The sequence below is a fragment of the Mytilus californianus genome, unplaced genomic scaffold, assembly GCF_021869535.1.
Source record: "Mytilus californianus isolate M0D057914Y unplaced genomic scaffold, xbMytCali1.0.p SCAF_45, whole genome shotgun sequence".
NCBI classification, from domain to species: domain Eukaryota; kingdom Metazoa; phylum Mollusca; class Bivalvia; order Mytilida; family Mytilidae; genus Mytilus; species Mytilus californianus.
This window is the reverse complement of record NW_026262696.1, coordinates 6,104-78,192: the sequence shown is the minus strand read 5'-3', so window position 1 is coordinate 78,192 and position 72,089 is coordinate 6,104.

Below are 72,089 nucleotides of genomic sequence, written 5' to 3'. Positions count from 1 at the left end.
AATTGTACCGGTAGTACTGAATGGCAATGGAACGTGATTTGGAATTTAAAAATGTGTCGGTGTCAGAACTGTGTGCCCTTTTGAAGGGATTTATTGTATATAAACTTGTGTCGCCATAACCGTAGCAGTCTTTTAGTGGTTTGTCAGAGCTTGAATAGGCTTCTCGTGAATCCGCCAGTTAGTGAAACGTTTAATGTCATCGCAGATTCTACGTTCAAAAATGCCAACGCAGCGTTCAAAGCCATGTGTAAAAAATTGAGACAGGAAGGAAAAAGGAAAATTCAACACAAGTCAAGTATGCAGAAAGGTGGTATAGTCTAACTTCACAATCATCCTCATGTATTTAATCCAAACCTACCTACTGGACTTCTTCACAAGGTGTATATTGAACTCATTTTGTATGTTTGTCGCAGGAGACAGGAAAACTTAAGAAACCTGAAAATGTCATTCAAACCGATAATCCGGGTAAATAAAGGCGACAGTAGTATTCCGCTGTTCAAAAGTCATAAATCGGTTGAGAGAAAATAAATCCAGGTTACAAACTAAAACCGAGGGAAACACGTCAACTATAAGAGGAAAACAACGAAACAACAGAAACACTGAAGTGCAACAAAAAACAAACGACAATGCAACATACATTAGCGCTACAGAGTAAAGGTACATCAGAGTATTTGACACAACTTTTTGAAATTGTTGGGTCTGCAATGCTCTCCAACTTTATATTTGTTTGGCTAACTATTTTGGTTTGAACATCACTGATGAGTCATATGTAGACGAAACGCGCGTCTGGCGTATCAAATTATAAGCCTTGTACCTTTGATAACTAATTATTCTAAAATCATCGGGGTGGCCAAACTGAGGACTTCGACCTGGAAGGTGGTAGCATGTATGAAACAACAACTGCAATGTGTGCAATAGCATCCTTTGTTAAATATATAGAGACAATATTCCCAAATTGTTCAACGCTGTGGAAGACACATAAGAAGAAATTGACGAGGATAACAATAGTTGGTTTGAAAACAAACCATTAGGTAAGAACACACTTTGGGACATGATGATTTCTGTATTTGGATTATTCTTTTGAATGAGGTAGTTTTTTTAAGGACGTCGTATAATCACCATATATGGCCACCAAGGGAAGAAAGCATCAAATCGTACAGTCTTCACACAACAAACCCGCAAAAGCGAGAATATCTAAACTCACAGTGAAAATCTAGCTGTTCAATTCGACAACAGTGAAACGGATAATGAATTGTTTTTTTTCGCTTCACAAACTGATCAAATAATTGATGAAACTTTGCAGGGTGAAGTGGAGCTGAATTGGTTATCCGATATCACGAAAATTCCAAACACAAATCAACAGCCGAAAATTTAGTCATAAGTTTCATCTAATTAAAGGAAGTACACCACTAATTCATGGCCCCATTGCTTTCTATGTTAAATTCCTCAATTTCAAGCAGACACAGCTCTTTTGTTTCAAGTTCAAATAAAGTGACAATCATTGCATGTCAAAGCAACACTTTATGGTGTCTTGTACTGGAAAAATCAACATACCTTTAATGGCATATACAAAAGAACTGGTTCCCGGAAATTCGGATGTACCAAAATAGATACTTCAGATCTGACATACAGGCAAAATGTACCCTCTTTATAAAATTTGGTGCAGTTTTTTTTAATATTCAAAATTACAAGTCAAAAAGTGTTCTACAATGATCACCAGTCATTCAGCTTTCATTTGATACCAACAATACCTAAATGTTCTACATATTATGAAAGTTTCACTCATGCGTAGGAAGTATTTTGTGTTAAATATGTACTACTTTCTAGTATGTGCTTTCTGGCCGGGCCGAATTAGTGGTGTTACACCTAAACGGGTCTAGTTTAACGTTTCACTATTGCAATGTTACAATTAAAATGGTTCATCCATCAAAATTTAGACTTTTATTAACTATTGACCAAAAATGCTAATAATTGGAAAATGTATTGTTGGAACATTTACAAGTTACTGACTCGTTTTTTTTTTTGTTGTTTTTTGTTTTGTTGATGGTTTTTGGAATATTCAATATCAATTTTCAAACAAACATTAAGATTTGTTTTATAGCGCTTAAGCGTCAAGATATCAATTCAACATTAGAAAATTTTAATTTTCATGTCCAATTATTTTCTTTTTTCATCATGAATTTACTAAAAAAAAAATGTAAAGAAAACCATTATCGACTCATACATGTATGAAAACTCACAATGTTATGGAGAAGAGAAAATGTAAAAGAGACAATGATATGCTATAATCTACTGATATAAAGGGTATTGAGTAACACATAAAAAAACAATACTTTTAGGTCTGAGCAGTTTTATCCAAAAGCAATTTAAAGAGGAACCCAAAGCAAAAAGAAACTAATGGTGTGGTTAATTGTTTATTTTAATACTATTCTTCATCATGAAATCCCATTTTGTGCTAGGATTTTGTGTCATTTGAGTTTGTCACATAGTAAGTTGTTTGACTTAATGAAGTCACAGTTGTGGTCCGACTTTGTCATTAAATGGTTGCTTGTGTCATTTGATGTGTCACACAAAAAAAATCATTATGTCATAAAATACGAATTTGCTACTAGGCTATCTACAGTTTAGTTTAGAAACATGATAATTAGACAGTGCGGAAAAGCTAAATACCATTTCACATACAAAAAAATATATAGTCAAGCAGAAACGCAATAGTATACCTGGTTACAATAACAATTCTGAGGTCAAGACGGATACAAAGAGCATTCGGTGGAATTTAACAATTATATCATGCTTTTAAGGGGTATTTGGCAAAAATATCGGTCAAGAGGTAAATAAATTTCATAGCCGATATGAGTGCTACTAATAACTGAAAGCGAAGGATATATATTAGCTCTATGTCACTGTAAAACATTTGGGTTTAAAATATTCGGCTCTGATTGTTCCTGAGGAATAAACATGCTGAACAGCTCTTCTAACACATACAATTTATAAATGAGAGAAACACCCAGAGAGCTAATTGACAAAAAAGGATGTGACAAAAAAATTTAATTCATCTTAGGTCAACATTTCTTGAAGATGTTTAAATCTCACTTCTTAATAATACTTGTACTACTTATAAGCAAATTTTTTTTAAGTTGTGTTATCTGACATGCCAGTACCGAATCATGATCTTTCATTCTTGATAGGATCATAAAAATATCATGTCAGTTCATGTTTGTTTTAATTTTGTACTATTTTGGAATGTCAGAATTTCTCATTGCATTTTATGTTTCATTTTCATTTTTTTAATGTTGGTTGTTTTGAGGGTATTGATATATTCTTAATAAAAATTATGAGCATCAACTTATTAATTAATTAACTTTGGTGAAAACATTTCCTTTATTGGTTTGACTCGGTTTTTAAATCAGTATTAACATAAAGAGATATGTTCTGGTTGTCAACTATCCATAAAAGTTTTAATGAAGTGGATGTTAACAATTATAGGCAATCACACGGCCTTCAAGAATGCGAAAAACCTATATCGCATAGTCGGCTATAAAAGACCCCGAATATGAAACATTTCAATTTAGGAAACTCTAGGCCAAATTGCTAACAAAACAATTTTCGAAAAACAAATATGACAGACATGAACCAACGACAACCACTTAAATACAGGCTCTTTTCATGCACATAAAGGTTAAACATGTTTGAAGGCGTCAACCCTCCATAACACGGGACAGTGGTGTAAGAAGTAAGAAGTCAAATAACACAAATACCAAACTCGAAAGAAAATTCGAAACGGAAAGTCCTTTATCAAACATGTCAAAAAGTAAAATCAAAAAGATTCAACAGAACAGCAGTAATAAACCATAAAAATCAGGTAAACTCTTCAGATCGATACAAAGCAGAAACAAATCTAACAAAACCAAAGAGCGGATGTTGTTGGTAGTAATTTCCAATACGTTTGGGTAAGATTGGCCAGAAATGATATTGAAAACCTTTACGGCTGTTGATATATTGTTACAGATGAGTTCTCCTTTGCGTCTATAATATTGTGGATAATACCAAACCGAATGAGTCATACGATGAACCGTAAAAATCAATAGAGAAACACAAATCAAATACACAATACACAATAATACAGCCCTTCAATTGTTAAACCTCCCCATAAAACAGTGAACGGTGTTTGATGTATGTTGAATTGTACATAGTGCATGGAGAATGCAGTATGCTGTAATTGGTAATGATGTGAATGAATAATGTAAAGCTTGATGAAATAGTTACAGTTCAATTTTAATAATCGTAGATTAAAGACGATGGCGATACGGAAAAAACGAAATTTTCTCGATTCCAAAGAAAAATGTCGTTTAACATTTTGATTTCTATGTCATAGTTTTCAATAAAAATCAAAACCATTTTGTAAATAAAAAAACAAGTTTCATAGGTAATAATGATTTTGTTCTCAAATAATCAACTCACATATGTAACAGTTATATAGGGTATATCATTAAGTAGACTGATGATCGTAGATTACTATTTTACTAAAGCAGTCCATTTTTTTTAGGACAAAACAGTAAAATTGTAGTTTTCATTCTGAGTATTTGACATAACGATCTAGTTATCGCTGAGACCTGTAGTAGTATCAACATAACTGATAATAAAATATTATGACAATGAGACACCTTTCCAACAGAGAAAAACTGACGTTGATGTTTGCAATTATTAGTCGCCAAGCCTTCAATAAAATGCAAAACTAATATAATATAGTAATCTATAAATATTACAGACAGAAACCAACAGCAACCCCTGAATTACAGGCTAACGGCAAGGCACAGGCATATAAAGAATGCTATACTGCGAAGGTGAACATATTTGTGAGGGCTCAACCTTCCACTAACCCGAGACAGTAACTGTTGGACATAGCAGAACATAAATAAACAAAAACCTTTCATAATCAGTTGGAAAGGGTTTGAATCATCAGACCGACAAAAATCACATAAAGTCACAAGACCCTTTAACTACAAATCGTATTTACAAATAGTTGGTTCAAGGCCAAAAAAAATAAATTAAAAAATACCAACCTCCGAGGAAAATTCTAAACGGAAAGTTCCTAAGCAAATGACAAAATCAAAAGCTCAAACACATCAAACGAATGGATAACAACTGTCATATTCATGACATGGTACACACATTTTCTTACGTAGAAAATGGTGGATTAAATTTGGTTTTATAGTTAGCTAAACCTCTCAACGATGTGTGATCAAAACAAACAGAAATAAAAGGTAAAAATGTCAAAAATATTAGTACAGCAGTCAATATTGTATTATAATCTCAATCACTATAAAAACAAAACATATGTCAACAAAAAGGCATATAGACAAAGCACATTAGCAAAAACGAATGACAAGAATACAAAAATTTGCCATAGCACAATAACACAATGACGGGATGTATATAAGTACAATTTTGAATAGAAGATAGATGAAGTTCTCCTAGACTAAAATATCAAATAGTACACGTCTATCAGATTAAGTCATAAGCATTCTGCAAAAAGCTTGAACTAGTGCAATGCATAACATAAATATATGCACATGGTATCAAAAGGATGTATGACAATACGTGCTCTTTTCCGAATAGAAAACAATGAAATTTTGGTGCTCAATGCTCTTCAACTTCGTATTTTATTTGGGCTTTTTAACTTTTTTTTATGCGAGCGTCACTAATGAGTCTTTTGTAGACGAAACGCGCGTGAGGGGCAAATATAAATTTCAATCCTGGAATCTATGATCTAATTTATAAAAGCTTAAAACAATGAATTGTTTTACCTTTGTCATTTCGGGGCCTTTTGTAGCTGACTATTCGGTATGGGTTTTACTCATTGTTGAAGGCCATACGATGACCTATAGTTGTTAATTTCTGTGTCATTTGGTCTCTTTTGGAGAATTGTCTCATTGGCAATCATACCACATCTTTAAGTACCGATAAAGACAAATTTTAAAATGATACAACGGTGTTAAATTAATACCTTTTCATTATAATATTAGAATAACGAGATGTGGTTTAATTGGCTTTAAGAAAACTATCCACAAGTTACTAGAAAGCATTATTCATGCAAAATATATTTGAGTTTACATTGATTGATTGATTAGTATTTGCTTTATGCTGCATTATCACAAAAAGGCTATATCGCGGCGATTTGAGTTTACAAGGATTGTATTTAAATTAAAGGCTCTAAAATAACATCATCATTACAAGTAGGATGTGATTAGACAACAGTCTAAATTACAAACCACATCTTTGTATCTATGAAATAAATTGGTAAACGATCGATGTAGAATATTGTAAAACAAAGTTATACACAGATAACGATCATTGCAAACATTAATACTAACATAACAAGATTGTTGGAAAGGAATATAGCCTTCTAGACATCGTCTCTTTTGCCATAAATGATGAGATATGAAACGTGCGATATTTGAGTTACCCTGTTAAATTGAAAAAAAAAGTAAACGTATTCAATCCATTTGAAATTATGCTATTTGCCTTAATGAATAAACAGATTGACATTAAAGGGGAAAGGGTCACTTGTGATGCCATTATGAAGCCATAAACATGTCGAAATCCATGTACCTTAAATTGGCATTTCACGCATTGGAGCAAAAATTATGTTCGGTGTAGGTGTTTCCCATATCTAAATGTAAATGAGGAGACCTCAAAAAAAAAGTTATATTGGCAATATTTTGCTGTTTTGTACTTATTGTCAGACGTTAAAAGTGCTAATACCATTATGTTAGAAAAAAACAAAAATATAGATATTGATGTTCAACAAACAAATGTCTTATGAACATCAAAAGGATGTTACTCATTAGAAGTATAATGGAGTTTTTCGGAATCGAGTATTAAAACAATTGACCTTTAGAGTTTCCAGCGTAAAATTGAAATATCAAAATCTAGCAGTGATCCCTGTTCATGAATATGATTGCCGGTCATTAAGATATATTTCCGCACAACAAAGTATTTACAAATGATGAAGACAATAACAGATCCATTTCATGTTTTAAAAATGTCATTTGTGGCGTAGATAATTTTTCTTTTTTATATTCTAGGATTGGTAATTTTGTTTTTATAAAAACATACTTTAAAATAATGACGTCGGACATTTATTATGTTGTCATTGTTTTCCAATGAAAAATAAGCATGAAAAAGATCGGAAAATAGGGTTACAAAACAATTTTCACGGTATTATAGTTATTGAAACTATTAACTGGTTCTTATAGTCTTTGAAACTATTGACTGGTGGTTAATAGTGATTGAAACTATTAAATGACAAATAATCTGTAGCAGGATGATGCAATGAAATAGAATAAATATTTCATTCTTTTTCTTTTAGAACAATATTTGAAGCATGGCATAAATATAAAAATAGTGTAAGTAAAAAATAACCAATGCTATGGCAGTAAAAACAAACAATTTTTCAGGCCGCTTAAATTTTCTTATAAACATAGAGAAATGTCGGTCGTGCTAATTGGTTGCAACACTATTTCAGCAATTAATATCTTTTTCTAAAAAAATTCACTTTCAGACCTTTATAGAGTATCAAAAATTTTTACTTGCTATCCGTATCGTCATTAAAGAGTCAAATTTAAGCCCTTTCGATATGTCTAATAGGCTTTGATACTAACTATTTTTAGCTTGCTCAGTTTTATGTATTCTATGGGATATTTTGAAGACTGTTATTCGTCTTTTGGTCATTTTCGTTTTTAGTTTGCCTTCGACTTAATAGTTTGACTATTCGTTGATATCTGCCTCTTATCTTTAACATGTAATACATATTTCAAATAGACACCATCTTAAGGTACATACACTTTTCATTTGCTCAACGAATTCAATATTTATAAGATCATATTATTAAAATTCACTGTTCTTAATTATATCTGTAAAAATTCACTTTACCATCATCGTTTTCATATTAAAAAAAATCATACCGTGAAATTTAGTTCCTCCTTGAACTGCGCATTGTCGGTTGTATACTACGGCCTTTTTGTTATTTTTAATAAGCTATGTTTAATTGTGGTTAATTTTATTTTCATATACCGTGTATTACTAAAATGGATATTATGTAACGGGATTGGTCTAAATATTATGATGTGATAATGACAATTAAAGGTGTATATGGGAAACTTATGCTATTCAAGGACTGTAATTTTACATTTTAACCATAGTGCACATGACGTGCTTCCTTATATGGATATTTTTAGTAGGAGAGAATACGTGTATAGTAGAACTTATTTCTGTTTAGTTGTAGTTACTGTGTATGTGTTAATCAAATACTTACTTCACTCTGAAAATGGTAAGATATCATTATACGTTAATCTTAAATGATGACATACAAACGAGTGGGGAAAAATATGTATTCCTTGATTCAATGTCTTTGTGTTGCGCAAAGGCCGAGAGGTATTTCATTTTACTTGAGGTTTGATATCATATTAACTGAATATCGTTACATCACCATTATGTTAATTATTGTTATCATTATCAATCTAGCTGAAGGAATTGTGTACACTGTAATGGCGTTCTTTTTTTACATATACACAACAGCATTTATTATCATGTATTTTCATTTAATTGATTCTGCATTTGAAAAAAATAAATCAATAAAAATATTATTCTCAAAAGATAACGTGCAGGCAATAAGGACTGTATGATTTAAACAAGGACCCTTGTCATCAGAAGATTTTAGAGCCTTTTAGTCACTATAAGTTATGATGTTAGCTTTTTTTAATTGATAACAAAAAGAGCGGGATTGTTATGAAACTCACACCCGAGGAGTAATTTGAAATAATGTTTATCCTGGTTAAAGGCGTCACAAAAATATGGGTAACCAAGAGCCTCAAAACCATGAATATGTTTATCGGTTTGGACATTTAGATTGTTTGAACAGAATCATGTCTCGTTGCAATTTATAAAAGGTACGCGGTATTTGTGAGAAAAAAAATATTTAGATACTGCACAAAAGTGCAACTCCCGGTTTACTCAAGGTCACTTCTGATATCAGCTGGTCGGTTTCTTTACATTGATTCTTAATGCATATGCTTTCTATATACTTTTATCTGTATAAAGGAAGATAATTTGCTCCTCTAGAATGTAAAATACCACTGCTGGTTTCAGTTGATGACTTAAAATATGGTTTCTTTAAAGATTTCTTTCAAATGTGGAATTATCTTCAGGTTTACAAAAGGCCACTTCCAGTATCATTGAATAGGCTAATGATATATGGTATCTATGCACTTTCCCTTGAATTAATTAAAAAACAAGACGGGTTCCAGTTTGCCTATGGACACATCCGGTTGAAATATGCAAGGCCATATGTTATTTAAATATATGCAAAAACCATTTACCAGTATCTATTCATATTTCAGTTACTTAAAATCTACATTTGAAGGGAGATTAACTCCTATAAGATGTCACTGGATTGTTTCATATATTCATCTTTACAACCTAAACCTCAAGGCCTAATACACCAGTTCTTTTGTATCCATGTTTCATAGTTTAACAAGCAAAGGTCAAAATTTATACATGACCCTACCGTTTGACCTTGACCTCTGTCTTAAATTGTCCAAGAATTTTAAATCTGAAGACCTTACATGTAGGTTTTTTTTGCTTACAGTTCATGAGTAACACCAACATCCTGCTTAGTAAAATAGTGTAGGGCAGATAACTCCCTTAAGATGTCATTAGGTTGCGTCGTTCAAAATGCCCAAAACTATCTGAGGATGTACAAAAAAATTGAATAAAATATCTGTTATACGTGGAAGATGCACTCTTAAGTAAGGCATTATTGAGAGATAAATTTACAAAGAAAGGTGTTTGTTTAAACACAATTGTTTGATATCCTTTTTCAACTATGTTAACAACATCTTGCAAATCAAAACTAGTATACAAGAAAAACAGTTTTTATTGAATTTGCATTTCGACCGATTGTGCAGCATTTATATTTTTCCAAATAGAGAAGTTTTAAGTATGAGTAAAGTTTTATACTGTCCAGTAGTACAGTGAAAATTGACATATCATTTCATTGCATACAATATTACAACCATTACCGGAAGTAAACAAATCAAATGTTCAACACTCGTTTTCCTGTTTACAAGCTTTAGTAATCTTGTCACCTCAAGTTTCCAAAATGTTTTATAGAAACACCAAATAAAAAAAAAATAAAAGAATGGTGCTTTGAAACATCCAAGATGTATGTTTATAACTCAGAATTTTGTTTCTGCAATGAAATGTATGTTTAAATTCCTTCAACTGTCAATTTCAAGTGAATATTTTCTGCAACCATTTTTCGTATGAAACCATATGTGACGTACTATGATTTGGTGGTAATATACCTTTTAAAATAATGTAACAGTACTAATACATATATCCATTCCAAAACATACTCAAATAGTGAAAGAAAATTATGGAAAATCAAGATATAGAAAATATGAATACTTGTTTATATATCTATTTATATACAAAATGTATATATACATTGCGTTACTGTTGGTTGTCATGAATATAAGTCAAATGTAAAAAAAAAAGCATAGGAATACAGTGTACATTACTTGTAGAAGCACAAATTCAAGACCATTTATGGAAACTTACAAAACTGCACTAAATGTTCGATCACATTTCTGTGATAACGTCAGGGTTTGCGCTGCCTCTCGCCATTTCCGTTTTTTTTTTTTTTTTTTTTTGGGAAAAATAAAAATTGTGGCGATTAAATTCATACTTGGCGAAAGAATTTGAGGAAAAGAATTTAACAGTTCAACTTCGACCTTCTTGTTTACTTTTTTTCTGGTTTCTCGGACTTTTCCCCTGATCAGAAAATATTGGGAACTCACCTTGAACTCGCAACGATTTTGATAGAAAATCAATATTCAGCTGATCGCCTTTTATAGCTATCGGCATACATTGACTGTTTTTTTTTGAAAAGGTGTTGATTGCATTTTTAATAAAATGGTGTGCTTAAAGGTGCACTAGCTACGAGATATATGAAAAATCAAAAATAAGATTGTTTTGGTTCAATCATTAATAAAAGTGAAATAGTGAAATAATAATTCGCTTTTAGCAGTCAGTATGGTTCAATTTTGTCAACAAAAGGTAAGAAACATTGATGATGAATTATTCTCTTGCAAGTGAATACTTTGACGTCATTGAATCCGGATTCATGTGAACTTCAATTTAACCCCTTAGCTAGAGATGGATAACGCATGAATTGTGCGTGTTCCGTTATTTAAAGGACAAGAATGTCAACATTGAAAGTGAAACAAAGGTAAATCATTTGATTGACTGATTCGATCCATAAAAAATCATTCTTTTACAGTGAAAAACGATGATTAACATATATTCTTAATCTATAATATGAAATTAAACAGACCTAGAAAAATCCAATTGCACGAGCTCGAAATCTGTTTATATCTATATTTATGTTTTTATCGCTTATATAACCATCGGAGGTCTTCGGAGGTCAACTCGACAGTTAATTAGATGGCATCTCGATTACAATACGCACGAAACGGAGCTATATATTATCGAGCCCATACCCTGTAAATTGTTTATTTTAGACTTTTTATAATTCTGATGTAAAAAGTGTTTTACATTGTTATAAATCAAATATGAGAATTTGAGTCAAATCGGTGAACATGAATTTGACAGCTAGTGCCCCTTTAAATGGCGTCACATGTCACCTAAAGGATTACCTTGGATATAAGTAATTGTTTGAAGTGGGTACTTTACAATCGTTTTAGCGTCGCTTATGTTCGAGCATATTTTTTCGTCTCGACTTTTTCTCCAAAAGATGGTCCGGAAAAGAAAACTGTTGTTATGAAGAAATATATTCAAAAGAAAGGCACATCTCTGCCTTATACTTTATCTTTTAACATTGATAGATATAGTTGTTTTGAAGTGAGTTTTTTTTTACAATCGTTTCAACGACACACGTGTTTGAAGCATAGTGTTACGTCTTGTCTTTTTCTTTTAACGATGGGCCAGAAATGAAAACTGTTATGACGAAACTTATACAAAAGAAAGAAAATTCCCTGACTTTAGTATTTATAATTAAATAGACAGGAAGTATCTGATAAACGTATTGAAATAAAACCCTTGTTCCCAAAAGTCCAAACTGATGATTTCATGATCTATATTGCAATTTACAATATCTTTTAGATTGAAAATAGATTTAAAAAAAAAAAAAATAAAACACATTTATGATAGTTAGCGAAAACAAAATTGAAAGTAGCGAAAATATATTGTTGTGTCGAAAGAGGTGGCGAAAAAGAAAATTGATCCGGAGGAAACACTGGATAACGTATTGTCATTACTTTCTTAAATTGTTCCAAAAAATGAGAACAAACAACACGTGGATATTTTCTCATACAATATCTTACATTATATGATTTTTTTTTGGCAGGAACCTGATCATTCAGAAGAACAGCATGTATTCCAGCAATCAACATTAGACAATAATCAAGCACAATATAACCGTAATCATGTCACAAATTCATCATGGTCAGAAACCAATACAACAATCACATCAATGCTGACAGAAAGAGCTACCACGCCACATGTAACACCATTAGATAGAAATAATGCAACACAAATAAACAATATTTGTATTGGAAACACAGAACCCGACTTTGAAATTAGAAATAGTTTTAATTTACACTTGACTGATTTAAATATGCGTTTCGGCAAAACTGAAGGCATTTGATCATAGCGCTAATACGTACATGTAATCGGAGCTAAACTGTTTCTACATTGTATGTATACATGTCTATTTGAATTCTAAACACTTATTGAGAAAACAATTGTGTTTTAGTAACGAAATTATGAAACAGTACCATATCTTTTTCCATTGATTTTGTACAATGATCATGTTGATTTAGCGATATATTAATGTCATATGAAACTTCAAATCTAATAAATATTTGAATATGTAGTACATTCTTGAATAGCTAAGTTTTACTATAAAACAGGTTTCCGTAAACTTTCTATGAAAAGAAAATTCTTTCTAACAACAACATCTTCTTAAATGTACTGCTGTTGAATTATTGTCATCTCGTACACTTATTAGCCGATATTTTCCCATACGAATGATTTTCACTACGAGACCTCTCGTTAGAAATTCGGCCACCGCACAGCGCAAGTGCTAGGAAAAACCGTGATGAAAAAAAGTAAACAAACATCCACTGGAAGGTTAATAGTAGTAACTGATTCTTTAAGAACGAATTTAATACAATAAATCAACTGTTAAGCAAAAGTTTAATTAACAAATGGTAACGCATTGAAAATATAAAAAAAGAATATGATGGCTGTATCATTCACTTATTTGCCACATCCATTTGCTCTTGGTTGATTGTTTATCAATATTACGATCTGGTAAACAGCGGCAACAAACTCCAAAGTAAATAAGCTTGCAATCAACTTTCACTGAATGAAATATTATTTGTTGATAATACGTTTTAGATTTGTTAAGAATATAAAGAGAAAAACGTGCATTAAGGACTTAGTTTAGTACACATAGTATATATGCCTGCGTTGGTTCAATAATTTCAATAAAATAAAAATAACAAAAAACTTTTTTCAGATGAATTTAATGGAAATTAGATTTTAGAAAAAAAAATTGCCTTTTAGATATCATATGCTGAGCATTTGCTTTTTTTATTATTCAAACAACGATAATGATGCAAGTGAATGTGTTAATGAATGATTCTTACTATTAATGGCGAAATTTTGGAAAAAAATAAAAGTAGGTTTGAGGGTCATGTCTGTGGAATATCAATACAGTGACTGAGCATTGTGTATTTTTATATTTAAAAAAATTAAAAAAAAACGTCGGAATATAAACATGATAACATTTAGCGATAAGTCAATGAAAAGACATTGAGATAACAAAATTCGGTTTTAAACAGAGCATATGTATTGAGCAATCTATTAAGTTTTAAACTTTAACGAGTCTAGAATTGTTGTGTTCGAATAAGACAGAGAAAATGAAACATCTGTCATCAACATAATATTTCCTATATGACAACCGTCCAAACCAATTAAAATATATCAGTGCTTTTTTTTTTGTGAAAGTTTAAATTTTAATACATTTATATGGTTCAAGCATTTTTCATTGAAGATATAATTTATGAATGAATGAACGGTGTAACAGAATTATTGTAACTATATTACTTTATTCAATGTTGAGAATTGTTGTATAAATTAAGGGAAGTGTCGATGACGTAACTTTGATAGTCCCTGTTAAATTGATTTTCTACACAATTAACGAAGACGTTGGGTTAATCAGCAATTCGAATCCGCATAAAAAACAGATATAAATCATTGTTTAGAGAATTAGATATATCTAATACGGCATTCTTCAAATATTTCAGAGTCAGAAAACACGTTGAATAAATTCAATTCTATCTAGGACCTGCTAGGAATACCAACTCATCAAAGACATTAAAACAGTAGTATATGAAAGCCAAAAATACATAACACGGATAATATGAACATGAGAAATTACAATGACTCTACAGCAAACTACATGACCTGGCGAGGGAAATGAAAAAGTGGCGGAAGATACAAAAGGACATCCACAATTAGAAACCAAGAGAAACTGACACCGCCCTTTAAACAATAAAAACACAAGCAATTCTTTAAACAAATTTTCGGACAAACTTAATTTATGAATCCCAAAATCCTCTACTTGTTAATCTCGATCAGTCAAAAAAAGTTACATTGAACAAGTTTATCTATAATTGAAACTGTTAGATCTCCGCATATTGTCTTAAACTGTATGATAATCTGCACGGGTATTTTTCAATATTTGTGTTGTCTCATTTAATCTCATTGTCATAAATTTCCAAATCTTATATTCATATAATGGGTTGCACTTTGTAAATACAGCTGTTTCACAAACAACGTCTCTTTTGGTGAGATATATAATATTCATAGATAAATAATTTTGTTTACTTACTGGATCCCAGATATGATCTCTATGTTTCATCTCGTTAAGACATAACTTGGGAATGTTACCAGTAAATATACATATGCATAGCGGTCAAATTGAAATATGGGGTAAACCTAAAGTCAAGGTAGGGGTAGTACAGAATTTTAGTGTAAGTTTAAACTCTCAGAAGTTCGGGCATATAAACGTTGAAAAGATGCCGCAAAGCCCTATATTTCGACCTTTGAAAAAAATAGTAGTGCATATAAACTTTGTAATCTAGGATATATTTTTTTTTAAAAAACTTCATATTAAAAGTGGTACAGTTTTAGCCGTAAAAGGAGTTCCTATGGGAAATTGCATTGTCGATATTTATGCAACCTGTACAGTTTCACTCTACAAAAGGGGACAACTTTTTCAAAACTATCAAGTAATGGACTATTAGTTACAGAAATCATAATTCACTTGTTATAGAGTACGTAATTTCAACAAAGATATATGTAATACAATTCAAATTATGCTGATAATTATACAGAAAATGTGTTTTTAAAAAGGCGGATGCATAAGGCTTTATACTAATATATTTTGAAGAAATAAGAAGAAATATTATCTTTTATGCAAAGTTTTATCAGAAGTGTTTTTGTTTTAATGCATTTAAAAGCTACGCAAAAAGATGCCAATTCAAGCAACCATGTTTCCAAAACAAAAAAATTTCATTGTAAACCGATTAAATGACTCCCAAAAGATAACCATCGGATTGAATACACGCAAGTGCAATTATTTGAAATTAAGCATGCATATCAGAAGCAAGACAGTTAAATAATACATAGTCCCAAACTAATGAATGTGTGTCCTCCTTTTATTACTTTTCATCATGAACATGGTACAGCAAAACAAAAATCAAACCTAATAAATAAAGGCAACAGTATTATACCGCTGTTCGAAACTCATAAATCGATAGAGATATAAACAAATCCGGGTTACAAACTAAAACTGAGGGAAACGCATCAAATATAAGAGGAGAACAACGACACAACAAAAACACAACATTAAAATGTAACACAAACAGAAACGAACTACATGTATAATAGAAAAATGGCCATTTTCCTGACTTGGTACAGGACATTTTAAGAAAAAAATGGTGGGTTGAACTAATAATAAGTCCCTTGAACAACATCAATCAAGTTAATCCTGAGACAAACATAAAATCATAGAATGCAATATACTCAAATAATTAGAATAAGGAGGAACGTATACACATATACCCACAGCTTTACATGTAACCACCCAATCAAGATGTGATCATGCAGCCTTGTATATATTTGTGCATGAGAAGTTAACAGATAACAGTTGATGTATGTGCATTCCAATCACATAACCGTTCACAGAATTGATTCAGTTATAAAAAAAATATATGTTTAATATGGGTAGGCATTATATTTTTTCAATATCTTTACACCAAGTGTCGACAAGGTGTAAACTGTTTACACATATATTGTCGATCCATGTTAAAATGAGCATAGAGCTTAGCATGATAAAGCCTTGCAATTCTAAACGGAACATTTATAACTTTTGTCCTTCAAAGCAGACCTGTAAGACACGTTCGAAAGCATCAATTTAAAGTTGAAGCAGATCAAGCGTTGAATAAAAATAATAAAAATATGTATTTAAGCATGTAAAATCACTTTTAGAATGATGATATAAAATTACCTACCGAGCTTAGTCAACAAAAACGTTCTTTTTATCTCTGGTTCTGATACAAAATAATACAATTGACGCTTCATTTTATATATGATGTCATTAGATATAAGAAGATGTGGTATGAGTGCCAATGACAACTTGGACAACTCTCCATCCAAGTCATGCACGTTTACCTCTTGGTATATAAAACATTTTTAAAATGGCTCTGTTAACGAAGCGACAAATAACGTTATATTAGAATTGTGGTCTCAAAAGTTTACAAAACTCTCTTTCAAATATAAGAGATAGATTCATAGGGTCTTGAGCTAGATTATGTGTATCAGGTTTTCACCAAGGTATTATTCTAAAAACAAAAGTATAGATTTCAAAAATTTAGGAAGCAATTTGATCTCATTCTATGCAAAAAGCATGAGACATTTGTGAAAATGACCTTGATCTTAATGTGCACATATAATATGAACCCTAGATAAAGATGACAACACGCGGTAATTAGCATGCATATAGTTCCACAAACAGTATATAAACTAAACAGTGATATCTAAATACAACTTTGAATAGTTGTTTCAGAAAGTCACAGTTGATGTCATTTAAACTTACTCATAAGTTAAGAGAACGTATTAAATCTAAATTTAGATAATACAAAGTGTACACGGTAAACGCAATATCCAGGTGATAGGTGTTTTTAAAATGTCATACTAAATTGAAAAAATTAATTCGAATTATATGTATCAGCGGGAAATTATCTTTATATTAATTGTCTTTATCAACACTTTTCCTCATCGTTTTGAAAAGTCAAAGATAACCTTCAAGACTTTTTGTCAAAGGGGCATACTAAATATTCAATCTTCTGTCTTTTGCAAATTCATATGTATGCCTTCGTATATGTCTGAATAACTAGCGCAATATATGATGTTTAAGAACAAAAATTGTAATTCGAGTTAACCGGGCAAAGCATTTGCCCTGCATGTGTTTTTAAAACCAAAGTTCTATATCTAGTCAATTGTGCAAATTACAAAAGAATAGAAAAAGGCTGACCAATAGAACAGCTTTAAGGTATATTAACTATCAATCCGCATAACATCAGCGTTCTTATTTCAAAACTGAAGAACAACATCAATTTATCCTATGTATTAATTAAAAATAAGAAGATGTGATATGAGTGCCAATGAGACAACTCTCCTTCCAAGTCACTATGTGTAAAAAAGTCAACATTTTTAGGTCAAAGTACGCTCTTCAACACGGAACATTGGCTCACACCAAACAGAAAGCTATAAAGGACCCTAAAATGACTTGTGCAAAACAATTTAATCAGGAAAACCAACGGTCTAATCTTTATAAAAAACGAAAAACGAGAAACACCTATGAACCACATCAACAAATGAAAACCACTGAACAACAGGTTCCTGACTTATTACAGGTGCAAACAAATGCGGGTTTAAACATTTTAACAGGCACCAACCGTCACTCTAACCTGCAATTGTAGTGTAACGTTACAAAGACACACTATAAAATATCAATTGAAATGGCTTAACTCAATCAAAAAGACATATTAACAAAAACAAATAAACATACACTGAACGAATAAATTTGATCTATGACACAATATAAATACAATTTTAATAACAAAAGGGGGGTCAAAAAAAATAACGTACACTGGTAAATTTATATATAATAATTGTGTTGTTAGGAGAACGGAAATATTATTTACAAAATAAATAAATTTATTGTTCATAGTACGAGAAAAGAAATCAACATTTTTCGTCATAATAAATACTCAAAGGTGGTAAATATTAATAATAGTTAGACGTGATATAACACAAAATAAGTAAACATTGAATAACAAAAATCCATTTAAAATTGTTTCAACCTTCACCTTAACCTGAAATAGTAGTGTAACATTGCAACATAGGAAGACAAACTATAAACCATCAATTGAAATGGCTTAACTCAATAAAAAAAACATTCACAAAAACAAGTAAACATGCACTGAACGAATAAATTTAATCTATGACACAATGCAAATACAATATTAATAAAAAAGGAGGGAGATTTAAATCAAATATCAGAAAGACAACTATAACCCAAACACAATCAATAATAAAAAAAAATCATGCGTCAGAGACTAAAATCAACTAAAACATATCCTAGGGATTTAGTGTTTTATCGCCTTGGACAGTCAAAGAAGATCAGACTTGTGCAATGCCAAAATAAAAGCATCGAAAGGCAATAAGATAGTTAGGATTTAAACGTATAATGTTATATATAGATAAGGCAATCTCTATATAGAAAATGAATGTGAATGTGTATTTATACATCACAAAATATCATTCGCAAAGAATACAAATTTAGTTATGTTTTAGTTCTTTGTTGACAAAATCGATATTTGTGCTAATGTAAACAATATTCAAAGATCTTCGTACTTTATTTGGCCTTTTTATCTTTTTTGATTCGAGTGTCACTGATGAGTCTTTTGTAGACGAAACGCGCGTCTGGCGCAAATACAAAATTCCAATCCTGGTATCTATGATGAGTTTATTTACAACATTGAATGCAGATTTTGTCATAGTAATTTTCTTGTTATAACTCTCAATCACATCAGAAGTAGTATGAATAAAACTCAGCGCCTAATTGCTTTCTCTTAAAAATTCTCTAATTTTCTTTATTCATAGTTTTAATTGCATTTAACGGCGCACTGGTCATGTTTTCCGGTAGTTCAGAAGTGCAAACCAGTGATTAACATTCCAATCAAAGCCTTTAATTTCAATATCATATACTTTTGGTATCATTTAATACAATGATTCCAGGTCCTTAAGCTATCATTTTATGCAAAAATTACTAAAATATTTTACATGTTTTTGAACGTACAGCAGTGCATTGGATCTGTTTTGTTTGATACTTATACTAATTTTGTATACGTTCATCCTGGTCGGGTCCGGATAAGAGGTTCTCTACCACAAGAGAAAGTAATTTCTCTGTGACAAAGACGCAATATTATTTATTCGCTAGTACCGCTGTGTTGGCATGGATTTTAAATTATTTTGAAGCTTCTACTTTTTTAACCTACATATTATTAAACTCAATTTGTAAAGAAAAAAACATAACTTCTAGGTAAACGAAGCTATGTATACGTATTTTAAAAGTTAATGAACACTCTGTAAGAAATATATTGCATTTGGTTCATAGCGCCCGTGTTTTTAATAAGCTTTGGATTTGCAAATATTTTGGCCTCGAACATTACTGAAGAGACATTGATTGTTGAAATGCGCATATAGTGCAGAAAAATTGGTATCGTTTATTTTATTAAGCAACAATTGTTTAGATATAATGTTTATAAGAACATCTTTTTTTATCTGAATTATTATCTGACAGTTTTTTTTTTTTTTTTTTTTTTTTTTACAATTCGTATTTATCAAATAGCCTCTTTCGAAGAGCATAGCCTTTGTTTTTATAATTGTTTATAACTACCTCTTGACATATGTCTACCCGAAATCCTCTACAGCTATTTATAGACCATGACTATATATGTTCCTTTCCGAATAGGTTTTGGCTGCTTTGTAATGGTTCACGTTTGTTTTGCGTTTTCGTTTAACTAAAAGACTATAAAATGGTAAGTTCATCAAAAACACATGATTTACGCGTTTCAATTTATATTTAACTACAATAAGCAATTAATTGTAATGTAAACATATAGGAGATAAATTGACTGTTGAAGGACTTTGTGAAGTATCTCTTTCAATGAATAATGGAAAAAAAGATGGAACGTTTTGATGCCGTTGAATGACTCACTAAACAAACTATCAGTTCAACAAAAAATGTAGTGATTTTCACATTTTATAAAACAAACAAACACCATCGGAGGGAATCATTTAAATGTATGAAACCAAGGTTGCAGAGTTCAACTGGTTCGTTTAAAAGATATTACAAAACGCTGTGCAGTATATATGGAATTACATTAAGAATACAGCTTATCTTCTGTAAAACATCGTAACAGCTATTAATTATTATGTGTCTTACCTTCAATTTGGTTATAACTGATTACTGCTTCATTACCTGACTCCTTTGCATATTTCCCTTCTCCTGAAGTACACGAAGGGAATAGTTGTTTACCGATGTTCAAAAGAAGAAAATTCGTCAGTTTTCTGTGATTTTTACTTTGTGGGCAGTTGTTTATCTTTCTGTTATTTTTTATTTAATGTTACCTAGTTTTTTTCCAATTTATATTTGTTTTATTCGAGCGCAACTAATATGTCTTATGTAGAATGAATGCGGGAAGGGCGTACCAAATTACTTGCCAAGTATCTTATTGAAAAACTAAATTTTGTCCGGACAACATTAAAATGTATTTTAAGTTACAATATATTTAATTTATATTGTTCAAGAATATCATTTTCAATCATGAAATACATACGGTGTCTTATTTATGAAAATACAATGGTTGGTCTCAAATTACCTTAGTTACGTATGTCCAACATTTCCTTTTATTCACATCAACCTAAAATGCTGATTTAATTATTTTCTTTATAAATTCTGAACAGTATATCTTACGTATAAAGATGAATGTATGCATAGTTTGTATACCGTGTTATTTCCATTAATGCAAATGTATTTTTTATTATTAGATGCATCTTGGAAGTTCACTTTTCCCATACAAACGGTGTACTAGACATTAGTAATATATGTATGATACATGTGTAATTGTCGATAGAACATGGTCAAATTGGATTATCTCCCATTAATCCAATACATTTTCATAAGATTATAACTTAAGATAAAAAACCAATTGTTCAGAGAACAATTGAAGGTCCTTCCACGTCAATTTTCTAAATTATTGATGAGAAGCTACTTCCGGTTTACTTAAAGTAACTTTTGGCGTCCAAGCATAGATTTCTTCATTCTGATTCAATAAATATATGGTTTCTATATATTTTTCCATGAAATAAGGGAGATAATTGTCAACTTCCGGTTTAAAAATGTCACTTCCGGTCTCACATGATAGCTTTCTTTACACTGATTCCAAAAATATATGGTTTCTAAATACTGTTGCCTGTAATAAGGGAGATATTAAGTACTTCCGGTCTCAAATGGTAGGTTTCTGTATGCGTATTTAAAAAATATATAGTTTCTAGGTATTTTTCCATGAAATAAGTGCAAAAATGGTTTCTTCCGGTTTACTCAATGTCCCTTCCGGTTGAAATTTTTTAAGGTCAAATGTTAAACAAGAGTTTGCAAAAGACCCTATGGCTTTATTATGTACCAAGTTGGAGTAATAATAAATTAACTTAAAATTTAATCATTTCAGGTACCATAACTCCTATAAGATGTCATTGGATTGTTTCAGATCAAATGTATCATATCTTTATCACAATAAAGCAACCAATTTGCACTTGTTCTTTTCTATATAACTTTAAAAGTGTCAGAGAAAATGCAAAAACAAGCAAAATTCAAAATATAGAACATGACCTTGACTCGTATCCGATTGAATTTAGAATAAAGATAGATATCTAAGTGTTTGGGCGAACGAGACCCGGATTCGATTTATCTGACTTAAGTAAGTAAGTAAGTCACATTTAGCTTATATCAGACTTTTGAATTCTAGCGAATAGTTGTTTCATTACCAATCATACCACGACCTTTGACCTTGACCTAATTTTCTAAGTTAGGACCCATGGACCTCAAATGACTTTAGGTTTATACGGCTTACGCTTTATGAGTTACAAAAACATTACGACAAATTTATTTGGTAAAGGTAGATAACTCCTTTAAGATTTCACAGGATCGCTTCGATTCATATCAGCCAACAATTTCTAAGGATGTAACGAACAATTCAGAAAAAGAATTGTGTCGATATCTTTTTTTGTAACGAAGGAGATGCACACACAAGATAAACAGTGAATAGGGATATAACTCTTACAAAGAAAATTGTTCGACTTAGGAGGGTGAAATTTAAAAGCGCATACACTGTACGATACAATATAAGAAATATCTTAGCGACATATTGCCAAACACAAAAATTTGGCGAAAGAAAAAAAAAATAAAAACCAATTGTTCAGAGAACAGTTGAAGGTCTTTCCACATCAATTTTCAAAGTTATTGAAAAGAAGCTAGTTCCAGTCTACTCAAAGTTAAAATTGGTATCCAATCATAAGTTTCTTCAAACTGATGCGATAAATGACTGGTTTCTATATACTTTTGATTGAAATAAGGGAGATAATGTGCTACTTCCGGTGAAGTAAACGTCACTTCCGGTCTCATTTGATAGCTTCTTTTACACTGATTCCAAAAATATATAGTTTCTATATACTTTTGTATGTAAAACAGGAGATATTTGGCCACTTCCGGTTTATCGGAAGTCACTTCTGGTCTTTAGTGATAAGTTTATGTATTTATATTACAAAATATATGGATTCTGAGTACTTTTCCATGAAAAAAGGCTACTTCCGGTTTTCTCAAGGTCACTTCCGGTTGACATTTTTCAAGGTCATATGTCACCAAACCTTTTGTAAAAGGTCATATGGCTTTATAATGAACCAAGTTGAAGTAATAATCAATTAACCTTATAATTAGACATTTCAGGGGCACTGACTCCTATAAGATGCCATTAGATTGTTTCAAACCGATGTAACATATCTTCATTACAGTAAAGCAAACATTTTGCACTTGTTCTTTCATATATATCTTTAAAAGTTTTGGAGAAAATGCAAAAACAAGGAAAAGTCAAAATTGAGAACTTGACCTTGACTTCATTTTCTAAGTTAGGACCTACGGGCCTCAAATAAAAAGATTCCAGGGTTATACGGTTAAAGGTTTATGAGTAAAAAATACATACTGACAAATTTTTTTATTAAAGGTAGATAACTCTTTTAAAATTTCATCGAATCGCTTCAATCCAAATTAGCCAAAAATTCCTGAGGATGTAACGAACAATTTAGAAAAAGAATTTTGTCGATATCTTTTTTTGTTACGAAGGAGATGCACACACTTGATAAACAGTGAATAGGGAGATAACTCTTACAAAGTTCGGCTTAGCAGGGTGAAATTTAAAAGTGCATACACTGTACGATACAATGTAAGACATATCTAAGCGACATATTGCGAAACAAATATCTATCGCAAGAACAAAATTTGGCGGCAAAAAAAAAAATAATAATATTAAATAATAAAAATAATCAGAACAAATACAATAGGTCTTTCCACCGAAAAGTGGAAAGACCTAATAATCAGAAAAAATACAATAGGTCTTTCCACAGAAAAGTGGAAAGACCAAATTACAAATTTATTATATTTGTGCACTAACATTAACGGTACAAGTTTTTTACACTAGATGCGCATTTCGACAATGAAAGTATATGCAGTGAAATGATATTTTTAGATCAATTTGTCTAACAATGCTCTTATATATTGATCAAAGTTCCTAATGTGCAAGGTTAATCGTCTAACATGGTGCGCTTGGAAAAAACTTGCATGGAAACGTTGTATCATCTTCCAAACGATAACAGTTCTATAAATTCATGGAAATGTATGGTCATCTTTAAAGGGATTCTATTGTAGAGAAAATTTAATCCTACGCAGATATTAAGTTATTTGTAAATACACCAATTGCGAGCAATTGTTTTTTCCAAATATAAGGCAATGAAATAGATTGTATTACGAATTTCTAGATATATATTCCTGTCACAATTCTACAAAATATTCGCACTTAATATTGTGTAAATGATTTTGAACATTTCTTTTTTGGCAATATTTAGAATTATTAAAAAAGTGTGCGTGATAGTAACAATCATTGACGACAGCTGTATTTTAATTATGACGTTCCGATGCCTTTATTTTTCTTTTCTACACCAAGGGATATAAAAAAGTTCAGACGCAAAATTATGTTTCCCGTAGAACACAAAATTCACATGAATATATTAATATTATTAAGTTTGAAATGACATGAGTATTTTCTGATAATTGGCCTACAAAATGTTCACATTCAAATGTTCCAAAAGATCAAATTGATAATTCATGTATCTTTTTGTTACCTTCAAAAAATGCATTCGTTTTGCTCTATATGTTTTTGCTGGATATCTCGCTACTTACTTATTGACAATTTAATTATTTAATCGGACTGAATAACGCATCGAAAAATAATAATATACAATCATTTATAGTATAGTTACACTTTATTTATATGTATATATATGAAGCCTTGAAAATAGTCAACGATCATATTTAGGAGGGTATCAGATACTAGTAGTTATGAAAAACGATACGCATTCAAGAAATAATAACCATATACACAAAAAGTATAAAGCAGTGCCAAACAAATGAGTATAAAGACACTGAATTGAATTATGAATGCTTAATCAATTTTTATTTTGAATAACAAATATTCTTCTTATATATACATTACCGTGCCAAAAGTGATGATAATTTAAGACGTCATGTCAATTGCGGGTTGGACTTGACAACTTCAAAAGCCGTTTTCTCTTTAAGTAAGTTTGAGTTATCTCTCTTTTTGCACAAAATGAAAGTTATGCGGTCGGTCATTAACCTGTTACGTCACCGGCAGTTTAGAATCGTCTGCTTTGTTTACATTTCGTATAGTTTTGAGAATGACCCCCTAAACGCAAGGAACTGTCATTGTCGGAGAAAAATGCCGTTGCAGCATTGTGTAAGGCTGGTATGATAGGACTAACATTAACGGTACAAGTTTTTTATACTAGATGCGCATTTCGACAATGAAAGTATATGCAGTGAAATGATATTTTTGGATCAGTTTGTCTTACAATGCTCATATATATTGCTCAAAGTTCCTAATGTGCAAGATTATTCGTCTCACATGGTGCGCTTGGAAAAAACTTGCATGAAAACGTTGTATCATCTTCCAAAAGATAACAGTTCTATAAATTCATGGAAATGTATGGTCAACTTTAAAGGGATTCTATTGTAGAGGAAATTTAATCCTACGCAGATATTAAGTTATTTGTAAATACACCAATTGCGAGCAATTGTTTTTTCCAAATATAAGGCAATGAAATAGATTGTATTCCGAATTTCTAGATATATATTCCTGTCACAATTCTACAAAATATTTGCATTTAATATTGTGCGAATGATTTTGAACATTTCTTTTTGGCAATATTTAGAAATATTAAAAAAGTGTGCGTGATAGTAACACTCATTGACGACAGCTGTGTTTTAATTATGACGTTTCCGATGCCTTTATTTTTCTTTTCTACTCCAAGAAAAAAGTTCAGACGCAAAATTATTTTTCCCGTAGAACACAAAATCCTCATGAATATATTAATATTATTAAGTTTGAAATGAAATGAATATTTTCTTATGATTGGCCTACAAAATGTTCACATTCAAATGTTTCAACTTAGTAATTCATCTATCTTTTTGTTACCTTTAAAAAATGCATTCGTTTTGCTCTATATGTTTTTGTTGGATATCTCGTTACTTACTTATTGACAATTTAATTATATAATCGGACTGAATAACGCATCGAAAAATGATAATATACAATCATTTATAGTATAGTTACACTATATTTATATGTATATATATATATGAAGCCTTGAAAATAGTCAACGATCATATTTAGGAGGGTATCAGATACTAGTAGTTATGAAAAACGATACACATTCAAGAAATAATAACCATATACATAAAAAGTATAAAGCAGTGCCAAACAAATGAGTATAAAGACACTGAATTGAATTATGAATACTAAATCGATTTTTATTTTGAATAACAAATATCCTTCTTATATATACATTACCGTGCCAAAATTGATGATACTTTAAGACGTCATGTCAATTGCGGGTTGGACTTGACAATTTCAAAAGCCGTTTTCTCTGTAAATAAGTTTGCGTTATCTCTCTTTTTGCACAAAATGAAAGTTATGAGGTCGGTCATTAACCTGTTACGTCACCGGCACTTTGGAATCGTCTGCTTTGTTTAGATTTCGTATAGTTTTGAGAATGACCCCAAAACGCAAGGAACTGTCATTGTCGGAAAAAAATGCCGTTACAGCATTGTGTAAGGCTGGTATGATAGGACCTGATATTGCATGGTAAACAGGACATCCACTTCCAACTATTTATGGGGTTTTTAAATCGTTTTAAAGATCGGGGAGTTTGGAAAACAAGGAGAGAACGGGAAGGCCACATTTTCTAATACCACGGGATACTTGCAAACTTTGCACCACTTTCAAATCAAAAAGGAAACGTCAACTTCAAGAAATAACTGCTATTATTAATGAATTGAGGGCAGTTCCCGTTTCTAAGCGTACTGTTTAGAGGAAATTGTATGAAGAGGGCTATACAAAGTGTGTTTTCAAAAAAACAAATCCATTAAAATTCGTGCTGCAAATGTCAAAAAGGCTGGCATGGTGTAACCTGAACAGGCACAAAACAGTTGAAGATTATTGAAGAAGAGTCATCTGTAGTGATAAAGGTAAGGTGGAAATTGGAATGGTTAATTGTGTTTTAGTCTGGAGACGGTCCAGTGAGAAATAAACATCTTCTTGCTTAAATCCTATCCCTGGGACACGTTTGAGTTTGGTGATCTGGGGCTGCATTACCTATGATGATTTTGGTATAATTACTGTTGTAACTGGTTATATTAATGCTTTAAAGTGTATTGAGATTGTTGACAATTTTGCTTTGCCTGTTATTGCTCCTAATTTCCCTGGTGACAATTACATATACCAAGATTACTATGCCCCGGCTCATAGAGCCAATTCTGTGAACGCGTATATAGAACAAAATCAACTTCATGGTATGGAACGGCCAGCACAAAGTCTAGACCTTGATATATTTGAGAATATGTAGCGTAAAATTAAACTTGAACTGCAAAAACAGGCACATAATATAACTACAAAGGCTCAGATGGAGACAGCAATTCGTAACATATGGACAAACATATCCTTAGAATTTATAAGAAACCTTTATGAATCGATTCCAAGACGTTTGAGGCAAGTGATAAGGGCAAAAGAAAACATCACAAAATATTAAGTGAGTTCAGATAATTTTATCTATATAATTACAAAGGTTGAAATGTGAGAGGTACTTGACAACTGTATTAGACAGCTATCTTGGAATTATCGTCACTTTTGGCACAAGTCTGTTATTTGTCTCAAGTTTAGCCCAAATAAGTTAGATGTTCAAATTTGCGTTGAATTTGTGAACAGTTAACAAGGTTATGATAATTTCGTGCTTATTTAAAGGGAACTTTTTTTTATCAAATACGACTCCTGATATTTGTGTTTCTTTCATATTTCAACAAAAGATTAAAAATGAGTTTTCCATGTACCTTCTGGATATCAAAATATCAAAATTACACAAAGATCCTTACAAACAGTTTTAAATTGTTCAAATTTCTAAAATTTGTTTCATCATCAGTCAAACTCTAGATGTATAGTTATTATAGACTTCTTACTACCATTGGATAGGAAACAATCGACTAATTGTGAGATAAGACGACCATTTTATGGTTTATATATTCTACCACAGATCACTTTTGAGACTCAGAAACATAGTATGAGTTTATTGATGGTGACCGTAAAATAAGGTAATGTCGATTTCAGTCGTTCTTCTCCATAACTTGGTTGGAGCAGTTTTTGATAGGAGCACATCCTTAGCAATGAAGTCCGTTTATATTTGAACTTTAAATGTAAGCAAATCTAAAATTACTCGATTAATGTTAAATATTTCAAGTTTTCAGTTTTCATATATATGCGTGAGATAATTGTTGTTTAAATTATACATGTGGTATATATATCGTCAGTTAGACAAAAATAGTCTTAGAGCATGTAATGTTCCTCAGTCATTACATACATCCTGTGGTCGTTATTAAGAAAGCTGGACATATAAGAGGTTCATTGTGAGACTTCCAATCCAGTAGTATTTAATCATTATTTGTATTTGTTGTTTGCTTATTCTATATTTTGCAAAAAAAGGGGGGGTGGTATTTGAAAAAGAAAAAAACATTCTTACCTTATCAAAGTACAATTATCCAAGTACTATCAGAACGTATACTTTAATTGATCTCAAGAATAAAATTGTTAAAAATATTTTTTAGTAGGTAAATGAATCAAAAACATTTTCAATTGCCTTCACTACAAACAAAGTTCTAAATCAAGGTTGGTTCTCTATTGATTTGACTATCAATTTTGGTATTTAATATTTAAACTATTTTCATATTATTCAAACTTCGTATGTTGGTAATGCAAGCTTATTATGTGAAGATTGCGTAGATTAAAAATGTCAATAAATTCATTTTAACGTAACGTTCATAATTTGAAAACATAAATTTACTTTTGAAAATTAATTGATTTTAACATCAAACTTAAAAGAAACTACATTAGTCCCATTTATACTATCATTTATTAATACCCTTTATGAAAGGTATATTTTGTGCGAACCGTATTTTTCAAATAAATTGTTGGCACTGTAATTTCTGTTTATCTGTGAAAATCTATCAAAGTATTTTATAAAATGTTATTATAACAACAAAATAGCAGCATTGTTTCATTTGTAATTTAGTTCATTCAGAGGTGATCCATAAATTATTTGATTTAAATTAGATAATGACATAAAATGCAAATAAAGCAATGTAAAGGAGTTACTTGTTTTCGAGCCACTCAATACGAAAAGGGTCTAAAAGTGTGTTTTTATAAACTTTACAGGACACGTTTATAAATTTCGGTAAATAAAGTTTGAATTTTGTGTTTATCCTTAAAATTTGATTTTACTTCAAACATTCCTAAAATTGTTAATTTTGTCGCGAGCTTAATTCTATAAATGGAAAAAAGATGCAGACATGTCCTTAATTATTTTTTTGTTTTATTAAGCAAAATGCATATCATTTGTTGTTCGAAACAAGGCTGTACTAAGCCGAATTAAAAATATTTCACAACACTATACCCAAAATGCAGAGAAACGCAACAGTTGTCATCATCCATATCTATGCATAAATACAAAATTTCAATAGTTTAATGCTATTGAAATCATGTTGTTTTTATTTTTTTCTTAATTGATATTTAAGTTTAGTTATTATACATTATAAAAAATAACAGTTTAAGACTGGATTTGAATTAGTAAACCCCTAAAACCCAACCACCCCGCACCCGCCCGTTACATTGCATCAATTTCTGCTTTGTATAAGAGAGATCTTTATCATTGCTGCTATCCACGGAAACATAAAAAACATGACAAGTTTAGAAGACACTTAAAATATACATGAACAAATGAAACAAAAATTTGAAATGATTTAGAAAAATTATAAAAAGAATGGTGGTGTTAGCACTGAAATGTGTGTATAGCTTACATCTTAGTATGCCCACTTTTTAGAATTTCGTACATTTTTTCGTTTTTGTACATTTTTGCATAGACTGGCTCATGTATCTGTGACGTGCAATTGTAGGCAACCGTTATATTCTACAGACCATTATCTCCAAGATCCGCCATAGATAAACAAACGTTATTTGACAGGGAAACAAATTTCTGCTTGTATTGTATTTGAGTCAGTGAACGTCAACTATTTGACTTTGTAAAAATAAAATTTTGGGGAATTTAAACAGATATCTTGTTTTAGATATTGATTTAAAACAGTGTCGAATCGTTTTAAATAGAAAACCTAAAGTCACACAATTTCATACGAATTATTTAAAGATTCCAAAAAAAATTACAAATCGGAATATATATATATATATATATATATATATCCGTTCATCATATTTTGACTCCTCAAATTTCAAGAGTCTATCCTAAATTGAGGTAAGTTGTATGGCTTTCTCAATACCGTTTCGATTCCTAACATCACTGAAGAGACATTAATTGTCAAAATCCGGATATGGTGTACAAAAACCTTTGCACCTTTTGTTTGCGGTATACCATATTTTCCGCAAGTTTATTAAATTTGTTTGGTATTAAATTTATAATTAAGATCCATTTATTACATCGGTGATCCGTTTATTTGGCAATCGCCAATGGCAGTCAGCAGGATTTAAGAACATTTGTTGTTCAACCTGTTAGTCAAATATACTTTTTCACTTTTTTGGTCTTTTGGAAAATGATGTTTGTGCTGTATTTAGACCCCTCTAACAAGAAATTTGTTTTGCATGCACACGAATAAAAATTGCGGTTTTTATCCAACGCAATCAAAGGTTTGAACGTTGTTTTCAATTTAGACTTGTTTATATATATATATCAACCAATATTTGAATACCAATTACATAAAAGACGAATTAAGAGTATTGATCGTTTACAAAAAAGGGACAATATCCAAATTAAAACCAAATTCCGAAGGAATGTCAACTTTTAAATATGGTTAACGATTTTGCCTACACTGTAGGTACAGTTTACAAGATTCTGCAATTCATTGTGTTAACCTTGACAATGTTTAATTCGTGAATATATCATCAATTGTAGAACCTGGAAAAGATTTTTAATTAATTGTCTTTCTATTTCTTTATTCTTCCACTGACTCTTGTTTCAAAACAATTTGTTCTGTTGTTTTTAAAACTTATCTTCTTATTTGTATTATAGCAAAACGAGAATTTTTAATTTCACATGTACAAGACTATACTAGCAACCAGAATATATATTGATAGGCCGAATATTTAATAACGATAAACAAAAATTAAAAACTTTTTTCAATGAACTTTAAACCATTTCATACTGTTTTATTACCAGTCAAATAGATTCCCTAGTGGTAATTTAAGTTCATTTAAGATATGGTAAATCACCGTCAACTAATTAAACCCGCCCTCGTTTAACAAAATTACTGTGATATTATAACCTTTAATATGCACGCCTCTTAGTAAGGTACTCAAGCAGAAACGTTATCGATTTAAGTTAAATGATATACCTCTAACAAAACAAACTTTTAGAATTAAATGCATTAATGACAAATGCATAAGTAAATAAATAATTAACTTATAGTTATTTAAACCAGATTTTCAAAATGCAGGGCGACTAAGCTGTCTTAGAGATATTTTTTCCTTTTTTTGTGGTTTTGTGGACGTAGTGTATTGTCACATATTTTGTAAACTTATCCTTTCACTTTTCCGCAAAAAGCTTTTATTACGTATCCAAATGAAGGATTCAATGTCTTCAATACTCAACTGGTCAACTCACCTATCAGTTAACGACAGATATGCACAATTAATTTCATGAATTAATGAACTCAAATCTGATCCGTAAAATAATTTACTCAGCATAAAATAAGGAGATGTGGTATTATTGCCAACGATACGGTTACTCATCAACTACTAACGAACAAGGCGGGAAACAGGTATCCGTCCAGATTACACAGAATGAATGCATTTTATTTGATCCTAAGTATGTGTGTATGATAAAATCCACTTAAATTTGTAAAAAAATAAATTGTTATGTCGTTTTGATTTTCCTCAAATAGCTACCAGATAATCATATATATTTACGTAAAATATATTTTGAACTGCAAATACTATTTTATTTTTCAACATTCATGCAAATGTTCAACCAATAAAGATAAATAACACACGATGAACTAAACTTGAACTAATTGAAATTCAGTTTAAATATGACTGTCGATAGTGAGAATCATCATAGAGTAATAAAGAAATTGTATTGTGATGGTTTTCTAGAGTGATGTGATGTTATTAAAACAACTCGTACCCATTATCTGTGTATTAGGAAAGGTCACAACAATACATATTCACAATTACATTACTGTAGCGTTTGACATGGAGATGTCTTCATGATTCGCTTCATGAATAAATTGAAACAGTGCGACTTGGCTTTATTGTTTTAAGTATTCAGTTTATATTTGGAATAAGGTATACTAGTTTTTAAATTCCACAGAATTTAAAGTTCTGGAAAATCAACCAAAACGCAAAATGCATGTTTTAATACGATTAATACGATTGTGCCTACACTGTATGTAAAGTTTACAAGATTCTGCAATTCATTGTGTTAACCTTGACAATGTTTAATTCTTGAATAAATCATCAATTGTAGAACCTGGAAAAGATTTTTGATTAATTGTCTTTCTATTTCTTTATTCTTCCACTGACTCTTGTTTCAAAACAATTTGTTCTGTTGTTTTTAAAACTGATCTTCTTATTTGTACTATAGCAAAACGAGAATTTTTAATTTCACATGTACAAGACTATACTAGCAACCAGAATATATATTGATAGGCCGAATATTTAATAACGATAAACAAAAATTAAAAACTTTTTTCAATGAACTTTAAACCATTTCATACTGTTTTATTACCAGTCAAATAGATTCCCTTGTGGTCATTTAAGTTCATTTAAGATATGGTAAATCACCGTCAACTAATTAAACCCGCCCTCGTTTAACAAAATTACTGTGATATTATAACCTTTAATATGCACGCCTCTTAGTAAGGTACTCAAGCAGAAACGTTATCGATTTAAGTTAAATGATATACCTCTAACAAAACAAACTTTTAGAATTAAATGCATTAATGACAAATGCATAAGTAAATAAATAATTAACTTATAGTTAGTTAAACCAGATTTTCAAAATGCAGCAGAAAAGTTTATCAGTTAACAATAAAATTTAAAGATATTCATATGATTTTAATTTGTCTACATGCTGCAGCCCTATACCAGAAAAATTGTTGATAATTAGTACGAAAACTCGTGTAATCTAAGTATTTGTGCTCTCTCACAATAAATGCTAAAAAAAATCGACAAATTGAATCAGAAGTTCTCAAGTGCAGGCCTTGGGATTGAGAAAGGTAGTAAACAAATTAAATAACACAAATGAATTAAGATCAATCTGTTACTCTTTTTAATGGTGACATTTTTTTTTAAATTTCTGTTCTTGCTTAATTTGTCGTTTTTATGTGCGTCAAATTTATTTATTCCCTTTCATTAACTTTCTCTCTTTATCTGTTTTCTTATTTTGTATTCGTTATTCAATAATAAATAGGGGCAAATGTAAAAGAAAAAAAGTATTCATAGTTAACATCATTTCAATCGATGCATATTATCATTAAGGGTAAAAAAAACCTTTTACAATCACCGACGATTAAAACAGTATTTAGTAAAAAAAAAACAACATTTCAAATAAAAACTTTGATTGTGAAATGTTGAAATTGTTGAATTCATTCTGTTAACAGTTTGGTCTTTTTTTGAACGTTAGAAATGAATAAAGAAATGAATTTACTTTTAAATATATGTTCAAGTTGCCCGCCTCTAGAAAAGTTGCAAATGCATTCAACGGTGGTTTAAAAGATCGGGAAACTATTACCAATCCCACGAATAACGAGTTTCCCGATTTGGGACAGGATCGTAGAAATGATTATACTTTTTTGTGTTTTAGAAGGAATATCTACAATCTGTTTAATGATAAATGGAATAGTAACTGTTACAGGTGCATAAAAGAATGAGAAATAACAATAAGTAATCGTATTGCATAGATTAATTTTAAGAAAATTACGCACAAACAATCTAAGGGAGAAAGTTTCAATACGTCTAAAATCGCTAAGGACTTAAAATGCGCTCCGGACACTGTATGACCATTGTGTGTGCAAATTTGTCATATATATTGAATTACAAGATGTTGTTTTCGTCTGTGATACATTTGGTTAGGGCGACTAAGCTGTCTTAGAGATATTTTTTCCTTTTTTTGTGGATTTGTGGACGTAGTGCATTGTCACATATTTTGTAAACTTATCCTTTCACTTTTCCGCAAAAAACTTTTATTACGTATCCAAATGAAGGATTCAATGTCTTCAAAACTCAACTGGTCAACTCACCTATCAGTTAACGACAGATATGCACAATTATACATTTCATGAATTAATGAACTCAAATCTGAACCGTAAAATAATTTACTCAGCATAAAATAAGGAGATGTGGTATTATTGCCAACGATACGGTTACTCATCAACGACTAACGAACAAGGCGGGAAACAGGTATCCGTCCAGATTACACAGAATGAATGCATTTTATTTGATCCTAAGTATGTGTGTATGATAAAATCCACTTAAATTTGTAAAAAAATAAATTGTTATGTCGTTTTGATTTTCCTCAAATAGCTACCAGATAATCATATATATTTACGTAAAATATATTTTGAAATGCAAATATTATTTTATTTTTCAACATTCATGCAAATGTTCAACCAATAAAGATAAATAACACACGATGAACTAAACTTGAATTAATTGAAATTCAGTTTAAATATTACTGTCGATAGTGAGAATCATCATAGAGTAATAAAGAAATTGTATTGTGATGGTTTTCTAGAGTGATGTGATGTTATTAAAACAACTCGTACCCATTATCTGTGTATTAGGAAAGGTCACATAAATACATATTCACAATTACATAACTGTAGCGTTTGACATGGAGATGTCTTCATGATTCGCTTCATGAATAAATTGAAACAGTGCGACTTGGCTTTATTGTTTTAAGTATTCAGTTTATATTTGGAATAAGGTATACTAGTTTTTAAATTCCACAGAATTAAAATTTCTGGAAAATCAACTAAAACGCAAAATGCATGTTTTAATATGTATTTTTTAAAAGTTCGACACTGAATAATTTCCTAAATGGTTAATTTCAATTACATGGGAGATTCGGTCACTTGGTAAGGTGAATCCTTTAAATTGATATTTGTTTGCGTTACGCATTGGCAACCATGAGGCATATTCAGTTCGCCAAACAATCAAATCAAACAGTTGATTCATAGGTCAATTTAGTTAGTTTATATGTCGACAGAGATGACGGGTTGAAATATTTATCTGACTTTTAAAAAGAGGTATGCGGACCTGTTTGTGAAATAATGAAAATTTGTTCTGCAACCAGTCGCAAATATGTGTTCAGATTTTATGTGCATTTTGTTTTTATGATTCTTTAAATGCAACCAGTACGATATTCCCCAAACACATTCGTATAACCACGCTTAATTTTAAGATCCATATTGATATTTTCAGCCTTTTCCGATTTGAACCAGTGACAAATATTATATTTTTAATGCTATGGGTTTTATTTATTGTTGAAGGCCGTACGGTGCCCTATAGATGTTAACTTATATATATTTTGCTCTCTGGTAGAGATTTGTCTCATTGGCAATCACCGCCTCTGTGATCTTGTGGTAGCGTGTTCGCCCGCGTGCGGGATGTCGTTTGTTTAAACCAATGATTGATCAAACCAAAGACTTTAAAATTTGTATTTCTGGCTTCTCCGCGAAGCACGTTGCATCAAGAAGTAAGTGCAAAGACTGATAGTCCCAGAATAATGTGTCCAGGAAGGATGTCATGTATTCCTGCGGACTGTTAACTTGTGAGGTATCACGTTAGAATTTTGATCCTGGTATCCATTATGAATTTTTCATCTCATAAGTTTCTGAATAACGAGTTGTTCTTATATGTGAAATGCATTTGGTTTCAGTTTTAATTATTAGTTCAAGTTATTACATATACCCTCATATAATGTTTGATAGAGAAATGTGTGTCTTCAGAGCAAATTTATAATCTGTACCTGATTAAAACTGTAGTAGTATTCCGACGTAATTTTAAACATAATGATTAAACAATCTTAATTCAAAAGAATAGTATAGATATATAAAAAACAACGTCTTTTATTTAATGGTAAATTAATAATAACAATTATATTTTTTTTAGATTTTACACCTCCTTCATTTTCGGATATCCTGAAACCCTCGCTTAAATACGGATTTCGTTTTAACTTTCAAATATTGGCCACTGCTTCACTAAAACAGATTTACACCCGATTTCTATACACACATGTATAAGGCGGTCAAATATCGCTTCGACCAAGACTCAAAGCCCCTGCATAATTTCATTTGTTAGTTTTTATAACCTAATTATGTTATCTATAAAATCGCATTATATTTTAAACACTAGATGTAACTCATTTGAATTTTGGATTCTACTAAAGGGGCAAAATATTACAACAAAATTTCGTTTGTTTGAACAAATTTTAAAAGTGGAACTGTGAATAATATTTCGTTATTAGCAGTCAGTTTTGGTTCACTTTTGTTAAAATAATCCGAAAAAAACATCAATGATGTATTATTGGCTAGCAAATCAATAATTTAACTCATTTAAATCCGTATTCATGTAAAATACAATTTGATCTGTAACTGAGATGCGCTTCGCATAGGCTTATCGTGTTAAGTTTTTTGTAAAAGAAAAGAATGTTAATATTGAAAAGTAAAACAAGGCAGCCTTTTTTATGTGCCTGTCCCAAATCAGGAGCCTGTAGTTCAGTTGTTGTTGATTATTCATGATTTTCATATTTGTTTTTCGGTAAATTGTTTTGTTATAAACGTAACAATTAGTTTTGTCAATTGAATTGTTTCATATTTTCCTGTTCGGGACTTTTATAGCCGACTTAACGGTATTAGGCTTATGGTTGGCTGTAATTGCTTACGTCCACTTCATTTGAAGTTTGATGGATACTTATCTAATTGGAATCATATCACATCTCTTTATTTTTGAAAAGGTGATTTACATTTTTTTTTCTTTGAAATGAAATAAACAGACTGCGAAAAATCGATATCACACGATTGCACGTGCTTGCTTGTGTCATTATACTTATATTACTGTTTACGCCAGGTTTTATGGCCTACAGAAGTTTTCGATAACCATCTCGATGGTCATTTACGTCTCGTGATTTCCAAAATATACACGAAATACATTATAATAATATATTTCCATTTCTATGTAGCAATATTCCAGCAGCGCCTGCATACGGAGTATGTATCTCTCAATTGATACGATATTCCCGGGCCTGTATTTCCTATCATGATTTCCTTGATAGAGGATTGCTGCTCACAAGGAAGCTATTAGCTCAAGAGTTCCAAATGGTGAAGTTGAAATCATCACTTCGTAAATTTTACGGACGCCATCACGAGTCGGTTGACTATTTATTTTTGGCCATGGCGGTGTCAGTTTGTTTTCTATGAGTTTGACTGTCCCTCTGGTATCTTTCGTCCCTTTTTTATAACAAGTCCATGCATTGTAAATTGTTTGATTAGGACTTTTTGTAATTCCGATAGACGTTTTAGTATGTTATGAATGAAATATGTGATTTTGAGTAGAATTGGGAAACACGAATTTGACAAATAATGCCCCTTTAAATTTTCTGGTGTTATGCAAATTCGTGTGAATAAGTACATTGATAGAAACGTATAAATTAACTGTCAGCTATCGTGTTTGTTTTTTTTTTTTTTTTTTTTTTTTTTTTTTTTTCTCTCATTAACATGCAGTTACATACACTGTTTTTGAGATTAAAAAAGAAATTCTTTACAAGAAAAAAAGTAATGCATTGCTAATTCTTATTCCTAAATTGATGCCACATCCCAATTGATTATCAAATTGTAACCAACACCGTCCAAGTCCTAACTTCTATATAGTAAACAATTTTGCTTTAAAGATTTGGGAGGAAAACAATCAGGTGGTACATCATTGTCTGCAACTGTTGAAATAAAATTTTAGAAACCGCTAAATCAAAATCATTAAAGCAATCTATCATTCAATTTCCCACTGAAATGCGCTTCATTACACATGTCAATGACATATGAAGGACATTGTTTTACATACTTCTTTATATTCTGAAGAAAAAAATCTTGCTACATGAGGTTTTCAATTCTCCTATTCCGACCCTTGTTTTGTCTTATTGTGGATCTTTAACTTTATGACACTGATAAGGAAATACTAAAAATGCGTTTGGTTGTTACATCAAATCAAAAGAGAATAGAAAATGCCAAAAGTTTTTAATTACTGTTAATACCAATGTTTCTGTTAAATGCTGTCCTGTCATATATTTTTTTTTGTATTGGAAAGAAAACCAACGTTTACAATATTGGTAAATTGATGTTGGAATGTTGTAGTGATACACATTTTGTTAAGTTTCTCGTGAAATAGGATGCACGATAACAATGGGTTTCTTGTGCATTAATTCGTATTCTGACCTCTTGGTTATCTGTTTTTCATCTCCCTTTTAAGCAAAATTAGTTATGTTACTCACTTGTCCCTAATTGGTGACAGTTGCATTCTTTCCTTACATAAGTTGATATGATAAACGTATTCAACTTTGGAGCATTGTCTAGTAAGAACAGTTGACTGTACTTTTAGTGATGTTTTTTTTCTTTGAAATGTTAAAAAAAAATATATAACAGTCTGTAACTGTATTAAACCTTACCCTGCAGTACAATTTGAAGAAAATTCGAATTATTTATACCATCAATTATTATTTATAAACGAAGCTTAAGCTCTGTGTGATTAAGATACATTTCATGTTATTTACTAATCTTCTGTCACGACGAATATTATAAATTATCATCTGCATTTCTGAAAAAATGTGTTTTTGAAGAAAAATAAAATGATATCACAAGATTGTAATAATGGTGTTAAGGAATTGAACGAAGCACCGTATGCACGAAGACCGGAGGCTTCTAATACCAAATATAATGTCACGGTCGAAAAAGTATTCATTTATGTGTCAATGTGCTTTTGTCGATTGTAATAACGTATCACAGCTGTTGTAAAATCAAATCTGGGCGTGATTTCATTGTACATTTTATTAGGTCTTATATAAACCTTGCTGAAGACTTAAAAGGAAAAAAAAACATCTATGAAATATCTGTTATTTTACCTCGAATATATATGTCTCAACTTCAAATCAATCTCATTCCAGTGAATATGATTGTATACATATTTGTATTTGTTCTTTATAGTAACACATATGGATGACAACAAACTTGGATCTATGACGATTTCAGCCTTCCCGTTGCCAAGTCCAGACATCTAGCAGTTACATACACTTTCGGATTTATATTCTGTATCTAAATTAATTCGCTACTTTCGTGCAAGTTAATATTAAACTTATTTCTTACCAGGTGTGTTCTCCTGCTTCACAAATTGTCCAGGGGCTATTTGGACAAACAAATGATATTAATAACACACAAGTTTTACGGTCGCCTTTTGCAATTGGTAGACTGATACCTAGTGTTTGTGTCTCAACTCACAAAAAGTGATTTCTTATTCTTAGATCTTTAGATAAAATAATAAGTCTTCTGATCTGTATGGTAACCACATGTATCCTATTCCCTATTGTAGCATTTTGCACGACTGGTGATGCAATAGTAACAGCTTCGTTTGAAATTCGTGCTATTTTCTTGCAGTTTGTTATTTTTTTTTTTTTTATTATTTGTGTACGCTAGATTCAGTTTCGAACTTTTAATCCTACATTTTCTACCCATTTATTGTGGTGATAAAAATTCCTTAATCAGTATATTACAAATAGCCGATATAGGCTAATGCATAAGTAAATTAAACTATATAGCCCTTATATCTTACAACTTACTTTGTATTCATATACCTGTAATCAGATTTTGAGGAAAGCATAATGCTTATGTGAAATATTGTATAGCTATAAAGTAACTTTGGGAACAAAATACATTAAAAAAGATACCGCTATTAAGTTCCTAAATAGGCATTTGTTCATTTATGTTGTTTGACAATCCCCAAAACTTCAGGATGTATCATTCGTTGCATATTAAATTAATTCGAGTCTAAAACGCTCAATCAAGACATCATCTGAAACTCGTAACAATAAACAGTCCAGTCATGTTTAATCTTGAAGTCAATTTTCAAACTTATCCACGACGGTAAATTCAGTACTGTTCAAAAAATTTGCTTGCTGTTCGGTTGCTTTTCAGATATCTCAGTAGGATTTTGATGTGAACATGTAAATAAAAACTACCGAAAAAACTGAACTAGGTAGAACAGATCTTAATTTACTGCAAACAAATTGTCTAAACAGAACTGAAAATACCTCAGTGGATAAGTCTGAAAATTTGCTGAAATACTCAAAATGACTTAAAAGAATTTTGTTCACTGTTTCGAGACCTTGTCAGATCAAAATTACCATTTCAGACTAATCATGTCCCGTATTTCTAGTAAAGGCAAACATTTTTACTATAATAACCATTCTTAAACATCATCCAGTAAGTATTTAGACTTTTTTATATCTCTGATTGTTACTTGTTTTTAAATTTTATTGGGTAGGAATAACTATTGTTAGGTGTTTAACAAAAGTTACATTGATTTGAAGGTCCTAGCAAATACGCACACTTAGTTTAGTTGTTTTTTGTACACACTGACAAGTATATTTGACATACTATATTTGGCCAAAAAATTTAGTTTTGATATAACTGTGACCTTACAAAGATGGACACATGTTGAAATAGGAATTTAAATTTTTTTTTTTTTTTTTTTTTATGTCAACATTTTCTATAACTTCATAATTATTTGCAAAACACACAACCTTATGAAACTACCGCTTTTGTGCTGGTTCATGGATATACATTTGTAAAGGTCACAACTAATGCTAGGATTTTGTCCGAGCATCTCTAAAGAGACATTAGTTGTCGAAATGCGTATCTCGTGCATTTATTGTTACTGGTAACGCTATTAGTTTCTTAATATAGCCCGAATACAAGCGAAGTGTCAAGAAGTATGCAATTCATAACGATGGATACTTATTTAAACATTTTGGAAATCTTTTTCATGATTTTAAAGCTTTTTGCTTGTGACCCGAATCAAAAAAACAAATTCATATGTTAGGTGACATTTGTTTAAGTAATAGACTTTTATAAACTTGGTCACTTGATTTTGACGTCTTAAAATATTATATTGTTCTAGTTAGATTTTTCGAAGCCAGGCAACCAGGAACTGCTGACTCATCCTTAACATCCAAGGTCGCCTTAGGTTTTGTTATGGTGTGTCTTAAGGGGGTGCCAACACTATACCCCAAAAAAACCTGTCGTTTAATTTTTCTTGTTTTTTTCTCGTTGATAAACTAGGCCTAGCTAAACATCTTATACAAATTTCAAAAGATTTGAACCATTGGTTTAAAAGATTTTGCAACTCAAATATGCCATCTTTTACATTCTATTATCAGCCAAGCTTGGAAGTTTCAGAAATATAGATATAGGGGTATATATCTTAATATTTTTAAAAATTAATCCTTAATTGACAACATCATAGTTTATAGTGATAACTGAGGCGAATTTTAGTTCACCAATACCCTTTATTTGTAAGTTTTTTATTCTGGATTCAGATTTTTGTCCGAACTAAAAAAGGTGGTTCTCAGATTCAGCCCCATAAATGGCTATAATGGGTCAAATTTTTGAAGAAGATTTTTTTTTTAAATGTGTAGTTTAATTCTTTTTAAAAATTAACCATTTGTTTGTTATTCTTGCAAAAATTTATAAAAACTTAACCAGCAGATTTTTTTTCTTTTAAAGTTTAAAATATACACCCACCCTCAATAAATAAGAGGAAAATCCATTCTTATAGTACATATGGGCCATAACTTTTTTGTCTTTTGATCTAGGCCTTAGATATTTGGCATGTGGATGTATCAGCATGCGATAAAGTGTCTTGTAACATGATAACCTTTATGTGACCTTCAAATTTGACCTCAAAGTCAACTTAATGTATTTTTTTCGCATTAAACACGACCAGGCCATAAGTTTTTGTTCTTTTGACCTAGGCCTTACATCTTTAGGATGTGGATGTGTAATCATGAGGTGGTGTTCACCCTTACAACCATGATCTTCATGTGACCTTGAACTTTGACCTCGAGAACAAGAAATGTATTTTTGGCAAGTAACACTTAAGCAGGCTATGAATTGTTGTCTTTTGACCTAGGCCTGAGATATATGGCTTGTTAATTCAATTCAATTGAATTCGAAGTCTTATTTATAGTCGATATTTAGTAAGCAAATACATATTACACAAGCTATTCAAATCGATTATACAACAATGTAGACACACATTATGATATATCAACAAATTCCATGCATACAAAATACATAAATTATCTGTTATCAGGACAAAAAATACATGTAGTTCCATAACATTTTTTAAAAAGGCATAGTTTCTATTCAAGCGAAGTGTATGTAATTAACTACTCCACAGATTATTTTTAATTTCACATATGGATTATGCTTGTAAAAGTACACCAGAAAATAAAATAAAAAAGGGGTAACTGTTTTCGTTTTTTGAGATACGAGCATAAGACGCCAAATATACAAAGGATATATAGGGAAAATCATAAAAATCGGCAGATATGTTTACATTATCAAGATTTTCTATTTTGTTGGTCCACAGATTTAAAAAAAAATAAAAATGATATACAATTCAAAAATGAACGACGAAGCCATTGGTGCAAAGAACCACGGCTTCTGAAAATTAGAACTAGGTGATAGAATAGAGCTGACCGTGCGAGATCCTCGTGTATAATCAAGTTCGTTAAACATAGAATTTGATAGTATTTCTGCAGAGTTATGAACATTGGATACAATTGGTTTTTAGATTAAAACAAATCAAGTCTTTAAAATGCTATCAAAATATAAGAGTCTTCACTCATTTCACCTCTCATTCCACTAAATATCAAGTTGCAGTTACAAGTGTCACATTATTTTGTTGGCCCCCTTATACTGTATTCAGTCATAATCTTAAATTGATACTTGAGAAGTAAAAACTTTACTTCAAAATTGCATTCACTACTTCGGAAAGATACACAAAAGCACAATAAAAGAAAACAAATTTCGATATCCTTTCGAAATTATAATTTTATAAAGCAGAAAATAACATGTTCTATTTGTATCATACATGTGTAGTTTCAGTTTCAACCATGGTTCTAAATTTAGATTTTACTTTCCCCAAAAATTTGGGAGGGAATAGAAGACACTTGTTTATTTTTCTACACCTGTCAAGATAAAGTTGAATGACATAGTTTTTTTCTAATTGAGATAAATGTTTGAGTGCTCAATTCTTACTTTCTGTGTAAAGTTTTGTGTACTGAATCTGATGGGTTTTTTTTTTTTTTTTTTTTTTTGTTGTCTTTGGTTCTCGACTTGTAAATGATGCACTAGTGGTCGATTATCCCATTGGTATCTTCTTGCTTTTTATATGAATATAAATCATGAACTAAATTTTTCAATTGCATAAAAAACGAACATGCCAGCGTTTTTTAACACACAAATTCACATGTCATTTATAAATTATTCGAAACCTTCAATTTTACGCTACTAAGTGTATTTCATTCAAAACTACGGTTTCATAAAAGTATCGTGGAGTCAATTCTGGTTCGATTTTAATTAATTTGGTACGAAAATAAGCAGAATTGTCCATGGTTTATTTGTTTATTTGATTATAATGTTTTACTTTCTGTTGATATAAACACGAGTCGTTTTGTGTACCCTCTCTGCGTATCTAAAACAAAAACGTTGTAATAGAGACGTCAGACGAACTATAACAATAGGATACTCAGATTTCTGATTTGGGTCATTCTGATAATTTAGTAGAAGTTTTAAGACAGCACAGCCACAGGCATACGTTTTGGGTTTGTTATAGACCGCACAAAGTCATTTCTCTTTCGTGAGTCCATTTTGCCTTTCTATGAGTAAGGAAGATCATTAAAACGCCGCTAAGCCTAAATAACTTTTCCCCTATTGTATTGGATAGGTGGAGTGGGAACTTGCAAAAACAACAGTACATGCCTGATGCAAGCAGATCTAGTTCAACTATTCTTCTCCCCCACAACCTAGGACTGTGGTTTCTCATACAGGGGATCAGCAACCTCAGTCTCTGCTGCTATATCAATGTAGCTATGAATATAGTTGTAGCAGTCATTAAAGATGTCAAATACGTCTGGGTCCTTCTGTTTCCCTTCATTTGCTCATTTGAAAAAAATCAGACCTCCTGCTTATCTTTTTTAAATTCATTCAGATATTTTCCTGTTTGGTATCTTTGAAGATTCATTTCTGGAAAATGTGTTACTATAAATTTATTAAAAGATTAAACGAATAACAATAGGTGTACATCTGCTCTTGGAACAATGTAAACAGTCTGGTCTGGATCTTTTAAATTCTTGCATATTGCAACATATACTTACATAGATTAAGACTATGTCACATGGTTACATTTATTAAGACGAAGCTATTGAGGTTCCATTTGGGGTAAAACATAAAACGTAATATATACCCCGGCTGTTTTTAGATCGGATTATTTGCTGACATTTCCGTGTAGTATTCCAATCAGAAGGCTCGTCACATGTGTAACTCGTAATATAAGCCGCCATTTCATTATTATAAGAATAGCCAAATTCCTCTTGTTGCATTGCTTTTGATATCTTTTATGTACGTGTATCCCAGTTTTACGGGAAAAAGTACCGGAAGACTTTAAAAATGGTAAGGTCTTCATATCAACTTGTTTCTAATGAATGCTGTTGTAAATGTGTGCACTGGTGATTCCCGAGTAATGAAATATTGTTACTATTGTATTTTAAAATTTTGTATAAGTTATCAGAAGTTATTTCTAGTCTAAAGTATATTTTAATTAGCACTTAACGTACATTTTACTTTGAGTTATTAGCTGTATCGACTTTGTCATGTGTTGATCAAAACGTTACCGTTGGGTCAATATTCTAAGCGTGAACCCGAAAGTGTACACTTATGAGTTCTTAACTGGAAGAATTGATATGTCTAGATTGGTTTAGTCACAATAGTTTATTATTATCAGCATTTTGAGTTGAGAACTCCTATATTTTCTGTCACTTTTGACGTTATGTTTTTCTTCCTGCTTAGAATGTTTACTTCCGGTAATTTGAAATAAATACCAGTGCAATGTCAAGTTCGTCAGTCTTTGCTGTGTTTCAATTTTGCCTACAGCAAGGATCCCGGGGGTTCCTAGAGGTAAGAAGCAGCGCATTTAGCTGTAAGCCTCGCCGTATTTTTAGAAGTAAGCGTCGTAGTTATGAGGTTAGAAGCAGCGCAGATAGCTGTAAGCCTCGCATTTATTTGCATTATAGAATTTAAGATATTAAGATATTACCGTTTGGTCCGTACAAAAATACAAAAAGGATGTTATTTTAGTAGCTCCACCCCTTATGTAAATTATATAGCTGTTAGAACATTGTACATGTATGTTAATATATCAGCTGTTCCAGAAATTCAATAAACGTATCATTTTCTACTATGGATTATTTATTTACGCCACCAATGCTGAGAAAGAGCAGACATTAGAATTGACGGCCGTATTTATTTATCCCTCGTATAGTTACAAGTTTGATGAGTTTGTTCGTATTTCTTTGCTTTAAAACTAGACAAAACATAGCATGAAGCAGACATTACGATATACAATTGTTATCTGCACTTTGGTCGGGTTGTTGTCTCTTTGACACATTCCCCATTTCCATTCTCAATTCTAATTTATCAAATAACATCCCTAGATAAAGGCCTGTCAAGTAAAAAAATAAAGCGGCACTTGCTCAAAAAAGGCGCTATTACACAGGCCTTATGTGGGACTTTCTGGGGTACTGGTTTATTCTAGCAAGAAAGATAAACATGTTGAAATAAAAAGTATTCAGATAATTGTTTGTTAAAATGAATCACTAAACTTTGGCTGAGCTGTGAAACAAGTAGTTATATTTACCCCACTTATAAGAACTGTCTATAGACAGCTGAGTGTGACGTGTAATTTCCTTGGAGCAGATCGGAATTGTATATTCCAAAATCAATTTCTTTATCAGTGTTAATGGTGATATTTGTCTCCCTTGTGTAAAATCTTTTTTTTTCTAATTGAACATATTACTTACATCAAAATCTTGGGGATAATTTGATCAACTTTATACCACACTTTATAAGAATGGATGACCTATTTGAAGGAGCTGATGGAACATTTAAACCACCAAAAAAGGTTTTCATGTGAAAATTCATTTGTTACCTCTTTTTAGATGATGAACTGAAATTAAAAATCAATACTTCATTAAAATAGATAACAAACGATAACATGGTACACATTTATTAATCAACACTTTGATTCAGGAAGTATTGTTACTAAACTAAATATCAGTAGTTGTGTTCGATTACCATCAAAGGTAGTAAATACTACAAATAGAAATACAGGATATCGTTACTAATCATATCTTTTACGTGTTATTTACTATATGCCATAACCATGAAAATCTTGATAAATTAATGCACAAGAATCAAATACAGATACAACATACAACATGTCTATTTGAATGTGAACATGGTGGCGACCGTACATAAAATGCTAACAAACATCCTGAGGAAATTAAATACTTGTGTGAATGTTGTTTCTTTTTCATCAATATATATACAGTCCGCCAAAAGTTAAGCACCACCTAAATATAACTGTCAATATTTTTTTAACTATTGCGAAAAAAATATTTATGTTTGGTGTTATGAATTGGCTATGGCATACACTAAGAAAATTCATTACGACAAAAAAAATTAAACACCGACATACCCGCCAAGCAACCTTTTATTAAAGGTCATCTGCACTTTTACAAATACACAGTTTCGATGCCTTAAAATCATCTTCCTACTGTCCCGCGTACAGGTGAAATTTGTCCTTCACCAAGTCACTGTGAAATATGGCAAGCGGTAAGTTATCTGTGACTGAACGTTGACAGGCAATTGACATGTCAAGTGCCGGTAGGAGCACTAGGAGCATTGGTACCCATTTCAACGTTAATCGCACCGTCATTGTCAGATTTTTACAATGTCATATTGACACAGGAACTGTAAATGATAGACCAAGGTCCGGAAGACCCCGTTTAACTACCTATCGTGATGACAGACTACTTATTGGTCGTTCTTAAGCCAACCCTTTACTCCTACCCCATAGCTTAGACACCACTGGCCTCCAGGTGGTCGTGTTAGTGTTCGAACATTGGTCCGTCGACTTCATAGAGGCTACCTAAGAGCACGTCGTGTTGTCAAAAGACGTGCCCTAACAACTAGGCACCGTATAATCAGATTTCAAAGGGCTTATGACCATCGACGATGGAACATGAGAACCTGGCAAAACATTCATTGGTCAGATGAGAGTTGGTTTCTGTTTCGACCAATAGACGGCGGAATACGAGTTTGGCGGGGAAATAAAACTGCCTATCACCAAAACAACAATTGTCCAACGACAGCAATCGTTGATGGTGGTGTTACAGTATGGGATTTTTTCTCATACTGTTGTAAGCTGGGTAAGTATATTTTGCAGGGTAAAATGAACAGACAGACATACAGGAATTTGGTGCTTAGAAACATTGTAGTTTCTAATTTTGAGAATCCCCAACTTTCGTCAAAACCCTCGTACATGGACGACAACGCTAGACCACAGAGGTCAAGGCTTGTAACCGATTACAAAGATCAAGAAGCCATTGACACTATATTTTGGCCTTTCATGTCTCCAGACCTGAACCCTATCGAACATGTCTGGGATGCCATTGGCAGAAATCTGAATCGCAGAGATTCACCTTTGCAAAATCTTGGCGATTTAAGAGGGGCAATTGTTGATGAATGGAATAAATTTGCTCAACTAAAGTTCAGAAGGCTTGTACAGAGTATGAGACGCCATGTTATGGAACTGTACCGGAAGAGAGGTGATTACACATCCTATTGACTTAAATATTGACATTAAATTTGCCGAACATACCAAAGATTATTTGTAGAAACTTTTAATGATTTTGGATGATTAATTGTTATAAAAAAATAAAATCACAGTAAAACTTAAATTCCGTTTTTGATTTGTGTAATTTTCACTATTTCTATGAACGCAAAATTCAAATGCATAGAACCTGCATCAGTGACCAAACTTAAGTTTATGGTTTGTGTATGGCATATGTTAGCAAAATTGCTACATGAATATTTTTTCTTTTTCGAGGATTAACTGGTTTTTTTTAAATGAAAAAAAAATTCGATGCAACAAAGATAGGTGGTGCTTAACTTTTGGCGGACTGTATACATAAATATAAAAAAAAAAGATGTGCAAATGAGACAACTCTCCACCAGAGACCAAATGACATAAAAGTTTACATAGTATAAATTATGAAATTATGTGACTCTTGATTTTTCAACAACAACATTATAAGGAAGAAACAGGCACAACATATATTCGGCATACTTTCTTTGCCTTACTGGTCAGTTTAATAATGGATAATAAATATTGTAGTTACCATTTTCCAATCTTTTTGCTTAGGCGTTAATTCTTTTAAATATTCCAAAACAGTTAAAACATTATTAAAGATTATTCTAAATAAACATGTCGTGCGCAAGGAAATTAATCTGTATCATACTTGTTAAAAGTCAACACCATCATGGAGACTTTTTTTTAACTTTTTCTTAGACAAAACGTCAAAATGGTCTAGCACTTTAATTTTCTTTAAAAAAACTAAACTTAATAAATTGTCTATAGAGTAAACCCTAATAAATTTTTGGTTGGGGTTTTAAAAGTATTTCTGGACCATGTTTCATCAATTATGTGTGAGAATTTGAAACTTAAAATCAGAAATGCTTACAAAAGAACATCAAAAATCGTATATCGTTAACGTTTGATTTACATAATATTATAAAATTAAAAACAAATACAAACTGTATAAGAAGCATAGCAAATACTTGTATCATTTGAATATTGCCAGTACGAAGCACGTGCTTCTTGTTTGGTGTTAATCTCATAATTTGATAATCAACCACCAAAGGTACCAACCCAGAAGTAGTAGGAACAATGATAGTATTTTTTATGTCTATTGCAAACTCATAGATCGAAAACAAACTGACAACGCCATGGCCAAAAATAAAAAAATACAAACAGACAAATAATAGTACAGATGACACAACATAGAAAACTAAAGACTAAGCTACACGAAACCCATCAAAAACTGGGGGTCATCTCAGGTGCTCCGGAAGGGTAAGCAGATCCTGCTCAATGTATTTTACAAATATGTTTCACATGTTCTATAATATTTTGTTGTTTATGAGACGCTAGTGTCAAACATAGAATTAAATAGGACAAGCTTTAAAAACGCAAAATGAGAAAATTGGACATACTAAATGTATTTATATTTACACTTTGGAACATTTAAGAAGATTTACTTAATATATTCTGATGTTGTTGTTTCTTGAGAGTATATGGGGTATCATTTTATCAAAAACTCTCCAAACATAAATGTTTTCTTTCATACAAATTGCTACAATGTATTTTTGCAGGCTCACTTGAACAACGGAAACAATCGCAAAGATCGAAGAAACGAAAATCATTTACAAGAATCAGATAATATTGGCAATAGAAACTCGTCGAGAGATATTGTGGTCAATCTGCAACACAAATAATTGAAATGTGGTCAAACCGTACCCGACGTTGAAGATTTTGACTTCCTGCCAATTCATCTTAGTACAGAGATAAAAACCACACATATTACCCTTCAAGTTATAAAAACATTTTCCTAAAGAATAGTATTGAAAACTGTATAATAAAACGTTTAAACAAAAGATGAATGTGATAATAAATTCTATGTATACATAGGAAAAAATGTAACAATTATTTGTTAAATAAATGGTAGTAATCCATTAAAGTGTTGTGATAGTACAAGAAGTAAGCATTAACCCTTATGTATCGAAGATATAGCTCTTGAAATTAAGACACCAGTAGTGTTCCGATGTTTAAATCTCATGGTTCTGAAATATGGATACGATTGATACAGATATAAACAGTCCTACGATTACGTTGGCTGTTACGTAAGTTAATTAACATATGTTCAATCGCCCAAGTAAAATTTCAAAGGTTCAAACAGGAATAGCAATATGGTGTCATTAAAAAGCGTTCTGCATCACAAATCCATGATATAAATATAAGGAAAAGTAGTGTGATTGCGAATGAGACATATATCCACCAAATTTCAAATGAAATGGATGAAAGCAATTATAGGCAACTGCACGGTCTTTAACAATGAAAAAACTCATACCGTATAGTCGGCTATAAAAGGCATGAAATATGAAACAATTCACTTGAGAAAACTAACGGCCTAATTTATAACAAAACAATCTACGAAGAACAAATATGACAACAACTGAACTACAGGTTCCTGTCTTTGGACAGGCACGTACAGAATAGGTGGGGTTTAAAATGTTTACTGGCGCAACAGCCTCCTTCTAATCTAGGACAGTGGTGTAACAGTACAGGATATGAACAAAACTCATTGTGACTTTAAGATGAAGAACAGCAATCAAAACCTTTTTGTTTGTGTTTGTTTTGTTTTGGTTTTTTTTTTGGTGTGTATGTACTGATTTTGTGTCATGAATGGATATCCCATATCCTTTGTTTTTCTATTAAACTATAGAAATTAGTTGAAAAAGGCTTACCTCATCATATTGATACTCAGCAGAAGAACATCTAACAAAAACACATATTGGACGTGGCAGGGAATTTATATATCACTAACAACAAAAAAGACACTATGAGCAGATTTGAGAGTACTCGCAGTTATTACCAGCTAGTTCAAAGCCAATAACAACTAATAAAAAATCATGTATCTAATACTAAACTGACTATTCAAACTTTATCTTTTGATCATATACCAAGATTTCAAATATCATAAGTGAATCCAACTTTTCATTTTTCTGCGATGTGGTACTTGTTACAAAAAGAAGAACACTCATAGTAGAAAACACATACAGTGCTTACCAATATAGATCTGAGTTATGCCGCTTTGGCCAACGAATATCACTATGACCAAATAAAACTTGCAATAATTGAATCACACAATTTTTTTTTTTCCTTTAATCGCCTCAACCCTCCCTCAATAACTTGACAAATCTTCAAAGACTTTTAGAACATGATACAACATTTATCCCAATGATGTTTCTTTTTTCAAGCAGCATAGGAAACAGAATTTTCCATCAAATTTAAAAACAAAAAAGTACTATTTGAATGCCTTCATGCTTTTGTCATTTAGACCGATGATATGCTGTCTGTAGACTAAAGACAGTTCTGTAATATAAAGAGAAGCTTCAAATTGAATAATTGTCTGTAGAATATGAATTTAGTGTCTTGGAGGATTGTAACATTTAGTAACACAGTAAGTTTTCTGATTTTTTTTACATTAATCACGTTGACTACGGGACTAAAGAAAGAATTGAATTAAGCGTAAATGAGACAAAAACTCAACAACACTAACATATATGAGTCAGTGTACATTCTTTAAAAATTTACAAGACTCTTTTTTATATGACATGTCAAATACGCAAGTCCTATGTTAGAATATACTTCAAGCATTTAGGATACAACTTCCATAGATTGTTAGTGCAATACATCACATAGTCAACTCAAAATAAAGACAGACATATAAAACTGTCAAACTAAATATTAGCAGAAAGAATTCCATGAAAACAAACATGGGGCTTTAAACACAGACTTGGATTATAATGAGTTTCAGGATGATGAGCGTTTCAATATATTTTCACAGTTATATTTTATGTTGGCCTTAACTACAAAGAAAAGGGCAGATAATATAATTCAGAAAACAAAGATTCAAATGGTCTAACTACGGTTTTGATAAGAATTGTCACTGTTTCATAATTATCAATTATCTTATTTTTAAACATCACTTTAAAAAATTAAGTCATTTGAATTCAGTACATTTCTTTGTTTTCAAAATGAAGTAAACAGTTTTATGAATAAGATAGATCTATAGACGCTTTTGACTTTACTATTAACAATAACAACAATAACACTTTATTTTAAGAGGGTTACACAATTAGCTATATAACTAATCTTCCCTGAGGCCCTCACCATAAAACAAAATCACAAACAAAATGCAAAATTATATATTGCATACATTAGTATAAAAGTCAGGTATGATAATAATGTTCAATACAACTTGATAAAATGGAAAAAAATAAACGTGATGACATAATCAGTTTTCAATATTTTTTCAACAGGTTGATTTCAATAAATAATCTGTTATTTTGTATTTGAAAGAATTAACAATTGTAATATTTCTCAACAGTTTTGGTAAATTATTCCACAAGAATGGTCCAGAATACATAAAAGATTTTTTGAACGAATCTATTTTTGGTTTAGGTAGTATGAGGTTTCCGTGAACAGCATTTCTCAAGGGGTATGGATTTCTGTCTGAAACATAATGAAACTTGTTAGAAAGATATGATGGGGCATCATTTTTGATGCACTTAAATGTCATCACAAACTTGTGATATTTTATTCTCTGTTCAACAGTCATCCAGTTTAAGTGTTTGAATAAGGGCTCGGAAGGAGCGAAAAGGTCTGTTTCTAGTATTAATCTAGCAGCTCTCTTTTGTAATTTAAATATCATATTTAAACCCTCACTGCTACAACTACTCCACACTATACAACAAAAATCAATTAGTGGCATGATATAACCATTATAGAATAATTTTCTGCAATCTAGATTTAGACATTTCTTAATCTTTAATAGTAGATATAGTCGAGATGAAATTTTTGAGCAGATCAAATAAATTTGGTGTGTCCATGTGAGGGAAGGGTCAATTTCAATGCCTAAGAGACTTTTGCTTGCGGAAGATTGTATCACTTGATTGTTAATAGTTAAACAACTCTCACTGTAATGTGGCATTGCTTTTTGCTTTGTTCCAATAATCATATATTTTGTTTTATTCTTATTGATGAACATATTGTTATCATTACACCACTCCTCAACACCATGTAAATCTTCTTGTACCTTTGACTGCAGAGTTTGATAACAACTAACAGAAAGATGTAAATTTGAATCATCAGTGTAACAATTTTTCAAATAGATCGGAAGGTCGTTTATGTATATTATAAACAGAAAGGGCCCTAATATGGAGCCTTGGGGACACCATACTTGATATTAAGTTTTTCGGAATGAGCATTACCAATTTGTAGTTGTTGAAATCTTTCATGCAAATAGGAATTAAAAAAGATACAGCAGCATTATCAAATACTACATCAAAAGCTTTCTTAAAATCCAACAGGACTGCTAAGTTGATATTACCGTCATTCATATCCTGTACCAATTTATCTATGATATTGATAAGGGCAGTTTGGCAAGAGTGTTCTTGCCGAAACCCAGACCGTGCTGGGTGTAAAAGATCTAATCTGTTCAGATAGTCATACAAATGTTTCATTTTGATATCCCAAAAACGTCGCTATTTCATTGCAATCGTTTATATAGGTATAGCCAGTTGCCATTAACATGCTTCGTGAATTGTTGGTTATTGATCATGACTTATTCATAAAGATATATTAACAAAAATAGCGGACGCCAAGTCAAATTCAAAAAGATTGAAATCCATTAAACATGACAAAATTAAACGTAAAACCAGAGGAACTAATGGAAAACAACTGTCATGTGGTGGGTTAAAACTGGCTATGAATTATTTATTTGATAGTCATCATTACTGTGAACACAATGATTTCAAAACTTAATATTTACGTATAAAGGATTGATTCAGCAAAGTATCAAACATGACAAAAATGTATATATGTGTGTAGCATATTTACCAGGTTTATAATTTTAACATTTTGTTAGTTCTGTTTTTTATCAAAGAACTAATTATAATCCTGTACTCTTCAAATTTTTTTTGTACTTCCTTTTTATTTTTCCTATCTGTGAAAGAACAAGGTATGATAAGGAGCGTTTTTGCCCCCCTTCCCGAAAATGTTTATATATAGATCATTGATATTCTCTGTATGGAAACTAGACAAAACAGTTATTTTTTTGTGTTCCTGTGAAAGGAAGATTGCCTAGCAACGGTTTTATTATAGCCAAATTATTACTTATGCATTGCTTTCTCATTACAAATTGGCACAATTCAATTGTTTGTTTAACAATAAGTTGAAGTTGCAAATAAATAGTCTATTTCAATTTCAGTTTATAAATGCTTAACAACGACCTACTAACAAAAATATTGCCTAGCAACGGTTGAAAAATTGGTAATGTATGTTCTCTTAGGTATAGCAATGTCTGAAGATTTAGCTGTCATAACTGATTTTTCATTCAGATATGATGTCTGAGTCATCATTATTTTTTTTGAGAAGATCATATTGAGCATAGCAACTCAAACGCTGCTTAGCGATAGCTAAAAAATATTAAATTTAACTACAAAAATAAATTTGTTATTTTATTGTACAAATTACAGTAAAATGAGATCAGATTGGCAAGCAGTAGGAAATGAAAGTAATTCAATTGTATATAATGCTTATTAACAATTTAGAAACCAAGACAGTGCTTAACAACAGTTGAATAATGATTTTTTGGTTACCTGAAGTATGATTTTGGCATCATTATTCTATTTTGATGAAATTAATATCGAGCATATTAACTCATAACCACAACAGAAAAAAAAACATGATTAAATCAAAGACATCTACCTATGAATCGGTCATATTATTCCACAAAAATGCATAAATGCAAATCAGCTTGTTAAATAACAAACAGTAAGGAATGAACAGGTTTTACATTAACAAATTAGGTAAAATAAAAAAAAGCTTTATAATGACACTTATATTCATATATGATAGTGGAAGTTATGAATATAGCATTGGCAGTAACATTTACATGATGATTACATTAACAAAAACACACAGCGGTTGGATATACTATTAACAATTCAGTATCTAATTAATACGGTTTAAGTATTTATAACAAATACGCGTTGCTTGTTCAATGCCATTGTTTGTCAGTTTAAGTATCATACACTGTCAAGTTTTTATTACTTAAAGCAATAATTTAAATTGAGTTATACCGAACGCAAAGTTCAGAGTTCTTGTCGAGGTCAGGGTTAAAGACGTAAACAAATCCTCAGGAAGATGTGAAGACGAAGAAGGTGACCTTCATGAACATTTTCAACTTTCTCTGAAAATTCATTATTTCTACGATAGATTTCCTGAAATTAAGACATAGATCGCAAGTGAATAGTTGTATCTTTTGCAATCATACCACATCTCCTTATTTTATACAAAATATGACACGAATGTTTATATTGAAACATATACATATGTACTTGGTAAGAACAAATTTATGAAACCCTGAACATATTTGAATTTGATGAGAAAAGTACACATACTTCATTATAACGTTAATGTTGCAGATAATTAATACTAGTGAAAAGGGACACAGTAACAGGACACACTTTGAACCACAACCATGCAAAGTCCAGATTTATACAAAACCTTCAAGTGGTTTCTTGAGAAAAAATATAGATTAATCGATCAAAGACATCAAAAACCAGTTAAGAAATTCAAAAGTGTCATCAGAGCAGCTCCTTAAAGGACTATGATATTAAAAACAAATTATAGAAAGTAATATAATTTAACATTATTTCTTGTTATTAGGAAAGTGCATAGTTGCACCAGATGGCCATATTTATGACGATGACTGATTTATGTTTAAAATTCAATCGGACATATGTCATGCATATAAGGACAAGAAAACAATTAAAGTGTGTTGTGTACTAACCCAACGTTCGGAGCACAAATGGTGCTCCCGCCTGATCATAAGACAATATGAATTTAACAGTTATTATAATGATCTATCTTTAATTTTTATTTTGAATTACTACGCTTGTAGGACTGAATGTCCAGCCAAAAGGTTTCAGCTTTCCAGTTTTAGTAGTCACCTATTTCAACTTTCTATTACCAGTGGTCACAAATTTCGGCTTCTTGGTATTGAATAAATAATTGACAGTACTAAAAAATCTTATTTATTGCATTAGGGACATCAAACTGTAGTAGTGCAAATCATGTTTTCAATTATATAGCAAATGAGAAGGAAATGAAGTCCATCTACCGGTTTTTGTGAATATCTAACATCCACCCCTTTCTGACTTTTCGAACAAATACCTGGCATTTTGGGAGTATTTGAAAAAATGCTAAATCTTGTGGACATGCACGCTTCCATTATTTATACAATAAACCTACAAAATATTAAAGCTGTAGCTCAATAACTGTAGGAAAAACCACGTTACAAATATGAAATTGAAATAAGAGGGCATAGTTTACCTGTAACGTTAATCAGGTCAGAAGCGCCTGTTTTGTACTACCATACTTCTAGGAACCAGTGAACTCCGGGATAAGGTATGAATTTGACATGAAATGATTGTCATTTAGTTTAAACTTTAGACAAAATAGCTTTAAATGTTTGAAATGGCGGAAATAAACATACAAAAAGATATTGACTGTATTGAAGTACCCATCCACTTCCACTCAGTGTTTTTGTTATATGTATTTCTATTTGTATCAATCTGTTGAGTTAAGCCTTTTTCAACTAATTTTTATAGTTTGTTCTTATGTTGTACTGTTACATCATTGTCCCAGCTATAGGGAGGGTTGGCACCTTCAAACAAGTTAAACCCTGCCACATTTTATATGTGCCTGTCCCAAGTCAGGAGCCTGTAATTCAGTGGTTGTCGTTTGTGTAACATATTTTTTTCGTTTATTTTGAACATAAATTAGGCCGCTAATTTTCTCGTTTGAATTGTTTTATATTTGTCATTTCGGGGCCATTTATAGCTGACTATGCGGTATGAGCTTTGCGCATTGTTGAAGGCCGTACTGTGACCTATAGTTGTTAATTTCTGTGTCATTTGGTCTCTTGTTGAGAGTTGTCTCATTGACAATCAAACCACATCTTCTTTTTATATACAGATATTTTTTCACACAAACCTTATGAGTCTGTTTGCCATGGGTTTTATCCGATTTGTATTTATGCAAGTAAAATATGTTGAAACTAAGACTTTTTTGTGGCAGGTTTTATTTGAAAATCCTAACTGGAGCTAAGAGAATGAATGCTACTTTTGTTTTATGAATACAACTCTTCAAATTCAGTAAGTACAAAAGAGTGGTGAAATATATAAAAACAAATATGTACCAAACATAAAAAGAGCGTCAATATGTAAATTACAGTATACGTTAATTATTTTGAACTTGCTTTCAGTTTCAATTGCACTTTACACGGAATTAAGTTTTTTTTTATTTTCCTTTTGAAAATGCGTCTTGTAATCTTTTATACAATATATTTTTATGTAAAATACTAAAAATACACTTTTTCATATTGCATTTTTTATGTACGTTTTGTAGGTCAATTAATCAATATAAGAAGGGAAGGTTTTGATCTAAATAGTGTTATCACTGCACTTGTGCTTATGCCTGTCCCAAATTTTGGAGAATGTTGTCTTACATGCAGATTTTAATGCTTTTGTTGACTCTATCTACATTTCTTATACTCGTGAGATGATTTTAAGATTTTTGACATTTTGGCACCTGTAGTATTATCTGCTATTCATGTTTCCCTGTTATAATTTTCTATTTTTTTTGTATACAGTAATGTATAATTCAGTGTACAACAGTTGTCTCTATTCTAACACCGACGACGAGAAAATAACGACTCTGACTACCAATGTGGGTCTTAAACCGATCGTTGTAGACGAAATAAATATATTTAAATCTAGTTTTCTGTAGATGGTAAATCAGAAAATTTTCAAGTGCAAAATATATTGAAGGAAATAAACAATTTACTTCAGAATTATAAAACGAGTATAAATGTATTAAGACATTATTATAAAATTTATTTGAAAGTTTCAATTGAATATTTGAAAAAAAATTTGAATGGAAATTACTTCACCATTTTCAAGGGACACCACTCTGTATTTATGTAATTTATGTAATAAAGCGGTGTTGTATGCACTGTGATGGACTTTTTTGCCTGGGTTTAATTACACGTACAACATATTATCTTAAAGAGAGTGACATGTCTTGATGACTGGATACGTAATAGCTATTCTTAAGTGATATTCTGATTAATTGTGGACCCAGGAATAATCTCGTAACCCGTGCCGTTTCGTTTCACATATTATATTTTGACTTGTCAAAATTGTAAACAATCGGATTTTTTTTTATTTAAGACATGAGAGCCAACTACCATGATATTTAATTTAATGAGAGATACAGTGAAACTTCTCAAAATCGGCCGCCTGTCGGAAAACGGGAAAAGGCCGGTTTGCGGGGGTGACCGGTTTGTTGAAAATTGAAATCACCAAGAGTTACTTCCCTTTAATATATGTGTTTGAGTATATGTGGAAAATGTATTTTACCTTATTCAAAATATATGTTTTCCTCTGTGAATTTTAGTTTTGTATCATGAAATATATCTACAACTTCTATTTCATCTCATTTTATTTTTTTATTTTTCAGGAATAATAAATAAAAATACCATACATGAATGATATCTCATTATCAATTTATCAAAATGTTCTACTTTAGGTTTCTTCTACACTGTTTAATGATTAATTACGACTTTTGAATAGTATGTGTAATAGTTATAATCTGTCAAAACATAATTAGATTGGGTATTGAAATTGGAACAAAATTGACAGGTGAAAAGTAATCACTCAGCATTCAGGTGTCCTGATTGACCGGATTCTCTTCTTTGTTTACCTAACAATTATATGTACGGATCAGTGATCTCAGATGACAAGGCCAGTTTCATGAGATTAAATTTTATTGATGTTGATTAACTAAATACAAAAAAACAGACCGGTATCCGGATTAAAGGGGTGGCCGGTTTTATAAGGTTACATGACCATTTAATTGATTTAATTGGAAATCGGCCGGGACTTCTTGATTTGGCCGGTATTGGGGGAGAACCGGTATTCAGAGGGACTGGTTTAGAGAAGTTTCACTAATACACTATTACATAAAAGTAGAGATGATAGTTGAAAATTTCAGGATGGTCTACCTTGGCGCTGATGTCTAATTTCGTCTCCAAACATGACTAAATTGTAGATTTTTAACATTTTTCGTCGTTCATAACCTTTTCCAGGTCAAAACTTGCACAAATTTTAGCACCTCACACAACAAAATTAGGTGCTACGCTTACGAAAAGATACTGTAATTCATTCCAAAGGCAAGATGGGTTTCAACTTCAAAGTATCAAAATACGGGAAAAAGGGGGACAGAAACGGACCTTATCATACGTTGTCCTTTGTTAAAGATGGATTGACTAATATAAAAATGAATTATGCTAAACAACAAACCTTAACAAATACTGTAAACTAGGCTTGTTCTTAGTTGTTACTTACTGTAATTATCTGAAAAGCTGTAAAACTTGATCGTGAAATGTTCAAAAATATTAAAAATGGTGTTACTTTTTATCGTTAAGTTTGTTTTAAACATAAAAAGATATTTTAAGTAAAACAAACTAGGTAAAACATATTTAAACAAAGTGAAATTAATCAACACATACATTGTAGTAAGATGAGTTTTGTCAAATAAATCAAATATGCCTTCAAGACGAATAGTAAAAACGGTCGAATTCTAGAACTACATATACAAATGTATGAATTGTAATTCTAATCAAGTATATCTTATGAGGATTCATTTCTTCTACAGTTGTAAACAAATTTTCAGTATACACATATTACGGATGTACAGTATTGCATCAAATACAATTTTCAATAGAAGGTTGAGTTAACCATAAATGTTTGAAATAAACCATTTAAGCATTTTATCGGAAAAAAATCTATTTTAGAGAAACTAAAATATGTTGTACTTTTAAGCTTACAATTATAAAATGTAGTTGATAATTTTAAATACATTAAATGTATAATACGTCAGTGATGATGATAGAAAAGACTTCAAAACTAAATAAAACAGTGTTGATTTAAGAAACCTGTAAAATATCAATTTTGAGATGTTTATCACTTTTATGTAAGAAGATAAATAGGTTGTAAAAATAATGAGTAAAAAATATAACAAATGCTTTCAATTTAAAAATATAGTTCCATAATCAAACGTTGATATGGTTTAAACACGTTGGAGATTGCTGATTGGAAGATATAACATGCAATTATAATTCAATAGCGACCAAGTAGTAGTCTTGGTAGCACATATTTCCAATTGAAACCCTTTTGAAAAGTCACAAGTTTTACGATCACCATCACGAAATAGTTGACCGATACGATATGCCTGTGTCTCAACTCACTAACTATGTGTTTTTGAAGTGGTTGATTTGTAGATACAAGAAAAGTCTTCTGATCTGTAAATTACGAAGTTTGTCCTAGTTTCGATTGAGATATTTTGAATGAGATGGGTGCTGCATCTTTAGCAAGAGACATTCACCATGTCGACGCACGCGATCTGGATCTTTTTAACTTCATGCAATTCCCTCAGGTTTTTTGAAACATTATTTTTCATCTTCCTAGTGAGATCGTTTTTTGTGTGTAAATCTCGTTATATTACTGCTTGATAAAGACATAAGATATTGAGATTTCACTTGGAAGCTCAAATTTACCCATAAGACCCCTGTCAAAGGTCTGTTGTTGTTTATTTTTTTAATCTAGTTCTCATTACTCGTTCAATAGTGTAAAACATTTGTTTTCCTACACTTTACACAAATATTCTAAATCCAAACTTTCAAAAACAAGTTGAAATAATTGGTCCCACTATGTTTCATTCATGTTGAACGCATCTATCCCTTGCAATGAAGAATACAATAGATACAATTAAGTCTGCCTCATATCATAATTACATTGTACAAGTACTTGGCAATAAGGTTAAAAAAAACATGAGTTCAGCCTCCTGGTTGAATTTTGCATTTCCTATCATGATTTCCTTGAAAGAGGATTGCTGCAATAACGATATTGTTCTGTTAAAATTGATTAACAAATTAGGAAGTCATTGTATATGTTTATTTTTTTTTTCCCCATTACTCAGTCGAGGCAAATAGGAAATTGCATAATATTATGAAATATCCTAATTAAACACATTATTATGAAATTCAATAATATTAGTTATTCGAATAATTTTGTTGCTATATTATGAGATTTCGTAATTCATAAAATTATGGAAATCCATAATATAAGAAGAAATTTTGATTTTCAATTAATTTTTTCGTTCGTTTTTTGGACCCCTTGACTATTTTTGGGAAATTCTTCGGAGAAAAAAGTTATTTCTGAGTGGCGTTTATATCAGGGCGTTAGGAACAACTGTCAGATTTTCTACGAAACGCCTAAAATTCTCCCGAATCCCCGATATATGAATTATTTCGAATATTTGACAATGGGAGGTAATCCATATCGACTAAATGGGCAAATTGCGGTTATTGCTCTTTGATAATTATATTTTTATCTTATGTTGATGATGTGAATTTTTAAAATGTCTTTATTACTTTGCAGTGATTAACATCTGTTTACATCTGTTTACTTTAATTACTTTTATTCATCTTAAATCATATAGTTAGGCCACACCAATTAAATTCCTTGTTCGACAGACCAGTCCCCATAATATTTTTGTCTAAACAAATTTTTTTTTTTTTTAATATTCCCGCTTCCAGCATCTGGAAATGTAACTGGGTGTATTTCCCGCGCCTGTTTTTGTAAACATTTAAGAAATGACTTTAATATGTTTTCTGTCTATTCGAAATAACATAAAAAATGTGGTGCACACTTTTAAATAACCCGCGTTCTTAAAATTTAATTCTATAAAGAAGTAAATCATGATAAAAACGTTGATAACGTCTCGGTCGCATGACAAAATTATGTCTATGAGCTGATAGACAAAACACTTTCAGCCAATCAGAAGACGTGTTACATCCAATTAAATTATTACTAAATTAATTAGCGATCGTCAGAGCGTTTTAATCGACGTCAAATCGCGATCCATTAAACTGTCTCGAGCATAAACACATATTTCTTATCAAAGTCACGACGAAGAAACTAACAACCAACATACATGTATAACACAAAAAACTAAAAAGTATACACATTAACGAACACAATAAATCCCTAAAACCTTGGGTGAACTCAGGTGTTCGGGAAGGATAAACAACTCCTGCTTCTTGCAAGACACCCGCCTTGTTTCTAATCATAAGTCAGGTCTTGTGAATGAGGAAAGACATCTATGAAAGTTCAATGAAAATCATTTAAGACAGTTAAAATAATTATTGAATTATTCAGTTCGATATCTGATGTTCTTAGAAAGTAACAGTAATACAAGAAGCCATAAATATGATGCAATTAAAAGTGGGCATTACATGTTGGTGAACAGAAAAAAACACATCAGCAGTTGATATATTAAAGAAATGCCAAAGTTCAAGTTGTAAATCAAATTTCATACCATCTTGATCAATATTGTATGAACCTATGATTTTATTTTTCAAAAAAAAAAAAATATAATTGGTCGCCTTTACTTTTGAAGCTTCTCTTCAAAAATTTGTAATTTTTTTTTTTTAATTTTCAAATCGCTCGCTCGCACTAATTTCTGGAGTGGAAAAATCCGTAGAACAAGAAATTAAATTGTTGTGGCCTGAAAGACGTTAAAAATTAAACGTAGTTGTTAAGACTGTTGTCATTTTGAACAATAAAACATTGATAAAATAATAAATACATTTGGTGATAATGGTGTAATTTTTCCAAATAAAATAACGACAATTAACAAATGAATTTAACAGTTAAAAGTATATTTTGTTATCAATTTTGTATATGCAGATATTTACTTTATTTATTGCGTGTATAAGACACTCTGATAACAACAAAATAACGATAAAAATGGTTTCAAGTTAAATTATAAATGACATTGCCTTTTCCCTATTTTGTTGGGGTAATACATAACCTTTTGTTAAATGAATCATTGGTTAAACTAGGATTCACACATTTTGAGGAGATTCAAACTAGTTTTTAATCAACAAATAAAGTTGTAGACATTTTTCTTGTACATGGAAGAATCCTAAAATATAGCTTTGATCTATCGATAAACTCCAGATTTAGCATTATGTCTTTTTTTTAAACTGAGCCCTATCCGTGATCAAATGATTTCCTAAATAGTATGCAGTTGTCAAATTAATGGTCATAATGGAACGTTAAGAATTAAGACACATACAAAATGCAGGGTATTCGTAAACGAATAATTATCTTCTGAACGTACACTATCTAAATAAAAATCTAATCAGATTAAGTAGACACACTTCTGTATAATATCATTCCGAGTAATAAGTTTATCCGACCAGCTTACAGTTATAACATCACAGTTGTTTGAATTATTACAAAGAGATGTCTCACTATGCCTGTGATCTTGATTTAAAGGGGAATAAGTTAATATTGTTATCGTTATGAAAGTGTTCATTATACAAAATATAAATATTTAACTTAACAAATGACAAGAAGGGATACTGTGCAACGATTAAACAAATTAACACCGTATAAAATCGATATATTAAATTATTTCATATATAATGTAAAATGTATTCAGAAAAAAGTTAATCTCTTAATGAAATTTATTTTAAAATTGTTACTGATAATCTTATTTTCACAAAGTCTTAAGATTGTTAACCACAGTGTGTTTACGCACACCGGTCTATTCACTTGCATCAAACTTTTAAAAAGTTTTAATGTCCTTATGAATGTTATAAATTGAAACTAATTCTGATCCAAGATTATTTTTTTACGAAAGCACTATCATGATTAATCATTTAAAACTGATTTTAACAATAATCAAAACACTAGAGGTTTTCTTGATTTGTACGATTTATTCATATCAATTATTTATTACTTATATCCAACAAACAGGCATGATGAAACATCATTGATCCTGTATGTGTTCCAACAATGTTACAAAAGAGTGTGCGTTCAATAAGCATGATAAGTGATAAAACCTTTGAAGGACAAAATTAATGTACCTGTCGGATATTTTTATTATAGAACAAGTTGTCGTTGTGATGCATCGTTCTTTCATCACATTTAAATAAAGAAGTTATTCAAAACATCTTCGTTAAACCTGGTTTTACAGCTAGCTTAACCCCCCACTTGTATGGCAGTCGCATACAATTCCATTATATTGACAACGATGTGTGAACAAAACAAACAGACACAATAGGTAAAAATGTCAAAAATTGGGGAACAACAGTCAACATTGTGTAATAATCTTAATCACTATAAAAACAAACCAATATATAATAAAGAAATACAAAAAGGCATATAGACAAAGCACATAAGCAAAAATGAAAGACAAGAATACTAAAATTGACCATAACACAATGACGGGATGTATAAGTACAGAGCCACGTCATATGTAACAAAGAAACACAAAAAGACATATAGACAAAAAAACATTAGCAAAAACATGAAAAAGGAAAGACAAGAATACAAAAATTTACCATAGCACAAAACACAATAACAGAACGTTCCATCTCTTTTGAAATTCGTCTGCGATATCCCTCAAATCATTTGGGTCAGTTGGTTATGAAATCACCTCATCTTTATATTCTTCAACTATTGCTCGGCAAACCTCGGGTAAAAATTTGCTTACAGTATTCCGAGCAACTCTTAAGTCATACTGCTAGGTAGAATACTTTTCACCAGTAGCTTATTGTCTTAATGTGATGGTAAATTTGAAACCAGGCGACAAGGCTCTTCTATATAGAGTATCTGTCTTCTTGATTCTTGGTTTAACTTTTTCAAATATATGCATCGAACATCTCTGGTGGCATTCTCATAAAATTAAAGAAGGAAGGTTCATCCTCGAATCGTAACTCGTTCATCAACTGACCATAATGACCACACTGGAGCCTCCTTTCGGAGGAAAACTAAGATCAACCCCAACAGGCCTAAAAGTCTAAAGTTTCTTTGTATTCTTCTTATTCGCTTTCTCAATAACAATATCATGGCCAGGTCGTTAAGATTGTGTTTCTGTGTTAATGATTGTAGAAGAATAACTACATTTACATGGTCTTGTATTTTCATGGTTCAAATGAAGTTGATGTTTCAAACAAAACCTGGAGAGCTTTTTTTATATTTTATCTGACAATGACAATGAGCATAACTAGAACTCGAAATGGTCGTGGTATGAACGTATAGTCAGGTCGTAAGAAGAGCGTGATGAGGACGGCATGTGCGTGCTAGAATCGTACTATGGTCTTGAACAGGGTGATATAAACGTGGTAAAGTCGTAGTAGAAGCGTTGTTCGGTCGTGGGGAGAATGTGATTGTCGTAGTAAGGTCGCTGTGAGATCGTAGCTCAGTCTCTCTGACTAGAATCGCGCTTTTGCTACGATGGTACAGCAACCTGTACGATCTTACCACGACCTTAATGCGCTCTCACTACGCTTCTACAACGACCTGATTTCTCCACGACCGCACCACGATTGGGTTGAACATGTTCAAAGTTGTTCCACGCTCATCACGATTATGAAAACCTTACCATGACCGTCGACATTTGAAGTTATTTTTCAGAGATCGAAGTACGATCTGGTCTAGTGTGACGGGGGTTTATCATATTTTACTATATATATATATATAAGTGATAACAAATATTTGCCACTGGACGTTTGTTTAATTTCAATCACTTGTATAGTCAGAATAATGTTTAGGGTAATTATGAACTCCCTACAAGAGACCCAATGACCAAGAAGTTAACAACTATACGTCACCGTTGGCCTTCAATAATGAGCCAACACCGTTTAGTAAGCTACAAAAGGCCCCCAGATGACAAATGTAAAACAATTCTAACGAGAAAGAAAACGGTCCGATTCATGTACAAAACAAGGACCAAAAAATACATATTATTACAACTACAAACGACTACCACTGAAATACATGCTCTGAGTATACTGCATGAGACGGGGTTAAACTAGTTTTCTGGAGCCAAACCTTCCTCCTAACCTGAAACAGTGATGAAACAATACAGCATAATAACAAACTATAAATGTTCCCGAAAAAGGGCTTAAATCATTAGATATGAAATTTAGTTGATAAGGGCTTTGATCGTTAGATCATTACAAAACAGAAAAAAAACATCTTAACAAAACACAGACCGGACGTGGCAGGATATTTATATATACCTACAACAACAAGAAAGTCACTAAGAACAGATATGAGAGGACTCGCAGTTACTGACAGTTTATTCAAAAACAATAACAACTAATAAAAAAACATGTTTCTAAGACTAAAATATCAATCAGTACACATCCAACATCTAATCTATTTAGTGTAAAGGTGTCATTAACAGTCAGAAAAAATCATGAATTCGTGAAATGCTGAGATACAGTGAATGTGCATAATGATATAACAATTATATTTAGATTGGTTTTATTTTAGCGGTAACAAAATCACCAATATTCAAACAACACAGCTGTCTTTTAATACGCCTATGCCAGACCCAAAGACCTCTAAATTTCTATTGGCACTATCATTCATTGGCAAATGGTTTCTGTTAGATTGTCACAAACTGACCTTGTTACAAGAATAATAAATGTCGGTGTACCGCAATATTTATTAATATGGTAATACAAGTTTCAAGAAAGAGTTTGTCAATAGAAATGGATGTTTAAATATCAAAATCTAATTTCATTGAATATTTAAAGTTTCATGTTTTTTATATGATTTCTTCAGTAGTTTTAAAATTAAAAAGATTTGTACAAAAAAAGTGTCAGACAAGTATACGACAGTGAAAATGCAATCACACGACACCGAATAACGAAAAATGTATGACGAGATTAATGCATGAGTGTCTACATTATACTAATGTTTATTATTAATAACTCAAAAATCCAAATGGACAAAAACATGATTGACAATGTGACAACTATCCACCAAAGTTTAAATCAAGTGGATGAAAGCAATTATAGGTAACCGTAGGCAGGGTTTATATCCCTCCTTTTTCTCTAATATCAAAAACAGAGTTTCTATTGTTCCGGCTAAAAATCTATGAAAATGCACTGATATGCCTGGACTGGGAATAGGATAACAGGGTTGGTGTAACCCCTCTTCCTTTTTTATTCTGTTTTTCTTTGAATTAAAAATAATGAATGTTTTTTCTCTGTTAGATATTATCGTAAACACAATCTTACTTTTGAGACAGGGTTACTTGTGCCTACCATTTTCTCTTATTTCCTACATGTATGTGTTAAAAATCACAGAAATTTTAAATGAAAAATCGTTCAAAATCATTTCACGACCTGATTTGAACCAAACTTCAAGGAAACGATAAATTTAGGAACCTCTTTGGGAATCAGATATTTCCATTGAAGCCATAAGTTAGTGGTCTGATTCGTTACCTTGCAGGAAACGGACTCATAGACCAACAAAAAGGAGAGTGGTTTTTGCCCCCCTCCTTAATTCTTTTAGAATAAAACAAATCTGGATAAGCTGTATACTTTGCAGTAAATTAATTTGCATTTTGATTTGCTTTAATGATAGAATGGAAACAATTTGCACAGTTGTTTTCCTCCAATTCTAATAGTGACTTTAATTCAAAAATGTATTTGCTGCATATCAATATCTAGATGTTTGTATGCTTCTTTTGATCTCATTTGAAAAACAGTTTATTTTGACGGAATCGGTGTGTTTCATGGATTAACCAGTAGAGTATGGCCGGAATAACAGCATATAAGCAGAGTAAAGCTATCCATCCGTATGGCCAGAAGAATAGACATTTTTGCTATTTTCCGGCTAACCGGAAGAAAAGCCACTGCCTAAAAAAAAAGACACTAAGTATAGATCTGAGAGTACTCGCAGTTACTGACAGCTAGTTGAAAGCCAATGACAACTTATTATAAAGCATGTAAACATCCTAAGATTATAATATAAGTACATATCCAACATGCAATGGATTTAGTAAAAGCAGTCATTAAAGTCAGAGAAAAACCGTGTGCCATGCAAAAAAATAGGTATCGACAGAAAATTTTAGTGATAGCATTGGAAACATATAGATAACTCGAATGTCCTAGATTTTATTGTTTACAAAAGGTCTTAAACAGCCTGAAAAAATACAAACAAACGTCGTGCTGAGTTACTTTAGTCGAGCGCATCCGAGAATGTGTACTTAAATTGGTCCATTTTTTGTTCTTGTTACCAACTAATATTTTTATTTAAAAACTTGTTTCAGAGAAATTATTTCTTGCAAAAGCCATGCAAACAAATGTATCAAATCGAAAGAAAAGTAAAATAAAAAGGAAATCAGAAAAAAACAAATACACAGCTGATACGAACCAACACATTCGTTAAAATAAAAGAATTCGGGTTTGTAAAGTAGGAGTGAAACACAACAGATTTCTTTCCTAAATTGTTAAAAAAATTTAATTTGTAGTAACCCCTGGGGAAGGACGAGTGAAATGAATTGAGTGCTAGGGGTGATCCGCTGGAATCAGACTCTTTCCGATGCTATATATATAATACATGATATGGGTGCACAGTTCAGGGGCAATATACCACAAGGTCAGATGCGGATCTGTAAAAAGGGGGAGGAACCCCGACGAGACGACGTTCGGAGATAAACTCAGAAAAACAGTAAACAGTCTGTATAATTATAAATGTAGCTAAAAAGGATGAGCTTGGGCACCCTGCCCCTCCCCTCTCATATAATCCGCCTTTGAAGGTTAATATTAACACAAAAGTATTAAAAACTAGAAATCAAGTTTTCACATTTATAAAGATACATGTCAGAAATCGTTAATTGATCAGATATTTGTAAAATTGCATTACCAACTCAAATTATATTTAAGTATTATATATTGATATGGCATTATATCAGAAGCGGATTCATGCGGGGACGTAGCGGCGTGCATCTCCCCACCTAAAATTTGCAAAGCATGGGTTGTCTTCAGCTTAATAAAAGACATTTCGATAATTATAACTTAAGAAAATGTTCGCATCGCTCCGCTCGGCGAAAGTTTAAGTTTGTGCTCCCCTCCCCCTCACCTAAGATCCTGGATCCACCAGTCTTATCTGCCTTTTGTAAAATAAACCACATGCGAATACATTTCAATATTTTTTTGGTAGGGGTGAGCAGCTGAGACATCAAGTACCCCACCCTTTTCATATATTTTGTTTGTCAAAAATATATACCTTGTCATATATCAATTAAAAAAAAAAACCTATAGATATATTTGGATATTTTTCATCTTCTGGTACATTAGTATAGAGATTTTTTTTTGGTCCCGCTCATCATCAAGTTTATGTTAAGAAGCAACGCAATTGTACACACCTTGCTTTTCAGTTTCCTCTATTTGACCCTTTCATATTGAAGAAATTTCAATTTCAATAGACAATAAAATTTGTTTGGTAAGATAAATGTGGTAACACTCCCAGAGAGTTACACTTTCACAGGGTTTTATATTATATAATGAAAAACTGATAAAAAGTTACATTGCTCTTGACACTATGGAATTTCTTTTAATAATTGTTATCATGTTTCATTCATACAAACCTTTGAATGTTAATTAGGTGCACATGTCAAAATGGTCGGATTTATAGCATCTAGCTATATTATAACTACCATCAGTGGAAATACCACATTGGAATAAATAGAGATTAGTGGATTGACAAATAACTGATGCATTTACGACTCTGATTTTACCGCACCGAAATTAAATACTGACAACTGATTAGTTTCAAATACTTATGATATAATCAAGCAACCTATTGATATATTTAATCTGATTTTCTCACCCTTTTCATATATCATGGAGCATGAAATAGTGACCTATTCCAGCGGCTCATCCCTAACACTCATTACATAGTAAGTGCTCCCCCCCCCCTCCACACCCTAATCCTCTTTAAAACTTTATAAACACAGTGTCATTCCTAGTAAAATCTTACAATCCCCAAAGTACAAACGAATTAAATAAACAGCACAAAATTACTAGAAGACACGTTTTTTTTAATATATTATTCAGTTAATTTTACACATATTTAATTTTTTTCTCTCGAAAATCAATCAGCTAAAAATTCATTTTTCAAGAAGTAGAAGAGATAATAAAATAAAGGTAACGTAGTTGGTGTCTCTTGATCATGACAAGTTGTTTATGAACAAAATAAGTGTGTATGTTATATACTTTTTTACGATTCACATAACTGAGGCGGTTGTAAATTCTTAATGAAAATAAACCGAAATATTAAAGTTTGTAATAAAACACCTGTGACTTGTAAAAACTTTCTAACTACAAAGAAAGCATATGCCAAGTCAATCTTGGAAGCAGAATTTCTAGCAGAATCAATAGCAAACATCGGTCGAAACGTCATAGCTGGGTAATGAATATTCATATTTTAGTAGATTAACAAAACATGCAGCCATAGAAAGACAATAAAAACCGATACAATCTACAATATACATGTTGTATAAGAGATACAATATAGGATAGCTGCGTTCATATCCGTTGATATGGATATTTTAACACCCTGAAGTATCCAAGTTCACCCTGAGACAAAGCCGTACAGAAGGGTGTTAAAATATCTACAGGTATGAACCACCTGTGAACATATATAACGAATTCATCCCCGGTCTTAGTCCAAATCTGGCGTTTTTTAGATAAATTCGACCACAAAGTGTAACGTGAAAGCAACATAGGGTACTACTTTTGGTACAACCCTTCAGATGGTCAAATATAAGACGTTTTTAATCCAGAGACAGAGGAACTGGAATGGGTCAAATTTGGCGCCCAATGTTGTGAAAGTCAAACATCAAAGACAACAAGGAACAACCATGGAACTAAGGAAAACGCGCGTGAAGTTCCCCGGTGTAATAGGTAGCAACGTCCGGGTATATGGGTTTGGAACAACCCGGGGCTATGGGTTTTGTGACGACGTGCGTTAACCAATAAAAATTCTAGAAATATACTAGTACCCGGCCACGTCCCCTCTTTGAATTTGTTAGATGTATTTCTATGTGTATCCTTCTGATGAGTTAAGCCTTTTTCAACCGAATTTTTATAGTTCGTTCTTATGTTGTACTGTTACACCACTGTCCAAGGTTAGGGGGAGGGTTGGGATCGCGCTAACATGTTTAACCCCGCCACATTCTGTATGTATGTGCCTGTCCCAAGTCAGGAGCCTGTAATTCAGTGGTTGTCGTTTGTTGATGTGTTACATATTTGTTTTTCGTTCATATTTTGTACATAAATTAGGCCGTTAGTTTTCTCGTTTGAATTGGTTTACATTTGTCATTTCGGGGTCTTTTATAGCTGACTATGCGGTATTGGCTTTGCTCATTGTTGAAGGCCGTACGGTGGCCTATAGGTGTTAATTTCTGTGCCATTTGGTCTCTTGTGGAGAGTTGTCTCATTGGCAATCATACCACATCTTCTTTTTAATTTAAGCCGGGGATAAATGCTTATATTGTTGTTTCAAATTTTGAACAGAGTGTGATCAACCTTTGAGTTGGAAAATGAGTTCCAGTTCCAGTTCGAATTTAAGTTGAGTTCAAGTTCGTATTCGAGTTTGGGTTCGAGTTTAAAGTTTAAGTTATACTTTGAGTTCGAGAAAAGGTCCGAGTAATAGTTCGAGTGAGAAATCGAGTTACAAGACGAAGTAGAGTTCGAGTTAAAAATATTGTCAGACAGTAACGAGATATATAGGTTTTGTTGAAACATGACTAGAATGAATACTAGTATATAAAAAGATGAAGTTGAATAACAAACAGAGAAATCGTCAATATTAACATGATTATGAAAAGAAAAGAAAAGAAAAATGATTCTAGAGGAAACGGGAAATACATACATATTAAACTTAATCGTTAGTCACTAAATAAGTCTAATTTATAGTGTGTTGGTGGTGGTGTTTTGGTCTTGTTTCTCTATTT